At 36.0% G+C, this 72,089-nt stretch overlaps 2 protein-coding genes across 4 annotated transcripts in view; one reads left to right on the top strand and one right to left on the bottom strand.

The window, feature by feature from the left end:
* The first annotated feature begins 1,951 nt into the window (after nucleotides 1-1,951).
* Nucleotides 1,952-24,857, top strand: LOC110466304. 2 transcript variants are annotated; one of them, XM_021522716.1, is made up of 4 exons: nucleotides 1,952-2,189; nucleotides 20,520-20,717; nucleotides 21,285-21,458; nucleotides 23,289-24,857. In XM_021522716.1, exons 2-4 carry the CDS (start codon nucleotides 20,645-20,647, stop codon nucleotides 23,552-23,554), a joined length of 513 nt encoding a protein of 170 aa, XP_021378391.1. In that variant the 5' UTR covers nucleotides 1,952-2,189; nucleotides 20,520-20,644; the 3' UTR covers nucleotides 23,555-24,857. The 2 variants fall into 2 exon arrangements, with proteins under 2 accessions (XP_021378391.1, XP_021378392.1); XM_021522717.1 differs by lacking the exon at nucleotides 1,952-2,189 and adding an exon at nucleotides 2,210-2,584.
* A 31,844-nt stretch (nucleotides 24,858-56,701) lies between these two features.
* The window catches only part of LOC110466293 (nuclear pore complex protein Nup107-like), a 66,205-nt gene continuing 50,817 nt past the window's right edge, over nucleotides 56,702-72,089 (bottom strand). For both annotated transcript variants that reach the window (XM_021522698.1, XM_021522699.1), the window contains exons 20-27: nucleotides 71,452-71,615; nucleotides 65,622-65,724; nucleotides 63,812-63,900; nucleotides 62,923-62,994; nucleotides 62,264-62,437; nucleotides 59,255-59,323; nucleotides 57,777-57,944; nucleotides 56,702-57,649 (exon numbers count right to left, since the gene is read on the bottom strand). In XM_021522698.1, coding sequence (XP_021378373.1) covers nucleotides 57,521-57,649; nucleotides 57,777-57,944; nucleotides 59,255-59,323; nucleotides 62,264-62,437; nucleotides 62,923-62,994; nucleotides 63,812-63,900; nucleotides 65,622-65,724; nucleotides 71,452-71,615 — 968 coding nt within the window. In that variant the 3' untranslated portion in view covers nucleotides 56,702-57,520. The remainder of the gene's footprint in view (nucleotides 57,650-57,776; nucleotides 57,945-59,254; nucleotides 59,324-62,263; nucleotides 62,438-62,922; nucleotides 62,995-63,811; nucleotides 63,901-65,621; nucleotides 65,725-71,451; nucleotides 71,616-72,089) is intronic.

The raw sequence follows: 72,089 nt of genomic DNA on the forward strand, positions 1-72,089 counted from the left end.
ATTTTATAACGAGCGACATTATAGTAAGTAATTACTGTATCGTTTTATAACGAGAGACGTTATAGTAAGTAATTACGGTATCGTTTTATAACGAGAGACGTTATAGTAAGTAATTACTTGATCATTTTATAACGAGCGACGTTATAGTAAGTGATTACTGGATCATTTTATAACGAGCGACGTTATAGTAAGTACTTACTTGATCATTTTATAACGAGCGACGTTATAGTAAGTAATTACTGTATCATTTTATAACGAGAGACGTTATAGTAAGTAATTATTGTATCATTTTATAACGAGAGACTTTGTAATAAGTAATTATTCTATAAAAGTAAGTAATTACTGTATCATTTCATAACGAGAGACGTTATAGTAAGTAATTACTTGATCATTTTATAACGAGCGACGTTATAGTAAGTAATTACTGTATCATTTTATAACGAGCGACATTATAGTAAGTAATTACTGTATCATTTTATAACGAAAGACGTTATAGTAAGTAATTACTTGATCATTTTATAACGAGAGACGTTATAGCAAGTAATTACTTGATCATTTTATAACGAGCGACGTTATAGTAAGTAATTACTGGATCATTATATAACGGGAGACGTCATAGTTAGTAATTACTGTATCACTTTATAACGAGAGACGTTGTAATAAGTAATTACTCTATAAAAGTAATAAACTGTAGAAAAAAAATGTTTGGTCAAGCTTGGTAGTGACTGCAGGAAGCCTGAACATTTTAAAATCCAGACTGAATGATCACTGGAGAAATCTGCCTATTAAATTCACACCTTATTAGATCCAGAAACACAAGTAACTCATAGGTACGCATACGTTATAATTTAGTGATACCGTATCGCTAATTTAAACAAATGCATCAATAGTAGTTATTGGGGGACTTAATGGAACTGATGATAACCGGCATTAAGGAAGTTATGAATATTATATAAATCACTAATTAGAGTTGGGGGTTAGAGAACCGGTTTAGCTACCCATAAAGAAGTATAAGGCGAGCATGACCGAATCGCATTCAAATGTGTCGCTCACCATAGTGTACATAGTGGCTAGAAACGGGGGACAATGGAAGGGTAGTAACATTATTTGCTATCCTCAACAGTTTAACATTGGAGAACATGAACTTTAAGGTCACGTGCCAATCCGCAGTTAATGTTGCTGGAAGTGGGTTAGTGAATTTGTTTCGCTACCTCTACAAATCTGCAACTATATATCAGGAATTTTAATTGTACAGAACATTGATTTTTAGTGTGTTAGTGTGCACTTTTAACTATAAAAACTTGTCACCAACAAATATGCACATACCAAAAAGTATCGATGACAACAAGATATAGGACAGTATCACAAGTTGAACACTTACAACGACTGGAAGAACAGTGCGAACAGAGTAATCTCTATTAATGTATATAAACAGGGAAACACATAGAACCGTTATATATATATGTACATATTTCGGTCATATATCCCAAGCTTATATGATAATGAACTGACACGAAACAATCAATACTTATTACTTTAATGTAATGTTAGATGTATATGAAAATTAAATTTTAAATTCTATTTAGCCTTTGATACGCAAGCAAAGCGTTACATTTGACATAACAAAAGCTAGATAGTTAATTCGTGAAAGATTGGGCATTTAGACGATCAAACATAGAAAACACTTGATGGCGCCGTCTACAAATCACAAGCACATTACTACAAATGGCAGTACCAATTTCAGAAATGATAGCTTTATAGTTAAAACTACAAGCCACTGAGAAGCTGTCAGAATGTGAAGAGTACCGCCAAGGTTTGGATTAATAGCAAGAACTATTCACTACACGTACACTTCGGCACGCCAGTTTAGGTACAGATGCGGAACTAAATTATTTCATAGTGTTACCATGGAAACAAAGTTCGCGCAAGCGTGGAAGATGAAAATATCTGACCCAAGCATGCTACCGTAAACAATTCATCACAAAGATACGTTCTAGACAAAATGGCTGCTCCTGATTATACGTAGCCGAGAAGATTCAGTTTGGTTGTTTTGATGTGGTAGTGGAATACTTGGTTGGACCTGGAGTTTTACGTGTAGCTGATACATGTGTAGTGTCGGATCGATAGGCTGACGGCACGGCGACACAAGGCCGCGGCATATCAACAAGGGAACTGCATATTTATAATGTGTAAGTATAGATGTTGTGAAGGTTGTGTGGTGGGGAGAGAAGCGGTACGACACACACCCTGTATTTGTTGATATGTCTAGTGTCCGTGCAAACATCAACCCACCATTACCTTTCCCTACACGTGTTAATTATTGATACCATCAGGACAGATTGGTAACCGATCATCAGGTACAGATTACGCCGTACATAAATATGACCTTCTACCACAGAATTTCTGTGTGAAATATTGACTTTGGGCCATCAATTGATCCCTCTCTTTCAGTACTGAGGCGTGATACAGTTATTAGTAAATTGTTTGTAACTGTTACTGTTAACGGATTATACTACAACGCACCATGCATAGTGGGAACGCTTGTTTGGTTCCAACCGGAAGTCAACTGTCAATGCCATGTTCTGTGAGTATGACATCCTAAGATAAGGAAACATCTTGTTTTTCATCATGTTGATAGATCAACAAGGTTTTCTTAATATTACGTAGTTATCGTTAGGCCATCTTTTGTTTAGTTTTCTGTAACATGTCTGAATTTGTAGGGTTGGGTTTTGATGTTTCTGAAAGGAACTTGCGTGTTTATATTTATTTCTGCTCTTTGTAATTATGTTCTTCATACAAATGATACACATCACTCGCTGTACAACAAACGTATCTGTTGGTGCTATTTCGTATACTTATATTTTTTTCCTGTCGACACAAATTATTTAAGTGTACAGGTACTCTTTCACGTTACTCTATTTTTCAAAACCTGCAAAAGTATTTATATTTACTGTTTCTGTACACAAATATATCTATATTTACTCTTTCTGTACACACAAACATATCAATATTTACTCTTTCTGTACACAAATATATCTATATTTACTCTTTCTGTACACAAATATATCTATATTTACTCTTTCTGTACACAAATATATCTATATTTACTCTTTCTGTACACAAATATATCTATATTTACTCTTTCTGTACACAAATATATCTATATTTACTCTTTCTGTACACAAATATATCTATATTTACTCTTTCTGTACACAAATATATCTATATTTACTCTTTCTGTACACAAATATATCTATATTTACTCTTTCTGTACACAAATATATCTATATTTACTCTTTCTGTACACAAATATATCTATATTTACTCTTTCTGTACACAAATATATCTATATTTACTCTTTCTGTACACAAATATATCTATATTTACTCTTTCTGTACACAAATATATCTATATTTACTCTTTCTGTACACAAATATATCTATATTTACTCTTTCTGTACACAAATATATCTATATTTACTCTTTCTGTACACAAATATATCTATATTTACTCTTTCTGTACACAAATATATCTATATTTACTCTTTCTGTACACAAATATATCTATATTTACTCTTTCTGTACACAAATATATCTATATTTACTCTTTCTGTACACAAATATATCTATATTTACTCTTTCTGTACACAAATATATCTATATTTACTCTTTCTGTACACAAATATATCTATATTTACTCTTTCTGTACACAAATATATCTATATTTACTCTTTCTGTACACAAATATATCTATATTTACTCTTTCTGTACACAAATATATCTATATTTACTCTTTCTGTACACACAAATATATCTATATTTACTCTTTCTGTACACAAATATATCTATATTTACTCTTTCTGTACACAAATATATCTATATTTACTCTTTCTGTACACAAATATATCTATATTTACTCTTTCTGTACACAAATATATCTATATTTACTCTTTCTGTACACAAATATATCTATATTTACTCTTTCTGTACACAAATATATCTATATTTACTCTTTCTGTACACAAATATATCTATATTTACTCTTTCTGTACACAAATATATCTATATTTACTCTTTTTGTACCCAAAAACATATCTATATTTACTCTTTCTGTACACAAATATATCTATATTTACTCTTTTTGTACCCAAAAACATATCTATATTTACTCTTTCTGTACACAAATATATCTATATTTACTCTTTTTGTACCCAAAAACATATCTATATTTACTCTTTCTGTACACAAATATATCTATATTTACTCTTTTTGTACCCAAAAACATATCTATATTTACTCTTTCTGTACACAAATATATCTATATTTACTCTTTTTGTACCCAAAAACATATCTATATTTACTCTTTCTGTACACAAATATATCTATATTTACTCTTTTTGTACCCAAAAACATATCTATATTTACTCTTTCTGTACACAAATATATCTATATTTACTCTTTTTGTACCCAAAAACATATCTATATTTACACTTTCTGTACACAAATATATCTATATTTACTCTTTTTGTACCCAAAAACATATCGATATTTACCCCTTCTGTATACAAATATATCTATATTTACTCTTTTTGTACCCAAAAACATATCAATATTTACCCCTTCTGTATACAAATATATCTATACTCACTCTTTCTGTACACAAAATGTATCTATATTTCCTCTTTCTGTACACATAAATGTATCTATATTTAGTCTTTCTGTACACAACTGTATCTATATTTACTCTCTTTGTACCCAAAAACATATCTATACTTACTCTTTCTGTACGCAAATGTATCTACATGTACATACCCTTTATTTCTGTACACACAAATATATCTATATGGACTCTTTCTGTACACACAAATATATCTATACTCACTCTTTCTGTACACCTTATATTTACTCTTTCCTTACACACAAATATATCTATGTTTACTCTTTCTGTATACAAATATATCTATACTCACTCTTTCTGTACACAACTGTATCTATATTTACTCTTTCGGTACACAAATATACTATATTTACTCTTTTTGAACCCAAAAACATATCGATATTTACCCCTTCTGTATACAAATATATCTATACTCACTCTTTCTGTACACTCAAATGTATCTATATTTTCTCTTTTTGTACCCAAAATAATATCTATATTTACTTTTTCTGTACACAAATAGATCTATATTTACTCTCTTTGTACCCAAAAACATATCTATATTTACTTTTTCTGTACACAAATAGATCTATATTTACTCTCTTTGTACCCAAAAACATATCCATATTTACTCTTTTTATACCCAAAAACATATCTATACTTACTCTTTCTGTACACCTTATATTTACTCTTTCCTTACACACAAATATATCTATATCTACTCTTTTTGTACCGAAAAACATATCTATACTTACTCTTTCTGTACGCAAATGTATCTACATGTATATACCCTTTATTTTTGTACACAAATGTATTATATTTACTCTTTCTTTACACACAAATATATCTATACTCACTCTTTCTGTACACAACTGTATCTATATTTACTCTCTTTGTACCCAAAAACATATCAATATTTACCCCTTCTGTATACAAATATATCTATATGGACTCTTTCTGTACACCTTATATTTACTCTTTCTGTACACAAATATATCTATATTTACTCTTTCTGTTCACAAATATATCTATATTTACTCTTTCTGTACACAAATGTATTTATATTTACTCTTTCTGTACACAAATGTATCTATATTTACTCTTTCTGTTCGCAAATGTATCTACATGTATATACCCTTTATTTTCGTACACAAATGTATCTACATGTACATACCCTTTATTTCTGTACACACAACAATTACTACAAATGTATCTATATTTACTCTTTTTGTACCCAAAAACATATCTATATTTACTCTTTCTGTACACAAATATACTATATTTACTCTTTCTGTACACAAATGTATCTACATGTATATACCCTTTATTTTTGTACACAAATGTATCTACATGTACATACCCTTTATTTCTGTACACACAACAATTACTCGTGAAGTGGTGGCGGTTACATAAAAGTTCAGTCACCGTTGTTTCAGTCAGTTTCATTGAATTTAAATAAACATGATTTAATTAAAACGGTCATGAGTTGTTAAACTCATTCAAGCACACATTCTTATAGTTTGTCGGGTGACTTATATTGCTGTTTCCCAAACGACGAGCTATGCTGCGTAGGAATTAGTTTGTGGTGAAGTGTTTGGTCAATGATTAGTCTCGTTCGACCAGACGCTTGACCAGCTTGCGCAGACAACAAGAGTTTGGTTGAACGAGACTAGTCACTGATATGCAGAAATCACAGTCATACCCAAACTATTATTAAATATTACACTCCAAAGAATTTAGATATTGTTCGATTTTAATAAATTATGAATGGTTGTTCAGACCGTAAATTAAAAACAAACAAAAAATAGCATCCATTATTTTACAATATCGCGCCTGAATTCAAACCGCAATGTTCATAATAGATTGTAACTTATTATGGATCCTTCTTCAACTGCATTGCTGTTTTTTGTATATACTGTAATTACTTCCCCTTACTTTTGTTTTGGATATAAATATAGCACGTTAGGGCACTGGGACTTCAGTTGACAAGGTATAGCTCAGTCAGTTAGAACGATAGTAAAACCCTTTTTTCTGTGTCCAAAAATAATCTCGACCAATTTTTTTGAAGATTTCCCTCTATTTCATATGGGATTTCCTTATATCAACCATCCCCTGATTTTCTATGGCTTCCCTTTGCCAGTAGTTTGAATCTCTATATAATTATGCCTAAGGGAGTTGCCCAAATAAGGAGTCCACTACTTATACTCTAAACAATAGGGGATTAATCCTCCATTGTCTATATATCAGTGGGTCTCCAGTCAGGTCAGTGATCAAGGCTCACCGGACTGACTCTACCTAATCTTATTGTTCTAAGGTCACGGTGTGGTGATCACCCTGTCATTAGGTATATAGGTAAAGTGGTATTTCAAAGGTAGAGTCTATTTCATGATTGATATTCCCGTATTTTCACCAGTTGTTTCAAGTACACATGGTCACGAGGAGTGATTTAATATAACAATTAAAAAATATAAAATACCAAATTTTTTAAAGACAATGAAACATCCTCATTATAGCATCACTTCATCAGGTGACTAATAACCAATGTTAGCATAAAAGCATGGCGTGTACATCCTTTTCATGAGGTGTTGCCATTGTACATATGTATGCATACTATTTCACAATAAAAGACAAACAGTTAAATCATAATTCATATTTACAACAAAATGAATTAATATTAAATTGCGAGCATACTTGCAAAAAAGAAGTTCTATATATATTTGGTGGCAGAAAGTAGTATACATGAAAAACCGACATGACAATTCTAATTTATTAGTTTTAGATAAGTGCAAAAACCTAGATTTCAGTTAAACAGCACAACGATATTTTTTAGTTGCTGTTTTGTTATTGTTGCTATTGTTGTTGTCGCCGTTGTCTTGTTTTATACATGTAGTTAACTTATGACTGGTTAGACCGGAGTAGCTGCACGTCGCCGATATAAATAGTCTCGACTAAGCGTGTAGGTAAGGGATATATCGGATTTACAGGAAGGAGCCTATCTCTAATTTATGACATTTGGCAGCGATCGTGACACCGAGAAAATGTTAACAAAGTCCCTGGTCCAAACCCACAGTGTGGCGATTTCGGATAGTTCGATTGAGTAGTTCTGGGATGATTGATGACGGCGCAGTGTCCACCGATCAGAAAGGATTGTATGTGTTATTGTGTGGTCAGTAGATCTAGACTGGACAGTGGTGTCCGATACATATACTGACCACTGGGTATTGATTGACAGAGACGATTTTTTCCAAAGCTACAACAAATAAGCTTAATTGAATATTGCATTATTATAGTTGTCTCCAATTTCCCATAATGTCTATATAGTTCATAAAAAAGAATCCACAAATACTCTGCTGTTATGTAGTATCCTCCACGAAACACAGAGAATAGGCGTCAAATTGTTACGGGGGCAAATACGAGAATTGAGGCGTCAAGCTGGCAGTTGTACCGTTCTCTAATCAGCATGCATCAATTTGTCGGCACATCTTCCAATATTCCTGCCACCTTTGTCGGACACTCACAGATGACCTCTTGCTCTCCAGTGGTCAGTAGGATCGTTAATAACGACATTTACTGTTATCACCCCCAGCATGTTTCCAAACACACTCACATTGTCCCTCCTATATGTACATAACGGTAGCTGTCAAACTAGTTCCCAAAATAAATATTTTGTCCGGATATAACTGTTAATTAGGACCAGATAACACCTCTATCCAGACCCTGGCCCTTTGTTCTAGCCCTCGTGTTAAATGGGTTGTTGTAGTGTGGTACACACCCTGGATGTGAACGAACACTCCTATAGAGCGACAACTATAGTCGATAACATGTAACTATCGTTTCACTACTCAAAACACTTCGATTTCTAAAAACCCATTAAATATGAAATTATATTTTATCCTATTGTAAATAAATGTTGCAAAAAAATTGATTCTATAGAACATCCATAAAAATGCCAAATAAAAATTATACACATTCCAAGTGTAGCTAATAGTAGGATTGTCTATGAACTGTTGGTAGACCGGTCTGTCGGATGTACTTATCCCACATCTGTTTCAATCGATTTCCATGTAATAGGACTTCACAATGCTGAAGTACCCAATCACATTTCACATATACCTGTCAATGAGAGTCGTTCTGCACATTCGAATGTTTGCTCTGTTGTCAACGTGGCCGACTGTGTCATAATTAGTCTTCTCGGAACTGGGGCAATATCTCAGTGCATTGATTATCATACGGAAACGGGCCTTTCTGTATGTACACGGATAATTTTTGTATGCTCATATACGGTAGCATCTATGACGTTGTAAACTTATCCCCCTGTCTATAATTTCTTATTTCTTTGGTCATTTTTTCAAAAAAAATATTGAACAAATTGAACTAGAAGTTTGACGTTGACATTGTCTTGTAGTTTTGCTTTCCTGCCATTTTTCCCATAGTTAAATAACGCTGGTGTCTTGAGCCATAAAAGTAAAACAAGCGATACATCCAGATCCTGGTGGGCGCTCAGATCGATAAACAACTCTAAAGTGAATCGAGGCGATTCAGAAAATATGTATACAATTAGTGGGCACAGTTTTAGGGTGGACCAGCTATAAAAGTCAGTGTGACCCTACCGAGTAACATCAGCCCAAGGGCCTAGTGAAGTGTAAGCTTAATCTCATCGTCACTAACAGTTTCGAGTTGATTTCAAAGATATAAAAAAATCGGATTTAGTGTATTAATGTAATTTAATTGTCTTTGGGGTAATTTAGAAAAACGAAAAAACGAAAATTTATACATTCAGTCAGAAAAAAAATCTGTGTAATTTCCTTTTCCCTATGGTTAAGCTCAATGGAACTTGAAAGTCTTCGAAGTGAAAATGATCCTGACGGGGCTGATAGGCAGTGTGTGACAAGTAGATTTCTTAGAAGAGCCTTTCTGCATAGCAGGTAGACGAGGAGGCACCCTCGCCCATTATTACACTAACTCTGTATATATACAATACGAATGCACTTAACACCTACTACGTATACACTTACTACCTATGCACTATACACTTACTACGTATAAACTGACTACGTATACACTAACTACATATACACTAACTACGTATACACTTACTACGTATACACTTGATACGTAAACACTTACTACGTACACACTTGATACGTAAACACTTCCTACGTTTACAATTACTACATACACACTTACTACCTATGCACTATACCCTTACTACGTATACACTTACAACATACACATCAACTTCGCATACACTAACTACATAAAAACTAACTGCATACACATAATACATAAACACTAACTGCATGCACATTAACTACGTATTTACTAACTACATAAACTTTAACTACATATACACTACCCCCGTATACACTAACTACGTATTCACTTACTACGTATACAATTACTACGTATACACTTGATACGTATACACTTACTACGTAGTCACTTGATACGTATACACTTACTACATATTCACTTACTACCTATGCCCTATACACTTACTACGTAGTCACTTGATACGTATACGTAGTAAGTGTATTATGCAGTTAGTGTTTATCTAGTTAGTGTATCCGAAGTTAATGTGTATGCAGTTAGTTTTTATGTAGTTAGTGTATGCGAAGTTGATGTGTATGTTGCTAGTGTATATGTAGTTGATGTGTATGTAGTAAGTGATGTAGATAGTGTATACGTAATTAATGTATATATCGTTAGTGTATACGTAGTAAATGTTTATGTAGTTAGTGCATACGTAGTTGATGTGTATGTAGTAAGTGATGTAGATAGTGTATACGTAATTACTGTGTATGTAGTTAGTGTTTATCTAGTTAGTGTATACGAAGTTAATGTGTATGCAGTTAGTGTTTATGTATTATGTGTATGCAGTTAGTTTTTATGTAGTTAGTGTATGCGAAGTTGATGTGTATGTTGTAAGTGTATACGTAGTTGATTTGTATGTAGTTAGTGTTTATGTAGTTAGTGCATACGTAGTTGATGTGTATGTAGTTAATGTTTATGTAGTTAGTAAATACGTAGTTAATGTTTATGCAGTTAGTGTTTATCTAGTTAGTGTATACGAAGTTGATGTGTATGTTGTAAGTGTATACGTAGTAGGAGTTAAGTGCATTAGTATTGTATATATACAGAGTTAGTGTAATAATGGGCGAGGTTAATGTTTATGTAGTTAGTAAATACGTAGTTAATGTTTATACGTAGTTATTGTGTATGTAGTCCGTGTATACGTAGTTAGTTTATATGTAGTTAATGTTTATGTTGTTAGTGTATACGTAGTAAATGTTTATGTAGTTAGTAAATACGAAGTTAATGTGTATTTGGTAAGTGTATACGTAGTAAGGGTATAGTGCATAGGTAGTAAGTGGATAGGTAGTAAGTGTATACGTATCAAGTGACTACGTAGTAAGTGTATACGGAGTAAGTGTATACGTAGTAAGTGTCTACGTCGTTAGTGTATATGTAGTTAAAGTTTATGTAGTTAGTAAATACGAAGTTAATGTGTATGCAGTTAGTTTTTATGTAGTTAGTGTATGCGAAGTTGATGTGTATGTTGCTAGTGTATACGTAGTTAGTGTATACACTAACTACATAAACACTAACTGCATACACATAATACATAAACACTAACTGCATACACATTAACTTCGTATACACTAACTAGATAAACACTAACTGCATACACATTAACTACGTATTTACTAACTACATAAACATTAACTACATATACACTAACTACGTATACACTAACTACGTATACACTAAATACGTATACACTAACTACGTATACCATAACTACGTATACACTAACTACATAACTTACTACATACACATCAACTACGTATCCACTAACTACATAAACATTAACTACTTACACATCAATTACGTATACACTAACTACATCACTTACTACATACACATCAACTACGTATACATTAACTACATACATAAACATTAACTACGTATACACTAACTACATACACATTAACTACGTATACACTAGCAACATACACATCAACTGCGTATACACTAACTACATAAACACTAACTGCATACACATAATACATAAACACTAACTGCATACACATCAACTACGTATACATTAACTACATAAGCATTAACTACGTATACACTAACAACATAAACATTAACTACGTATACACTTACAACATACACATTAACTTCGTATACACTAACTAGATAAACACTAACTGCATACACATTAACTACTTATACACTAGCAACATACACATCAACTTCGTATACACTAACTACATAAACACTAACTACATACAAATCAACTACGTATACACTAACTACATAACTTACTACATACACATCAACTACGTATACATTAACTACATAAACATTTACTACGTATACACTAACAACATACACAGTAACTACGTATACACTAACTACATACACACTAACTACATAAACATTAATTACGTATACACTAACTACATCACTTACTACATACACATCAACTACGTATACACTAGCAACATTCACATCAACTTCGTATACACTAACTACATATACATTAACTACGCATACATTAACTACGTATACATTAACTACATACATAAACATTAACTACGTATACACTTACAACATACACATTAACTTCGTATACACTAACTAGATAAACACTAACTGCATACACATCAACTACGTATACATTAACTACATAAGCATTAACTACGTATACACTAACAACATACACAGTAACTACGTATACACTAACTACATACACACTAACTACATAAACACTAACTACATACACATTAACTACGTATACACTAACTACATACACACTAACTACGTATACACGAACTACGTACCCAAGCTACGTTCACACTAGGTATACATAGACTAGGGATTCATAAATAACGCAGCCACTAATTTCATACACACCAAACACACTTACTACGCGTTCACTAACTACGTACACACCAACCACACTTACTACGCCTTCAATAACTACATACACACCAACCACACTCACATCAACTTCGTATACACTAACTACATAAACATTAATTACGTATACACTAACTACATCACTTACTACATACACATCAACTACGTATACATTAACTACATACATAAACATTAACTACGTATACACTACCTACATAAACATTAACTACGTGTACAGTAACTACATATACATTAACTACGTATACGTTAACTACGAAAACACTAACTACATACACAATAACTACGTATACATCAACTACTGATACACTAACTACATATACACTAACTCCGTATACACGAACTCCGTACACAAGCTACGTTCACACTATGTATACATTGACTAGGGATTCATAAATAACACATCCACTAATTTCATACACACCAAACACACTTACTACGCGTTCACTAACTACGTACACACCAACCACACTTACTACGCGTTCACTAACTACGTACACACCAACCACACTTACTACGTGCTACATACACAATAACTACGTATACATCAACTACGGATACTCTAACTACATATACACTAACTACGTATACATGAACTACGTACACAAGCTACGTTTACACTAGGTATACATTGACTAGGGATTCATAAATAACACATCCACTAATTTCATACACACCAAACACACTTACTACGCGTTCACTAACTACGTACACACCAACCACACTTACTACGTGTTCAATAACTCCATACACACCAACCACACATACTACACTAACAACATACACATTAACTACGTATACACTAGCAACATACACATCAACTTCGTATACACTAACTACATATACATTAACTACATATACATTAACTACATATACATTAACTACGTATAAATTAACTACGTATACATTAACTACGTATACACTAACAACATATAAACACTAACTGCATACACATAATACATAAACACTAACTGAATACACATTAACTTCGTATACACTAACTACATAAACACTAACTGCATACACATAATACATAAACACTAACTGCATACACATAATACATAAACACTAACTGCATACACATTAACTTCGTATTTACTAACTACATAAACATCAACTACATATACACTAACTACGTACTACATACACATCAACTACGCATACATTAACTACATAAACATTAACTACGTGTACAGTAACTACATATACATTAACTACGTATACGTTAACTACGAAAACACTAACTACATACACAATAAATACGTATACATCAACTACGGATACTCTAACTACATATACACTAACTACGTACTACATACACATCAACTACGCATACATTAACTACATAAACATTAATTACGTATACACTAACTACATCACTTACTACATACACATCAACTACGTATACACTAACTACATATACATTAACTACGTATACACTAACAACATATAAACACTAACTGCATACACATTAACTACGTATTTACTAACTACATAACCATTAACTACACATACACTAACTACGTATACACTACCTACGTATACACTAACTACATAACTTACTACATACACATCAACTACGTATCCACTAACTACATAAACATTAACTACGTGTACAGTAACTACATATACATTAACTACGCATACATTAACTACGTATACATTAACTACGAAAACACTAACTACATACACAATAACTACGTATACATCAACTACGGATACACTAACTACATATACACTAACTACGTATACACGAACTACGTACACAAGCTACGTTCACACTAGGTATACATTGACTAGGGATTCATAAATAACGCATCCACTAATTTCATACACACCAAACACACTTACTACGCGTTCACTAACTACGTACACACCAACCACACTTACTACGCGTTCACTAACTACATACACACCAACCACACTTACTACGTGTTCAATAACTCCATACACACCAACCACACATACTACATGTTCAATAACTACATACACACCAACCACACTTACTACATGTTCAATAACTACATACACACCAACCACACTGACTACGCCGTAAATAGCTACATACACACCAACCACACTTACTACGCATTCAATAACTACACACACACCAACCACACTTACTACGCATTCAATAACTCCATACACACCAACCACACTTACAACGCATTCAATAACTACATACACACCAACCACACTGACTACGCCGTAAATAGCTACATACACACCAACCACACTTACTACGCATTCAATAACTCCATACACACCAACCACACTTACAACGCATTCAATAACTACATACACACCAACCACACTTACTACGCATTCAATAACTACATACACACCAACCACACTGACTACGCCGTCAATAGCTACATACACACCAACCACACTTACTACGTGTTCAATAACTACATACACACCAACCACACTTACTACGCATTCAATAACTACATACACACCAACCACACTTACTACGCGTTCAATAACTACGTACACACCAACCACACTTACTACGTGTTCAATAACTACATACACACCAGCCACACTTACTACGCGTTCAATAACTACGTACACACGAACACGTATACACTGATTACGTATATAAAACTACATGTACACTATTTATAGACTATTTGCTGAAACAATTATCTCGATAGACACTTCTTTGGTAGTTTGATGAGTATGTGTTATAGCACAGGTACGGTATAGTACAGGTACGGTTAGTACAGGTACATTATAGTACAGGTACGGTTAGTACAGGTACGGTTAGTACAGGTACGGTATAGTACAGGTACGGTTAGTACAGGTACGGTAGAGTACAGGTACGGTTAGTACAGGTACGGTATAGTACAGGTACGGTTAGTACAGGTACGGTATAGTACAGGTACGGTTAGTACAGGTACGGTATAGTACAGGTACGGTTAGTACAGGTACGGTATAGTACAGGTACGGTTAGTACAGGTACGGTATAGTACAGGTACGGTTAGTACAGGTACGGTATAGTACAGGTACGGTTAGTACAGGTACGGTATAGTACAGGTACGGTTAGTACAGGTACGGTATAGTACAGGTACGGTTAGTACAGGTACGGTATAGTACAGGTACGGTTAGTACAGGTACGGTATAGTACAGGTACGGTTAGTACAGGTACGGTATAGTACAGGTACGGTTAGTACAGGTACGGTATAGTACAGGTACGGTTAGTACAGGTACGGTATAGTACAGGTACGGTTAGTACAGGTACGGTATAGTACAGGTACGGTTAGTACAGGTACGGTATAGTACAGGTACGGTTAGTACAGGTACGGTATAGTACAGGTACGGTTAGTACAGGTACGGTATAGTACAGGTACGGTTAGTACAGGTACGGTATAGTACAGGTACGGTTAGTACAGGTACGGTATAGTACAGGTACGGTTAGTACAGGTACGGTATAGTACAGGTACGGTTAGTACAGGTACGGTTAGTACAGATACGGTAAAGTACAGGTACGGTTAGTACAGGTACGGTTAGTACTGTTTACTACGCATCGTAGGCCATGTCCTGTTACTAGGTTGTCTTGTTAGGTCTCACCTTAATTATTGATGAGAATTTGATCAATAGATCGCAACGACGTCAACCAATACAAATCAAACGGGAACAAGCCTTGGTGACACTAGGGAGACAGGCCTAGAATCGTTAGTTTATGTACCCATACACGTGTTTTCTGAAGCGTTCAACAGTCTGTGTGCGATACAACTTTAAGGACTACCAGAAAATCGATTTGTATTTTTTTTTCCTTCTTTGAACAAATTCTAAAGACTTAAGCATTTATTTTCTGATCGAAAATATTTTACTCGACATTTGTTCGGTATAATTGGGCACTACCGACTCTCCAACGTTGTACAGCTGGAGGGAAATAGGCAAAGGCAGTGAACAGACCATCGAGTTTAACCGCTGATACTCATATGATATGTTAATATGTCTAGTATTACTAGTTAAGTGTATGCCAATGCTAACTGAACGGTATAAGACATTTCAGGTTACCACAAAACTGCGTCTTGATGAGAGATCTACCACACTAACGAACCTTTGATACATTTTTGCTTTGGTGGAGAGTTTATCAACTGAAAATTGGAATTCTGGCTGTGCGCGAAAGTAAACTATAAACCCCAACCCTTAAGAGAGTCCGATACCCAGACGTCACGTGGTCTGTTCAATGTTATCAGGATCCTTCTAACATTTAGATGAGGGGAAACCTCAAACAAGTGTTATCTCCATCACAGCTCAGTGAGATTCTGTAACAGACCAAGCTTTTATCAATACGGGTATTGTAACGTCATCACGGACCTGATGTTTACACTAGATAACACAGGCGTCTCGAAAAACGGCCAACAGTTTCACCTAAACAATGTCTGTTACTTAAGCATAACTGATATTTCAAAATGACACGACAGCGTTCACAATGAACAATGGTATAACCACGATTCTAAAAAGCAAGGTAGAATAACCTCCATCCTAAAACTTAAATAACGATTTATTTATTTCAAAAGCAACGATAGACCTTTCAGTGGTATAACGTAATGGACAATTGATGACATTGTATACGGTGTGCAGCAATGATGTAATGCTTACTCTCAATGGTTGAAGTTGTTCGATGATTACGGCGCAATGTTTTGTTTTGTGGATTTTTTTGAGGTCAGAAATGAATAAATATGCATTAACCATGAACTGAAAAGTGATGTTTGTTTCTATAATTCAATTCTAATAACAATGATTATGGTGTTTACTGTAGGTACTGGGAAAAACGGTCTAATTCCATACATGATCCTGGTAACTCCTTTAAAACATAATCTCCATGCTGAAATCTATATAGCATGACCTCCATTCCAAAAGTTTAGTAATATAATCTACATTTAAGAAACCAAATAATATAACCAAAACTCCATTATGAGAGTCCAATAACGAAAATCCTATTCCAAGAATCAGAAAATAATTACTTCATTCTGAAAACAAATAACATGCATAATTTACCTCATTTGAAGATACTACTATCGAAGGTCTATACAAAATTAAAGATACGATTTTGAATTTTGATTAAAATGTGCGAGCAAATGGCTTAATCGGGGGACTTAATGTTTACTACCCTTCATGATTTAATTCACTGGGTTGAATATCTGGGACAACTACAGTATCTATCGGTGTCAGCTTACTTTACAGGGTGACACTACAGCAGCCTTAACAACGTGTTTGTCTGACAACTACAGTATATATAGTGGTCAGATTTCTTTACTGGGTGACACTACAGCAACCATAACAACGTGTTTGTCTGACAACTACAGTATATATAGTGGTCAGATTTCTTTACTGGGTGACACTACAGCAACCATAACAACGTGTTTGTCTGACAACTACAGTATCTATCGTGGTCAGCTTACTTTACTGGGTAACACTACAGTAACCATAACAACGTGTTTGTCTGACAACTACAGAATCTATCGTAGTCAGCTTACTTTACATGGTGACACTACAGCAACCATAACAACGTGTTTGTCTGACAACTACAGTATCTGTCGGGGTCAGCTTACTTTACAGGGTGACACTGCAGCAACCATAACAACGTGTTTGTCTGCCAACTACAGTATCTATCGGTGTCACCTTACTTTACTTGGTGACACTGCAGCAACCATAATAACGTGTTTGTCTGACAACTACAGTATCTATCGGTGGCAGCTTACTTTACAGGGTGACACTACAGCAACCATTACAACATGTTTGTCTGACAACTACAGTATCTTTCGGGGTCTGCTTACTTTACGGGGTGACACTACAGCAACCATACCAACGTGTTTGTCTGACAACTACAGTATCTATCGGTGTCACCTTACCTTACATGGTGACACTACAGCAACCATAACAACGAGTTTGTCTGGCAACTACAGTATATATAGTGGTCAGATTTCTTTACATGGTGACACTACAGCAACCATAACAACGAGTTTGTCTGGCAACTACAGTATATATAGTGGGCAGATTTCTTTACATGGTGACACTGCAGCAACCATAAAAACGTGTTTGTCTGACAACTACAGGATGTATCGGTGGCAGCTTACTTTACAGGGTGACACTACAGCAACCATACCAACGCGTTTGTCTGACAACTACAGTATCTATCAGTGTCACCTTACTTTACATGGTGACACTGCAGCAACCATAAAAACGTGTTTGTCTGACAAATATAGTATCTATCGTGGTCAGCTTACTTTACAGGGTGACACTACAGCAACCATTACAACATGTTTGTCTGACAACTGCAGTATCGTTCGGGGTCTGCTTACTTTACGGGGTGACACTCCAGCAACCATACCAACGTGTTTGTCTGACACCTACAGTATCTATCGGTGTCACCTTACCTTACATGGTGACACTACAGCAACCATAAGAACGTGTTTGTCTGACAACTACAGTATTTATCGGTGTCACCTTACTTTACATGGTGGCACTACAGCAACCATAAAAACGTGTTTGTCTGACAAATATAGTATCTATCGTGGTCAGCTTACTTTACAGGGTGACACTACAGCAACCATACCAACGCGTTTGTCTGACAACTACAGTATCTATCGTGGTCAGCTTACTTTACTGGATGACACTACAGCAACCATAACAACGTGGTTGTCTGGCAACTACAGTATATATAGTGGTCAGCTTGCTTTACATGGTGACACTGCAGCAACAATAAAAACGTGTTTGTCTGACAACTACAGGATGTATCGGTGGCAGCTTACTTTACAGGGTGACACTACAGCAACCATTACAACATGTTTGTCTGACAACTGCAGTATCGTTCGGGGTCTGCTTACTTTACGGGGTGACACTCCAGCAACCATACCAACGTGTTTGTCTGACAACTACAGTATATATAGTGGTCAGCTTACTTTACATGGTGACACTGCAGCAACAATAACAACGTGTTTGTCTGACAACTACAGTATCTATCGGGGTCACCTTACTTTACTTGGTGACACTACAGCAACCATAACAACGTGTTTGTCTGGCAACTACAGTATATATAGTGGTCAGATTTCTTTACATGGTGACACTGCAGCAACCATAAAAACGTGTTTGTCTGACAAATATAGTATCTATCGTGGTCAGCTTACTTTACAGGGTGACACTACAGCAACCATAAGAACGTGTTTGTCTGACAACTACTGTATCTATAGTGGTCAGCTTACTTTACATGGTGACACTACAGCAACCATAACAACGTGTTTGTCTGACAACTACTGTATCTATAGTGGTCAGCTAACTTTACATGGTGACACTACAGCAATCATAACAACGTGTTTGTCTGGCAACTACAGTATATATAGTGGTCAGATTTCTTTACATGGTGACACTACAGCAACCATAACAACGTGTTTGTCGGACAACTACAGTATCTATAGTGGTCAGCTTACTTTACATGGTGACACTACAGCAACCATAACAACGTGTTTGTCGGACAACTACATTATCTATCGGTGTCAGCCTTCTTTGCATGTGTTGTGCGTTCGTTATGTCACTCATTATGGCCGTCATCAACGTCACTATGGAAGCCGTGTGTATGTGCACTAGTACAAAGCTCTATTATCTATCAAACAATCAAGGATAGTTGAAACATAATTTATGCATGTTTTGTAAGTGGCAGTTATAAAACATTCATAGACATATTATATTTTATTGAGTTACCTTGTTAAACGATATGAGTATCTGCAGTTAAGGGAGGGGGAGCTCAATACACCCCGGACAAAAACATTGGGTTGGGAGTTGGTTTATCTAACTAACAAAAATGTTATATATAATCTCATTGAATTGGACTGACGATGGGAGCGGCCACATTGGCATGTCTATTTCTTAATTGTAACAGTTCCGTCACTTTGTTTCAGGCGTTACTGGTCAGAATGACCAGTGACAGGATGTGACATCATTGATCTGTGCTGTACATGCGTAAACGTATGATGCCTCGATATCGCGCTGACCCTGACCTCCATATTCTGACCACGTGAAAAATATGTGGCCAAAGGCGGAAGTTCACCCCATGGCCGGTCTGGTCATCTGGCTCCTGTTGTGTTTAGCTTTGGAAGGTAATTGACAGTTAAAATGACTAAACCGCACCTAACACCATCATTTAGCTTACATGTAATTATGATACGAAGATACGATTCGTGATGACGAATATCTCATTCCCTTTCCTGTGTGTTGTGGATCTCTTACCGCATGGATTCTACATAACATTTGACTTGAAATGTATATTTCAAACGCGTTGCTGAACACGATGTTCTATGTTTAAGTACAAGTACAGGACATTTGGGGGGGGGGGGGGGGGGGGGGGGGGGGGGGGGGGGGGGAAGCGTCAAACGTTTTTGCATTCCTTAGAGACCTCTTGTTTCATTGTCACTGTCTCCTGTTAGACATTCAGTAATTCAGAGTTAAAAGAGTCGACTGTCTTAAGGGATTATTACTGAAAGTTTGGAGGATGATTTGTATTAAAACGATGTATTCAAGATAATTGGCATGGCTTCTACGCTTTGCAAATATTTTTGCTGGAGTAGCTTATGTCGAGACGATAGAATGATTTGAAACGATTCTTGTCACTTTTTCATTTATATTTTTAAGACAAACAGAACACTGTTATGTTTTCTCTGTTACAGCCGACGCCATTGGATGCTTCCAGTGCACTTCCGTCAACAAGGGAAATGCCGCATGCGAAGACTCTTTTAACAATACAGACGACAAATACTATATTTCCGATTGCTGGGCTAGTCGTAATGGGCGCCATGGTCTCTTTCCCGCCACCGAGTGTATAAAAATGATTGCCAATGATGGTAAGGTTTTATAACAATTTCCAAACAAGAAACCGCGACAAAGTGACTTAAAATGATTGACATTGATAGAAAACAAGGAACAAATTGACGTTCCATCAATAATGCTCCATATTGAAATATCCAATTGTGAAAAAGAGACAATGAACGTTCTCAGCTGACGGAGATATCACCGCTAGAGACATGACAGGCTCAGCTTCATTTTCAAACGTTCTATGTATTGTCATTTGATAATCAGCCCTACTCAGCTACAGTCACGTCGTCACGTTGATGGGAAGTGGCAGTGGTTCGTTCACAGGGGTTCTGCTACGAACCCGTAAATGAATGGGTATTATAGTATTATTAGTTTTTCTAACTACCTCGTTTGCATGTAAGTCAGTTAACGAAATGTACCTATAAGCTTACCTGTACGTATGTCGTGTCAAATCAATAGGTTGTTTATCTGTCAATGATTGCATTTTCTCATCTCACGACTTTTTTCTGAAAAATATTGAAAATAGCGGAACTATATTGTATGTTATCGATATGTGTATGTTATGTGTATACATCCCATAAGTTATAACGACAGCATGGTACAAGTATGGGCACTGGATCCGAACAAACAAGTGTTCGCTGGATGCGTTGTAATAAATAGATACGTAAGAAGTAATAACGACCGTGCAGACAAAGGTTCAAGGCATTCCGCCTTGGCTTTTACATAAACACGAACACGTGCATATCGTTACACATCACAACATACAGATACAGATATTTTATAAAGTCTCACCTTCAAACAATTCACTACAATGTCATAAAACCAACATACGTTAAAACTGCTGGAAGTTTTAAGAGACCTTGTCTATATATATTATATACAAGTAGAGAAACTAAAAAGGAAGACAAAATTTACAAAACAAAACACTAAACAATATATACATTAGTTTAAAATAACTCGCGATTAAATTATATTTTCATTTTGCGCTAAATGCATTTACATCTTAAAAGTTGTATAATTTACCTTAAAAAGCCCATATATTTATAGAAATAATTACATGAGTATGTGTATAGTTTATATTAACACTTAGACCTCATCTAGTGTATATAACTCTTAAACGTTGTAGTAGATGTTTTTTGGTGACAATTTAAATAAAATAAAAAAAGCTATATTTTTTCATATCTACCAGTCTCTCATCCTCGATATCCATGGGTTATGCTCATTTTCGCTCTCTGCACCCCTGGAATATGTCATAGCAACATTGAAGGCTCAGTGTGTGCCACCTTGTTGATGAGACAAGAAGACTAGTTTGATCCTTTCACTTTCAAAAGAATCTCGCGGTCGCGTAACCGCTAAAATTTGACTGACTTTGAAGTCGAGTGCTGTCCCTTTGTTATCTTCTAAGGACAGGTATCAGCCTAGCAGTTGGCCAGGTCTTGTTACCTGAGACCAATCAAACAGCTGTCTGTGTAAATTTGGAGGCACGTTAGTCTAGTGGTAGGACGCCGGACTCGTGATCGAAGGGTTGCGGGTTCGAGTTAACTTATTCAAGAATGGTAAAATTGACATCCAACAGGACATACGGCCCGGCAGGCCAGATATTGCAGCATCAAAGAACATTGCTGCTGTAAAAGTAATAAATGAGGATGCTGGTTGTTATACTGTTTCTGGGGTCAAACGTTTGAAATGTGCTAAATATATATCGAAAAAGTACGATAATTACGACGACTCAAGAAGGCTATCTGAGTTACTTTCAGGGGGCGTGACCTGTGTGTATTTTGCAATTAATTATTTTATCGACGTCATTGTTTTCTCAAGTATTTTCCGCAATAAACACATGTACATTTTGTCATCTTTAGATTCAACTGGGTTTTCGCTGGTGGTGCGGGACTGTGTGGTAGATAATGGCGGTACTAACTCGGAGACAGAGATCGGACGACAGAGCCACTGTGGATGGATGAGGGAGATACAGTATAACGACAAGAGGATGAAGGGATGCATCCTCAGCTGTAACTCCGACGGCTGTAATGGCGCGTCTGGACTGAGGACTTTGCACGTGCAGACGCTTGTTTTATTGGTGCTTGTAACTAAATCGGCGACACGGAAAATATTGTGCAACAGCTGATGGGTGCATGCCAACGGCATCGCAGTGTTTCGTGATGTTTAAAAGGAGTTCTGGTGACGATTTTTGTTACTAGATTTTAGCGTGCTCAGTCAGTTAAGGTTGTAATAGCACATATTTCTAAACAAATATATTTCATCTCGAAGGACATTGTGTGACAAATAACCTATCTGAGATAACGCTAAACATGTATAATTCTTGCCTGTCTTGTGCAAGTTACTATTTATGTATGAGCGTCTGCGTTTTTGATGCTTTTTACGTGTCTCGGTGCATATTAGACAAATGCACACCAGGACTAGCTGGATACAGTTTAAATCTACAAGATTTCTAGCGCTTATGGTGTATCATAATAACGTATTATATACACACGAACGTGTTTTAATGGAGTTATTCATTAAAAGGTGTGCTACTCCTCAATAAACTGAAGTAAAGCTAGAATGTTTTCCCTTTCGTACAATGTAGATTCGTCTGTTATATACTAAAGTATTCTACGAAATTGTATGCATAGCGATAGCAGAATGAGAATGAATGAAGTGCTGATCTACACGACTGAAATGTATTCAGACTCAGCTAATGGACAGAATTACAGGCATTTAATCATCTTACCATAGAATATAAAACAGTTTTGGACTTGATTACTAAGATATAATTGATGCTATCCGCTGTTGTCCGTTTCTTTTAGTAGTATCATAATGTGATAACATTATTTGTATAATAGATGTCGCATGGTAAACTCTTATCGTCCATTTTTTAACTTAGTTGTGTTAATCTCTGTAAATACTAAGTTGTTGTTGTTGAAACGGTTTACTAGTCGTGTTGCAAATATCTTTCCTAGATTTGATAGGGCGGCTACATATACAGTACTTTATTGAAATAGTATACTTTCGTGAAATGCACGTGTTAACGGTCACTGTTATGTAGAAGTAGTTTCGGAATCATCTATTAATTCTATTATTCGAATTCGAATTGGAAGCGTTGACATTTCTACATTCTCTACTTTCTATATACATTAAAGTTATTTCACTGTTGTTGAACATTGAGTTGATCAGGCCTTTACAGCGAGTTGGTGACATGAATTTATCATTAACGGAGGAATGTGTTCACGGATCCAGTAACTATATACAGCATCAATATTTTCTATCCCATACAGCGTCAATGAAGTATATCAAATGTCATCATATCAGTTAGAAATCATGTAACATTTGTAACCGTTTTAGATGAAATGTAATATAGGTATTTGTATATACATAAATTGGAATTTTTAGCCCACCATCAGATGATGGTGGGCTATTCAAATCACCCTGCGTCCGTGGTCCGTGGTCCGTCGTCCGTCGTCCGTCCGTAAACAATTCTTGTTATCGGTATTCCTCAAGAAGTACCAGAGGGATCTTTCTCAAATTTTATATGTAGGTTCCCCTTGGTCCCTAGCTGTGCAGGGCAGCTTTTGAGACTGATCAGATACACAACAGGGCCGACAGGCAGCCATCTTGGTTTTTGATAGTGAAAGTTTGTTATCGCTATTTCTAGGAAAAGTAACAGAGTGATCTTTCTCAAATTTTATACGTAGGTTCACCTTGGTCCCTAGCTGTGCAGGGCAGCTTTTGAGACTGATCGGATAAACAACATGGCCGACAGGCAGCCATCTTGGATTTTGATAGTGAAAGATTGTTATCGTTATTTCTAGGGGAAGTAACAGAGTGATCTTTCTCAAATTTAAAATGTAGGTTTCCCTTGGTCCCTACCTGTGCAGGGCAATTTTTGAGACTGATCAGATAAACAATATGGTCGACAGGCAGCCATCTTGGATTTTGATAGTGAAAGTTTGTTATCGTTATTTCTAGGAAAGTACCAGAGGGATCTTCCTTAAATTTTATATGTGGGTTCCCCTTGGCCCGTTGTTGTGCAGGGCAACTATTGAGACTGATCGGATAAACAACATGGCCGACAGGCAGCCATCTTGGATATTGACAGTGAAAGTTTGTTATGCTATTGCTCAGGAAGTACCAGAGGGATCTTTCTCAAATTTTATGTTTAGGTTCCCCTTTTTCCCTTGTTGTGCACTCACTCACTTGAAAACTCACTCACTCAGCTTCACTTTCACTCAGCCTCACTTTCAGTCAGTGTCTAAAATGGACCAAAAGTTGTCAGAAGTGAGGTAGACACTGGCCCAACAAATATAGTTTGGGCGACTGTCGAAAAAGTTATGAATACAAGAAATTATAGTCCCTTCCACATTAATTGGGGGGGGGGGGGGGGGGGGGGGCAGTACATTTTTCAGTTGTCATTACTTCGATTTGAATCGAACTGTCCGTGATTTAGAAAATGTGATGATTTTTTTTCAGATTTTCTGTAGAAATACAACCAGGGTGTCTTCTTTGAGGTGCAAGTTTTGTGTATTTCGTTTGGAAACATGTCAGGTTTTAACTAGGGTTGAAGAATTGAAAATATAAGGTTTGTTCCGTTTTACATATTACAAACATTGTCATGTTATATGTAATCTAAATGTGCTGAAGCATTGTGTTAAATGCTGTGGAAATATTTCTTCCGTAAATTATTTGGGCCACCAATATGTCATTTGGGCCAGTGCTTCAAATTTTTTATTCGCCCAAAAAAAGGTTTTGGGGCCAGCTAATGCAGGTCCCCCACTATCTTTTATTGTTCAGGTTTTTTTTTTAAACCGATCAGTTAAACAAAATGCCCTAGCGACAGCCATCTTCGATTTCTGACATTGAAGGTTTGTTAGTGCTATTTCTCAGGAATAATTTGAGGGATCTTTCTCAAATTTGGTATGTAGGCTCCCCTTGATCCCTCGTTTTGCATGTTATATTTTCAGACTGATCATAAAAACCAAATGGCTAAAGGAAGAACTAAACAGGTCTTTCTCATATTGCAATGATCGATTCCATTTCTTTCACATTAAGTACTGTACTAGTCAATATGTGATATGACAAACTCACTTTGAAGGTTGGCTTTCATACACATCAGCATTAAGTTTAGATCAAAAGTTACCTCAAGGTGCATTTACTGTTAACATGACTCGATCAAACAGATTAGAGGAAAGAAGAGAAAAGAACAACTAACAAAGGACTAATGAAGATGATACAATGGTGGGCGCCAAGATCCCTCTGGGATCTCTTGTAACTATTACCGCATAAAGGCAGGTATTGATACACATTTAGTAAACCACCGACTGTAAAGAGCGTTTATACAGCTTTTATTTATACAGCGCATGTGAAGTTTCACGTACAGTAGACTGGGAGATTGTATAAGAAATAACATTTGCACTCATGTTTTCATGTTTTGATTATAATTGTAAAACGCTTCATATCTGTAAAAAAAACCGGCATTGAAATATTATTCAATATTGATAAATTATCTTCAATTAATAAATACTTAATTATCTTTTTAAAAGCAACTTTTTAGAATATGTTACATTTTTGTAGGAAATCCTATCAATGTATTAACGTAAGGGTACCCAAAACGTAACACGTTTAAAAGAAAATTATTTATATTTCCTATTTAGTTTCTGGAACATCAATTTGTTAACTATAATGAAATAATAGATGCATTTAGCGTTCTTTTTATATATTTTATGGGTATCATTATCTCGTGTGTCTATTCTTCCCAGAGTTCATACAGTGTTTACTCGGGTAAGCTTACTTGGTACCAAAATGGAACACCTAATCGTATAAATCTGTTTATGAAAATCACAGGTAGATTTAAAAATATTTTCTTTGTTTCAAGAAAGATTTGACAATTTTCGATAAATGTTCGTCATAAATTCATCAAAATATTTTAGATTAAATAAATGCCATGTATAGAAATATCACAGGATATTATGATGTCACACAGGCCCATTTCTCCGGAATAATTCTCATTGCATTTTTGGAATTTTTCAATTGAGTTCTTTAGCAACATACAAGAGGTAGGCGGATCAAATTTGCTCCAAACTACATAAATTGTGTTTTGGAATTGACAACATTCTTTTGTATTGTAAAATAAAATAAAGCCTGCATCATATGTATATAAAATGTGTTACGTTTTGAGTACCTTTCCATTTAGATTTTCCTTACGTTAAGAGATTATTTCATTCAAAATTACGTACAGAAAGCATGACATTATGAATCTAACGCAGACCTAGTTAAAATAGTAGAACACAGGTGGTCTCATTCTTGGATACATCTAAGAAACATGATACAAGACCAAATGGCATACATCTAAGTAACATGATACAAGACCAAATGGGTTACATCTAAGTAACATGATACCAGACCAAATGGCATACATCTAAGTAACATGATACCAGACCAAATGTCATACATCTAAGTAACATGATACCAGACCAAATGGCATAATCTAAGTAACATGATACAAGACCAAATGGCATACATCTAAGTAACACGATACAAGACCAAATTGCATACATCTAAGTAACATGATACAAGACCAAATGGCATCATTGCGGTGTATTTGATTGATTAATAATAAGTTAAGAAAACGGATACATTTTCATAGTTTATCCATTCACGACATAGAATAAGACTATAAATCCATATTTCAGTAAGACCAAGCAGAGTCAACATTGGGCATCCTAGTCTCCACATTTGATGACTGTTGCACCTGTCCTGCAAAGTTCTGCTATATAAAAGTATTTTGAGCGTGTCCTGCTGTAAGTGGGCCAGTAATCCGTCACAAGTAAACACAATATACAGGTTACATGTGTTTCAGCAGACAGTTCACAGTATATATTTCACTCCCCAATATGAGATTCAACTGTTGGGTTTGAAGGGACATTTCTGTTTGATGTGTTTTGACCCTTCACATTTCAGGAAACTTCTTAAATTCCTAAATGTCGAGAGTCAACTGGAAGGCTGGGTTTAAGAACCAAACATAACTCACTTGCTGGTATCATGGTGTCATAATTCTTTTTCTACTTTTACTTGAATATCTTATTCTTGCAAGTAGACGCCAACTTTACCAACACCCGTTTGATGTAGATAGTGTTAAAGATGTGGTATTTTGTTGAGAATTTCTGTGGATTTTAGTTTCCAATGGCCGATTTGCCATTCCTTGTTAATATATTGTAATTTAGATATCCAAATACCAGGAAGTAGATATTTATCTTTATTGAAACAATGATTATTTTTCTTGTTTATGAGACAGCTGTTGTGGTTGCCATGATTTCTAGAATATATTGATGTATATTATGTAGTATATTTAATTGATCTGTTAAGAAAAAACGGAAAACAACACAAAAGAACATGGCTTTTGTTAAATAAAGTTCAAATTAAGATGAGTAGATGTAGTTTTTCATGATTTCGGCTAGTGACCTATTCTTAACGCTTTCCGTCCGTCGTCGTGCGTAAACGTTTTACATTTTTGGCTTCTTCTCATTAACCAATGAATGGGTTTCCACCAAACTTGGTAGAGACCGTCCTTGGTGGAAGAAAATATCAAACTGTAAAAACGATTTTTTTGCTCCATCTCCATCTCCTTTTTCATATGTTGTGAATGGGACATCCATCTTACGAGGGCATATGACTTGGCCATGCAGTATTTCTATTCAATTTATATACCTTTATTCTAAAATATTCAACAATAACTCATATCTTCTGCATACCCTGCTGATTAAATGTAACGATGTTGAACTGAATCCAGGTCCACTCGGGAATGTAGAAAAGATTCATCTTAATGTTAGATCCATAAGAAATGAAATAGATGTTATTGAAGCACAACTACATGATAGTGATATAGTATGTATAACTGAATCAGACCTTAAGCCTCTAATCCCAAATTCTGATATTAAATTAGAGTCATTCTCAGATGAAATCCATAGGAAAGATAGGACAACAGGGCATGGTGGTGGTGTTATTATCTATCATAAAAATAATGTTCTTACAAAACGTAGACATGATCTTGAAAATGAACGTATAGAAATGATTTGGATGGAAATTTTAATTCAAAACCATAAATTTCTGCTTAGATGTATCTATAGACCTGATTCTAATATAGAATACTGGAGTAAATTTGAACAAATCCTTGATAAAGCTAGTGAAACTTCCATGAATATACTAATAACTGGTGACTTAAATGTTGATATGCTTGGAACTCCACCCAGTTCTCACTTATCTAGACTCTTAACTAAATTTAACCTAATATGTATTATTAAGAAACCTACTAGAGTGACACCTGATAGTGCAACCTTTTTAGATATTGTCTTTACAAACAATCCTTCCATGGTGAAAAATAAACATGTTGACCCTGCTTTCTGTAGTGACCACTTCACTATATATATGGAAGTTTGTTATGCTATCCTCAAACATAAAGCATATAAAAAGACTGTATGGATGTATAACAATACTGACTATAATATTATGAATGGCGAACTTAATGTTATTGACTGAAACTTAATGCTGCTGATATGGATACCCATGAATTTAATATGTTTTTAACTAAATCTATAACTGACATGATGACAAAATAGAGCATTGGAATAAATATATACAGATAAGGAATGGTGTTCATCTGGTAAGAGACGCAAAACATAATTATCTTTGTAAACTTCAAAAGTATCTAAGCGATAAATCATTGCCCCCTAATCAATGGTGGAAAATTGCCAAATCCATTGTAATTTCAACAATAAAACTGAACCAATTCCACCATTGAATGTTAATAATACACTGATTCAACATCTAACTGATAAAGCTGAAGTCTTTAATGAATATTTTACTTCTATAGCCACAACATCAGATATTTGCTGAACCTCCAGTATTAGATATATCCACTCTATCAAATTTAGAAAACATAATAGTCTCTGAACAAGATGTTGATGATCAAATTACTATATTAAATGAAAATAAACCAGCAGGACCTGATGGCATGTTACCTAAAGTCATAAAAAAGTTAAAACCTTCCTTAATACTCCCACTTACAATTTTATTTAACAAAACTATATCTAACAGGTGCCTACCTGGTCCATGGAAGATGGCTAATATTAGTGCCGTATACAAAGGGAATGGTTTAAAAAATAATTATTCCAATTATCGACCAATATCTGTAACATCATGTTTAAGTAAAATCTTAGAAAAAATATACCCAAAAGTGTTATTTCCCTATATAAACTATAGTAAACTTTACCCCCTCCCCAAGAGAGAACAGATAGCTCGGGGTCCTGAACTTTACAAGTTAAATAAAGCCCCTGATGATCTTTCCATCCATGCAGAGAAAATGACTGCAGTTCCTCTGAGTCTGGAGAAGAAGATTTTTGAAATATTGGTTAATTTTCCATTTAGGGCCCCGCCCTGGCCCCAGGGATTGGGGTAGGAATCTCAATTTTACAATGTGAAACCATCTTCCTCCAAGGATAATTCTCACAAAGTAAAAATAGTTTCCTACAGAAATTTGTCAAAATATACCCAAAAGTGTTATTTCCCTATATAAACTATAGTAAAATTTACCCCCTCCCCAAGGGAGCACGGATAGCTCGGGGGTCCTGAAATTTACGATTTAAATAAAGCCCCTGATGATCTTTCTTTCCATGCAGAGAAAATGACTGTAGTATCTCTGAGTCTGGAGAAGAAGATTTTTGAAATATTGGTTAATTTTCCCTTTGGGGCCCGCCCTGGCCCCAGCCCTGGCCCCAGGGGTTGGGGTAGGAATATCAATTTTTACAATTTATCAAGGATGATTCTGACAAAGTTTGAAAAAAATCCATCCACTGGTTCTTGAGAAGAAGTTGAAAATGTAAAACGTTTACGCACGACGGACGACGGAAGACGACGGACGGAAAGCGGTTAGAATAGGTCCCTTGAGCAAAGCTCAGGTGACCTAAAAACAGAGAGTTCTAACTGAAGGTTGTTTTTCTACTTTTAGGGTTGTTAATGCCGGTGTTTCTCAGGGATCAGTTCTCAGTCCTTTTTTTAATTTCTATTATACATTAATGACATCACTGATATAGTCCATTAAGGAGGCTCCACCCTTTCGCAATTAGCCAGCAGATTTCAATAAAAATTTCACATAATGGTTATGTCACTATGTAGAGATGATTTTATGAAAATCTAAGCATTCCGATAAACTGAGGATTTTTTGTAAAAAATACTGAAAAATTGATTTTTTGTCAAATTCAACGCTTTCACATTTTTTGAGCGTGTGGCATTGTTCAAAACTATCACAACAATAAAATAATGAAAAGAAACATTGCTAATCAACCCTACAAGTATTTATTTTTCATAAAATATCTACAACATGTTACAAAAAGCGTTTTTTATTGAAATTGTAAGGATAAAAGTTATTAAATACAAGCTAAAAGCAAACAGGGCACATAGTTTCATACAAAAAGAATGAAAAATTGAACCAAATACACATCCTGATGAGAGTTGTCTACCTTGAAAAAAATCGGAACTTTTTGCAGAGGGATAAAGCTATCGCATGGTATGCCGTTATCACGTGCACACACACGCACTTGTATTTTATAGGGATCTTGATATTTTACAAATCACTATTTTCACAGAGTTATTGTAATTGCATTTGTGAACCGATTTATCTGACAGAGTGTAACTCGCTCGACAACAAATGTCGTAACGACCAAGAGTTTGTGAACTACGGTACATGTTAGCACGTGATACGTACAGGTGAGGTCGGTAAACAAAACACATTTGTCTGCATTCCATGCGCCTCATATACGACCTTCTTGGAAGTCGTCTAATCGCATGTTAGTGTTTTCCCGTGAGTTAATTAATGTCTTTGTATCATAAGTGCGTGTGATTACACATTTCCAAGTTAGTCTCGATATCGGGTGTTGACATATCATCGTCACGCACGTGTACTAGACTCTATTGTTTACCCGGTGTTACTATAATTTACGCTACGGTAATGGAATGCCCGATACGCAATACGGAAATGACGACACGAAAATACGACAAGAACAACATGTGTATTACAAAGGGTGGGAAGTCCTTAAGCTGTTTGCAAACGATACATCATTATATGTGATCGTAGATGAAAACCCACAACTAGCAGCAGATTACCTTAACCAAGACTTAGATAGAATTGACAACTGGGCTAGTACATGAGACATTAAATTTAACCCCTCTAAAACCAAATCACTATTTTTTTCTAGAAAAAAAGATCCTATCCATCCTCTATTAATTTCTCTAATACTTGTGTAGATAATGCCCATGATCACAAACATATTGGATTAACTTTTTCTGAAGATGGCACTTGGTCTACCCATGTTCAATTAATATCTGAAAAGGCTAGTAAAAGAATAACATGCTTAGGTATCTGAAATATAAGATTGATAAGAAATCACTATGCAAAATATAAACAACATTTATCCGTCCAATGCTTGAATATGCAGATATTGTCTGGCACAACTGCTCTGATAATGTTAAAAATTTATTAGAATCTGTACAACTAGAAGCTGCAAGGATTAGCTCAGGCCTAAGGAAAGGTACATCACATCAACTCCATATAAAGAACTAGGCTGGGAAATCTGTCTGATCGAAGGATGAACCATAAGCTAATTCAGATGTATAAAATAACTAACAATGTATCACCCGCATACCTCCATGACATAATTGATCCTCTTATTCATAACCCAGAAAATGATAGGTATACTCTAAGAAAGGTAAGAATGTTTAACCCGCCACTATGTCGTACAGAATCCTATGCTAAAAGCTTCTTCCCAGTAATGTGCAACAAGTTCAATGGGCTTGAAAATGATATAGTACATTCTCCTACTCTAAATAAATTTAAGGCCAAGGTATGTAATGAAATATGTTTTAATAATGATATCTCTGATGTATTTAAAAACTGGGAAAGCAGAAAGGGTAACATAATCTTATGTCAACTGAGAAATAAGGCGAGTAACCTGAACTATGATCTGTTCAAAGATCACTTGAAGATGATTATGAAACTGCTATCCATTATCTTTTACAATGTCCAATGAATACTGATGAGAGACAGATTCTAATAAATGAGATTTTTGAAGTGTGTCCAGTTAATCTTGATGACTTGCATAAAAATAAAAAATGAATTGTAGCAATTTCTCTGTTTGATATATCATTAGTGCATCGCTTGCCTATTACTAGTTAATTATGATTGACTTTTGAATAAGAGCATTGTATAGCTCAAAATATCAATTAAATATTTATATGTAATTGAAATATACATGGATGTATCTCCCCTATACCGTCTGCTATATATAGAGTGGGGATTTATGCTACTTATAATATATAATTTGCATCAATATTGTTTTACTAACCCTTTCATTTTTGTCTTTGTCATGTCAACCTAAGGACGACACAGTTCTTATTGCAGAAACACTGCATGCTCTACAATCTATGTTAGATGCTTCATGTTTGTATAATAATGAATGGAAGCTTACTCTTAATACAGATAAAACTAAAATTGTCGTTTTCAGGAATGGTGGTATTGTAAAACAAGACGAAAGATGGTTTTATGACAATAGCGAAGTAGAAGTTGTTAATAAATTCAATTATCTAGGTATGCGTTTTAATTTTAACGGAAAATTCAATAAAACTCAGCAACATGCAGCAGAAAAGGGAAGGAAAGCCTTTTTTGCATTATCAAACAAATTAAAGAACCATAAATTTAATACTGAAACATTATGTTCTGTATTCGACACTTATGTAAGCAGTGTATTGGGGTATGCAAGTGAAATATGGGGCCTTCACAGAGCTTTAGAAAATGAAAAAGTTTATACATATTTCTGTATAAAAACACTAGGTGTGGGTAAAAATACATGTAATGACCTTGTATATTACGAATTAGGTCGACTTCCAATGTATTTAGTTAGGAAAATGAAAATATTAAAATACTGTGTTAAAGTGAAAGAAACAGACGTTTGTATATTGAAAGCATGTTATGAACAGAGAATATTAGATAATGATGATTGGATTATAAATATACAATCAGAATTGAATAAGTTAGGAGCAGGGTATTTATGGAATAACTGCTATGAAAGTAAGATTGTGTACAAGTTAATAGAGCACAAATTTTAGGATATACATGTACAAGAAATTTTGTCTAAAATAGAGAATTCCCCAAAAGGAACATTGTATCAGCATTTAATAGATAATTTTGGTCTGCAATACTACCTGAAAAAACCTATTGGTCAGTTAGATAAGAACAGTATTTCAAGTATTCGCTTAAGCGCCCACAAGCTCAATATTGAAAGTGGAAGATAAGATAATTTAGCTAGGTCCAATAGAGTTTGTACATTATGTGATACTCGTGATATTGAGGATGAGTTTCACTTCATCCTTAAGTGTCCTATTTATGCAGATTTACGGGTGAGATACCTGAAGCCATATTATTTTAGTCGTCCCAGTGTATTTAAACGTGTTCAATTGCTCAGTGCTAATAATGTAAAAGATTTGTGTAATTTTGGTAAATACATAAGATTTGCTTTTAAGAAGCGCTCTCAGTCATTATATTATTATCACATTCTTGTGTGTGTGTGTATGTGATACGATTATATACAATTATCACTCTCCTGTACATCATTACTCTGTTTAACCTGGTAATATGTATTAATATTTTGTTTTGTATCTTATAAGTCGTAAGGGTTACAGAATAAACTAATTGAATTGAATTGAGAGAACTTGTATAGTCCTAGTTCCCCCACTTTTTATAGAAGAAAGAAAAGTTTGAAATAGGAAGACAACGGCAAACCAATTATAGTGTGTTTCATACAAACTTACCTGTGTGAAAGTTACCCGTCTGACTTGTAGCTTTTCTGTGTGTGTTTAAAGTTTTATTCGAACTTTAGGCCATTGGCCCATCAATATACAATACATATTATACACAAATCATGGACAATGTACAGAGAATGAAGACAATCATATTCAATTATACTCCCTTTATTTGTTTGCCTCATAGATGAATTATCATAGTATCCATAATTCTTTAATATTATGGACACTCAATAACTTAACTACTTTAAACACAGATGTTTTTTTTCCAATAGTAGCTTTTGATAAAACGTGATCTGAGATTTTAGAACAGATTAATAAACAAGAGGCACAGAGGGCTTGTATCGCTCACCTGAATATGTTTAAAATAATTGATATGAAGTAAAGATATAGCACCCCATGGTAGGTGCTGTAAGTACATATGAAATTTCAAAAAGATCCATCCAGTACTTGAGATACATCGAGAACAAACTTCAAACAGAGCCCCACCCCTATGCCCCTAGGGGGTCATACCCACCAATTATACAAAATTGAGACCCCTTGGTACATGGATGCTCCAGATTTAATATGGATAAAATCTCTTAATCCCGATGGTCGAAGAAGGATTTTAAAGGTTTTACCTCAATTTCTCTTATTGGGCCCCGCCCTTCTGCCCCCTGGGAGACCACACCCACTGATTATATAAAATTGAGTCCCCTTGGCCCAAGGATGCTCCAGACTAAATTAGGATAAAATTCTTTAATCCCTATGGAAGAAGAAGGATTTTAAAGGTTTTACCTCTATTTCCCCTATTGGGCTCCGCCTCTCTGCCTCCACGGGGGTTAGACACACTGTTTATACAAAATAGGTTCCCCTTCACCTATGGATGCTTCATACCTAATTTGGACAAAATCCTGTCATCCGTACAGAAGAAGAAAGTATTTGAAGAATTTGCTATGTTTCCCCTATTGGGCCCCTCCCTTCTGCCCCCACACTCGCTTTTCATACGAAATTGAGTCCCTTTTGTTCAAGGATGCTCCAGACAGTTGAATATCAAAGGAGAACAGCAGTTAAATACCACAGGAGAACAGCAGTTAAATAACATAGGAGAACAGCAGTTAAATACCAAAAGAGAACAGCAGTTAAATAACATAGGAGAACAGCAGTTGAATACCATAGCAGAACAGCAGTTAAATACCAAAGGAGAACAGCAGTTAAATACCAAAGGAGAACAGCAGTTAAATAACATAGGAGAACAGCAGTTAAATACCAAAGGAAAACAGCAGTCAAATACCAAAGGAGAACAGCAGTTAAATACCAAAGGAGAACAGCAGTTGAATAACAAAGGAGAACAGCTGTTAAATACCAAAGGAGAACAGCAGTTAAATAACATAGGAGAACAGCAGTTAAATAACAAAGGAGAACAGCAGTTAAATACAACAGGAGAACAGCAGTTAAATACCACAGGGGAACAGCAGTTAAATACCATAGGAGAACAGCAGTTAAATAACAAAGGAGAACAGCAGTTAAATACCAACGCATCTCTTCAGATAATTATTCCAAAGGAGAACAGCAGTCAAATATTAACAGATCGCGACATTTAATATCATCGGATCGCGAAAGCTAAATACCAACGTAACGCGACAGCTAAATACAAACGCATCTATAAATATCAACAGATCGCGACAGTTTAATATTCCAAAGGAGAACAGCAGTAAAATATCAACAGGTCGCCACATTAAATATCAAAGAAGAACAGTAGTTAAATATCAAAGGAGAACAGCAGTTAAATACCAACGGATCTCTTCAGCTAAATATCAACAGATCACGACAGTTAATTACCAAAGGAAAACAGCAGATAAATACCAAAGGAGAACAGCAATTAAATACCAACGGATCGCGAAAGCTAAATACCATCGGATCTCTTCAGCTAAATATCAACAGATCACGACAATTGAAGGAGAACAGCAGTTAAATACCAACAGATCGCGATATTTGAATACAAACGGGTCAAAATCGAGACCGTTTAATAGCAAAGGATCGCGACTGTTTAATTCCAATTAACCAATATCGTAAAATCCAATGGATATCCTTTTAAATACAAATGGTCACGATCTGTTAAATACCAATTGGTCGCAACTGTGAAATACCAATGCACCGAGACCGTAATATAACTATTATCGGCGACTGTTTAATACCAATGAATCGCGGAGATGAAACACCAATTGATAGCGATGGTTTAATAACAACGGGTCGAGTATGTAAAATATCAACAGATCTCGAAAGGTGATTATCAACGGATCACGACAGCTAAACACCAATGGATCGCGACTGTTAAATATCAATGGATCTCGACTGTTTAATTCCAATGTTGCGACTGTTTAATACCAATGGATCGCGACTGGGTAATACCGATGGATCGCGACTGTTTAATACCAATGGATCGCGACTGTTTAATACCAATGATCAAGACAGCTTAACACCAATGGATTAAGAAAGCTAATACCAATGATCGCGACTGTTTAATACCAAAGGATCGCGAGTGTTTAATACCGATGGATCAAGACTGTTTAATACCAATGATTGCGACTATTTAATCCCAATGGATCAAGACAACTTAACTCCAATGGATCGCGACTGGGTAATACCGATGGATCGCGACTGTTTGATACCAATGGATCGAGACTGCGACTGTTTAATACCAGACAACTTAACACCAATGGATCGTGACTGTTTAACACCAATGACCACGACTGTTTAATACCAATGGAACGCGACTGTTTAATACCAATCGACCGCGACTGTTTAATCCCAAAGGATCGCGAGTGGTTAATATCGATGGATCAAGACTGTTTAATACCAATCGACCGCGACTGTTTAATACCGATGGATTCAAGACAGCTTAACACCAATGATGCCGACTTTTTAACACCAATGATCGCGACTGTTTAATTCCAATATTGCGACTGTTTAATACCAAAGGATCGCGATGGTTTAATCTCGATGGATCAAGACTGTTTAATAACAATGGATCAAGACTATACCAATGGATCAAGAAAGCTAATACCAATGCCCGCGACTGTTTAATACCAAAGGATCAAGACTGTTTAATCCCAATGGCCCTCGACTGTTTAATTCCAATATTGCGACTGTTTAATACCAAAGGATCAAGACTGTTTAATATCAATGATCGCGACTGTTTAGTACCAATGGATCGAGACAGCTTAACACCAATGGATCAAGAAAGCTAATACCAATGTTCGCGACTGTTTAATACTAAAGGATCGCGAGTGTTTAATACCAATGGATGAAGACAGCTTAACACCAATGGATCGCGACTGTTTAATACCAATGGATCGCGACTGTTTAATTCCAATGTTGCGACTGTTTAACACCAATGGATCGCGACTGTTTAATACCAATGGACCTCGACTGTTTAATTCCAATGTTGCGACTGTTTAATACCAATGGATCGCGACTGGGTAATAACGATGGATCGCGACTGTTTAATACCAATGGATCGCGACTGTTTAATTCCAATGTTGCGACTGTTTAATACCAATGATCAAGACAGCTTAACACCAATGGATCAAGAAAGCTAATACCAATGATCGCGACTGTTTAATACCAAAGGATCGCGAGTGTTTAATATCGATGGATCAAGACTGTTTAATACCAATGATCGCAACTGTTTAATACCAATGGATCGAGACTGTTTAATACCAATGAATCAAGACTGTTTAATACCAATGATCGCGACTGTTTAATACCAATGGATCAAGACTGCTTAATACCAATGGTCGCGACTGTTTAATACCAATGATTGCGACTGTTTAACACCAATGATCACGACTGTTTAATACCAATGGGCCAATATGTTTAATACCAAATGATCGCGAATGTTTAATACCAATAGATCAAGACTGTTTAATATCAATGATCGGGACTGTTTAATACCAATGGAATGCGACTGTTTAATACCAATGGATCAAGACAGCTAAACACCAATCATCGCGACTGATTAATACCAATGGATCAAGACAGCTTAACACCAATGATCGCGACTGTTTAATACCAATGGATCAAGACAGCTAAACACCAATCATCGCGACTGATTAATACCAATGGATCAAGACAGCTTAACACCAATCATCGCGACTGTTTAATACCAATGGATCGCGACTGTTTGATACCAATTGATCAAGACAGCTAAACACCAATGATCGCGACTATTTAATACCAATGGATCAAGACAACTTAACACCAATGATCGCGACTGTTAAATACCAATGGGTCGCGACTGTTTAATTCCAATGGATCCCGACTGTTCAATACCAATGGATCAAGACAGCTTAACACCAATGATCCCGACTGTTTAATACCGATGGATCGCGACTGTTTAATACCAATGGATCGCAACTGTTTAATACCAATGGACCAAGACAGATTAACAGCAATGATCGCGACTGTTTAATACCAATGGATCGCGACAGTTTAATACCAATGGATCGCGATTGTTTAATACCAATGGATCGCGACTGTTTAATACCAATGGATCAAGACTGTTAAATAACAAAGGATCAAGACTGTTTCATACCATTGGATCAAGACTGTTTAATATCAATGGATCAAGACTGTTTAATAACAATGGATCAAGACTGTTTAATACCATTGGATCAAGACTGTTTAATACCAATGGATCAAGACTGCTTTATACCAATGGATCGCGACTGTTTAATACCGATGGATCAAGACTGTTTAATACCGATGGATCAAGACTGTTTAATATCAATGATCGCGACTGTTTAATACCAATGGATCAAGACTGTTTAAAACTAATGATCGCGACTGTTTAACACCAATGATCACGACTGTTTAATACCAATGGGCCAATATGTTTAATACCAAATGATCGCGAATGTTTAATACCAATGGATCAAAACCGTTTAATACCAATGATTGCGACTGTTTAACACCAATGGATCGCGACTGTTTAATACCAATGATCGCGACTGTTTAATACCAATGGATCGCGACTGTTTAATACTATTGGATCAAGACTGTTTAATACCAATGGATCAAAACTGCTCAATACCAATGGATAGCGACTGTTTAATACCGATGGATCAAGACTGTTTAATACCAATGATCGCAACTGTTTAATACCAATGGATCCAAACTGCTCAATACCAATGGATAACGACTGTTTAATACCAATGGATCGCGACTGTTCGATACCAATTGATCAAGACAGCTAAACACCAATGATCGCGACTATTTAATACCAATGGATCAAGACAGCTTAACACCAATGATCCCGACTGTTTAATACCAATGGATCAATACAGCTAAACACCAATGATCGCGACTGTTTAATATCAATGGATCAAGACTGTTTAATACCAATGGATCAAGACTGTTTAATACCAATGGATCCAGACTGTTTAATACCAATGGAACAAGACAGCTAAACACCAATGATCGCGACTGTTTAATATCAATGGATCAAGACAGCTTAACACCAATGATCGCGACTGTTTAATACCAATGGAGATCGCGACTGTTTAACACCAATGGATTGCGACTGTTTAATACCAATGGATCGCAACTGTTTAATACCAATGGATCCCGACTGTTCAATACCAATGGATCAAGACAGCTTAACACCAATGATTCCGACTGTTTAATACCGATGGATCGCGACTGTTTAATACCAATGGATCAGGACAGCTAAACACCAATGATCGCGACTGTCTAATGACTGTTCAATACCAATGGATCAAGACAGCTTAACCCCAATGATCCCGACTGTTTAATACCGATGGATCCCGACTGTTTAATACCAATGGATCGCGAATGTTTAATACCAATGGATCGCGACTGTTTAATACCAATGGATCAAGACAGCTTAGCACCAATGATCGCGACTTTTTAACACCAATGGATCGCGACTGTTTAATACCAATGGATCGCGACTGTTTAATACCAATGGATCAAGACAGCTAAACATCAATGATCGCGACTGTTTAATACCAATGGATCGCGACTGTTTAATACCAATGGATCACGACTGTTAAACACCAATGGATCCAGACAGCTAAACACAAATGATCGCGACTGTTTAACACCAATGGATCGCGACTGTTTAATACCAATGGGTCAAGACTGTTAAACACCAATGATTGCGACTTTTTAATACCAATGGATCACGACTGTTTAAAACCAATCGACCGCGACTGTTTAATACCAATGGATCAAGACTGTTTAATACCACAGGATCAAGACTGTTTAATACCAATGCACCAAGAGTGTTTAACACCAATGATCGCGACTGTTTAATACCAATGGATCGCGACTGTTTAAAACCAATGGATCTCAACTGTTTCACACCAATGATCGCGACTGTTTAACACCAATGGATCAAGACTGTATAATACCAATAATCGCGACTGTTTAATACCAATGGATCAAGACTGTTTAATACCAAAGATCGCGACTGTTTAATACCAATGGATCCCGACTGTTTAATACCAATGGATCGCGACTGTTTAATACCAATGATCGCGACTGTTTAATATCAATGGATCAAGACTGTTTAACACCAATGGATCAAGACTGTTTAATACCAATGGATCAAGACAGCTAAACACCAATGATCGCGACTGTTTAATACCAAATGGATCGCGACTGTTTACTACCAATTGATCAAGACTGCTAAACACCAATGATCGCGACTTGATCGCGACTGTTAAATACCAATGGATCAAGACAGCTAAACAGCAATGATCGCGACTGTTTAATATCAATAGATCAAGACTGTTTAACACCAATGGATCAAGACAGCTTAACACCAATGATCCCGACTGTTTAATACCAATGGGTCGCGGCTGTTTAATACCAATGGATCGCGACTGTTTAATACCAATGGATCAAGACTGTTTAACACCAATGGATCAAGACAGCTAAACACCAATGATTGCGACTGTTTAACACCAATGGATCGCGACTGTTTAATACCAATCGACCGCGACTGTTTAATACCAATGGATCAAGACTGTTTAATTCCAAAGGATCAAGACTGTTTAATACCAATGATCGCGACTGTTTAAAACCAATGGATCGCGACTGTTTAATACCAATGGATCGCGACTGTTTCACACCAATGGATCGCGACTGTTTAATACCAATGGATCCAGACTGTTTAATACCAATGGATCCAGACTGTTTAACACCAATGGATCGCGACTGTTTAATACCAATGGATCGCGACTGTTAAATACCAATGATCGCGACTGCTTAATACCAATGGATCAAGACAGCTAAACACCAATGATCGCGACTGTCTAATACCAATGGATGACTATCGCTAAATACCGATGGATCGCAACCGTAAAATACCAATGAATAGCCGGTTAAATACAAATGGATCTTGATCCTAAAATGGCATCGGTGGCGACCCTTAAATAACAATTGAACGGTAACGTAAAATGCCATATATTTATGCTTATAAGATGTATTTATTTTACAACAATTATGAAACAAGTGATATCACCTTAAATTAACCATTTGTGTTTGATCGGGTGTATGCGCATGGGTATTCGTAGGATGGGAGGAAAACGGACTGCCTGGAGACAAACAGCGTTGTCGGCAAGGTAACCCCATCGATCACGTCCGATCGGGGAATAGAACTCCGGCTGTCTTGGTGAAAAACGGGTGCGCTTTTCACTGCGCCACTCGACGATCGGGATATATATTACACATATCTCTATAAATTCCCCTTGCTCTGGAACAAACTATTTATATAAAAGATATGTTTATTACATATACGTCATGAAGATATCTAGGCATGAATATATAATCAAATATTTAACAAGTAAAGAAATGATACGTGCTGCGTCATGGATCCTAAATCCGTTCTAAATGTGGATGCGTGTTTTGTCTATCGTTGATGCTGCCGAATGTGTGATATTTCTTTTCTTGTTCTTTTCATAGTCTCATTGTCCTAACTCTGATGGCAGTGGCTACACAGCGTCATACAGACGCCTGTCATGACAAATAACAAACACACTAATTGGACGACAGAAGTGACCTTACCATCTATTAAGTATAAGTGACATCGGTCTCTGGAATATAATTCTACCAGATTCACAGTATCGGTTCATTATTGCTTGTCACATTCATTTTTTTCCACATTATCAAGATTGACGGTCGGATATAACAATATCATTATGAATTATTTTGGACATGATAATTCATACCAGAATAAACGGTAGCAATAGCCGGAAAAAATAAAACGATTGCGTCAACAAGGACAAAATTAGAACCCAAAATCGATACAATAAAATAGCAGCAATCGATGAGACACCAAAACAAAAGGAATGCATCATGAACAAGTACAATATTAACAAAGTCAAAATGAGGTGTTCAAGAAGGGTACGTGTTATAGACACTAAATGTATGACTATTCTACAGAAATTACCTGGTTAAATACGTCCTTTTATAAGCTTATTCCGTGGCAGGTTTCGTGTCCCCATGTCTGACTTAATTGATTTCTAACACATACATATGGTCGGGTGGCGCAGTGGAGGATAGATATCGTACTCGTATTTCACCAAGACGGCCGGGGTTCAACTCCCCTACAATAAGCCCCCTGCGCATTCATATAAGTTGTTATAAGTTGCTTCAAATATACTAATCCGTTCAAGTTATACGTGACTAATAAGGGTAACGTAAATATATGTAGATATACGTGCAAATAATATGGACGCTCACATCTGGTACATTTGCCTTACTCGAGATGTTATTTAATATCACGTTAGCCTGTATGGTCAGTTTCGGAATCCAATATAAATGAGACAGGTCCGTATCTTTGTCATTAATAGGTACAGTATTCGGAAGGATTTTAATGCAGAAGCGTGATAAGATAGTATTTTGTCATTCGAAAAATTGGAAAGTATACAGATAAGGTGACCTTGGTTATCAAGCATGCTCAGTTTTTGCAAGCAGACATTGTACTAGTGTTTGCAGACTAAAAGAAAATTAGTGGACGCTTGTCGGCACATTTATGACTATCATGCAGATAGTTGTGTGGTTTGCACATTGGTGTCAGGAAATAAAGACTTTGTGTTTTGTTTCATTTTGGATTTTAAGCGGCTAATTTCGTTTTACCTTTAGGGTTCAGTACAGCAACTAATAGCTGCAGGTTAAATAACCTTAAAACTTGAAAGCTTAAAACTTAAGTATTTGTAGCGTGTGATGTTTGTTTATGTGGCTGCCATCCCATCGTGCAGAGAGAATGGTCACATTGTCATAATCTTCTAGATTACATGTACCTCCGACTGATATCCTAAGCGTGCCAAAAAGAATGACGCATTACTTTGAGCAGCCCCAGCAGCGAGACAATTTCACTGTGAGAGGGATCCTCTGAGTTTCCATACTTCGAGTTTTCCTGACCATTAACGTGTTCATCGCTGTGGACATTACCATTGTTTAATGTAAGCTTTAAAAGATCTTTATGGGTCGTGAAAACAAACATAAACGAGCTTTTCCGAATTTCGTACTAGACCTATACAAAACATCCTGCATATAGTAATATCCTTTATTTTAATGAAAACACATTACATTTTTCAACTACTTGAATTTACACTGACTAAAAGAACTTGACAAAATCATGTGATGCCACGTGTCTACTATAAGGCAGCTTCGCTATTGAACACTGATACAGGCGGTAAAGACAGAATCCACCACTATTACAGTTCCTACTGGGTTTAGTTTTCGGTGATGTCATTATACACTGATTAGTTGTATAATTGGCCTTGCGTGTATAATAGTGTGACAACCAGCAAAGTTCGCATTTTTTAGTTACTCTCTATCCTGTCTTCCGGAATCAAGTACAACCGGGTATTATTACACTTTAACTTAATGATAATAAAGTGTATCTGTCATCATTAAAGCCGATACTATTCGCCGCAGTCTTCACTCTCTAGTAGGACGGAATTTTGTTTGGACAGAAGTAAAGTTGCGCCACGTCAGAAAATCAGTAAGAATTTTTGTTATGCATCAGTGTTCCTTTTCCCCCAATTCAGATCTGCTTACCATTACGTTGCCATTGTTTCCAACAGGGAAGACTTAAATCTAAATAATATCACGTAATCATTTCCATATACAGGATTTCATGATCTACAATAGTTGATATAATTGACAGATATCGCACGACCTTAACAGTCCTCCACCTTCACTTCCTTGGTTACTGTTATCCTTTTGGTGTGGAGTTCTGACTATGTTTTGAGTGGTGACGTTATGATTTATATAGTGCCAAGCCTACTTTTGCTTTTCTACAAGATGCACAAGATGAACATACATAACATGCCTCAAACAACTAATACAATCACTAAAAACATATTTTACTCTAGTTTTTTTTTATAGCCCCGCCTTCCAATGCCACGTGACTAAAATCTCGCCGGCTTACGTCATAACGTTGGGAAATACCTTCGGTAACGCGAGATCTCGTCAAGTCATGTGACATTTCTCATGGCCTAATTTCCATAAAAAACATGGGTTGGTAAAGAAAACGTTGGAAAATGCTTTTCGTAATGGTCTTTGAAATATCTTATTGATACCACCTTGTGCATAAAGAATAGATCTTTCGATCCATGTGCGATATGTGTTACCTGCAAGTTGATGCTGTTCGACGGCCCTTTGCAGTATCGCCGTAAAATGTAAATGAAAGTGACGATTTGTTTCTAAAATATCAGTTTGAAGTGCGCTCCTGGCACGGGTCGCATATTTCCCGCATATTATAGAGGGCCGGAGTTCTGACGTTAATCGACGACAGACCGATATGAAAAAAGTCGATAAAACGTCAGAATAATTCGGACTAAATCTCCTCCACCAATATACTTAGGTTTCGGTGAACGTAAATTGAACATTTTGCATACTAAACTTAGACATCAGTGTAGTTCACTTAAATGTGATCTTTTTAGAGTAAATCTGGTTGATAGTCCAGTTTGTTATTGTGGCCATCCCTGTGAAAATGCCTTTCACCTTTTTAGTGAGTGCTTACTTTTTAACAACGAAAGACATACCCTGCTCCTAAATTTGAATGCATTGCATGTTGTTTTTAATTTAGAACTACTTTTGTTTGGAAATAGCCAACTTTCGGTAGAAAACAACATAAGCATCTTTAGACATGTGCATCATTACATCAAATCCAGCAATAGGTTTTGATAGTTATACTTACTTTTCTATTTTTATTTATGTGTAAGTTGTTATATGTGTTATATATATTGCCTGATTTATTTGTTACATTGGTTCTGTTCATTTTGAAACTACTCTACCAGGATGCATGTCATGAAATCTGTATAATTTATAATTTATTCAAATCCGGATCGTTTTCTCAGTTTACAAGTTTACTTTTCTAGGTAACACCCCTCCCCTCCATCACCCCCACCCCCTCCCACCCAACATTTCTTTCCTCAACCTATCTTTTTCCATTTCCCCAAAAACATATACACTATTTTTACAGTATGTATTGAGGAGAGGACTCTATTAAGTTGTAATAACTTGTTGTCCGATCCATTTGTATATTTGTACAATAAAATATGTTTAAACTAAACATAATTTACTAGTAACAGGAAATGTTTTTTCTCACATTCATGTGCGTATATGTCAGATCTGTCCTGGGAAAGACAAACTTAACCCTTCAAGTTGTTTTTACTCGTAACAGAAAATGTCCTTTAATTTGTTACTTTGAAGCCAAATGTTCGTTAAGAAAAAAAAGGGACAAATAAGATTTGAATATAACAAGACCCTTTTTGTTTGTGGCAGACGAGTATGTGAACACTGAACATTTTGTCCTTTGCCTCTTTCTGAAGAAATAGCATTTGGATTGCTAAGTTGTTTTCTGCTGGAGAATGCGCAAATATTTTAAGTTGTTCTAATTATATGTATGATGTTTGGAAACAAGTGAGCTGAAAGATTGAATCAAAGTACTGAAAGTACTTCAGACATATGCTTTGTTGATGTTATAACATTTTAGGAAAAACAAACACAATACAGTCAGCTGAGATGCAGGATAAACACCATTTAAATTTTCTGAAAATGATGTGAACGATTATTTACTCTTATCTAATGTCTGTGTTGGCAATATTCTGAAATGTATTTTCCCTCCGAGAACCAACAAGTACTGCTTCAATAAGCTTTGGGCTCTGCTTCTGCCATAAATAAATAGTTGACTTCCGAATGAATAATTCTATGACTGTTGCAATATCTCCTTAGTGCCTATTGGTAGAGGGTGACACATGTATTTCCTACAGACCAGCAGCAGTGCACGTGTGTCACAAATGTCTTTAGGTCAACTAGGATTTTGACATGGGTCATTTGTCAGTATAAACTTCTTCGTATGATTATGTTAATGGTAACAGCATGAAACTTAAATCAATTTCTATATCCCCCCTCCGGGGACCGGTGGGGGACTAATTAACATTGTGTCATGAAATAACAATCTCCCTGTAAATAAATATTGTAATACACAAATCACATCAAATTTCAGTTATCAATTTTATATGCAAAAAATAGGGTAGGCTTGTGAAAGTTATCTCGAGTTCATATTTTTCTGACATTCAAAATATTATTTTCTTACGTACGTAAACTAGGGGTATAGCATGTATTCCATTCTACAATTAGTCAGTCAAGTGTATTGTGTGTTATCATGAAATGTGCCGAGGCAACAGTTAATCACAGTCCCAAAAATTTTCCAAGTTGAGGGTCAATTAAGCTTAACAATTGCTTGCTAATTTCACATCATGTGAAATGTACTAGACTTGCCTGGTAAATTTCCATGGACAGTTATACATGCTGTGTTATTACTAATAGTATATTATATACAGATTTTCAAGCCTCTTGTGGTTTAATACTGCTCTGTAAGTTACAGAAGTATGTTCACGAAACTACACACTGGCGTATTGCATGTATGTGTATTTATAGAAGTATTTGATACACAGTTATGCCAGTGGTCTTAGACGGGTAAAACCAGAGTGGGGGTGGGGGTTCTCCTCAGCATGCAAATACATCTCACAGATTTTTTTATCGGAAAGTCCCCCATCCTTCATAACTGCCCTCATTTAGACAAAGGTGTAATTTTTAATTCAATTGCAAAATGGGGGGATCATATTTGTGCAATATATACTTCAGTTATGAAAAAGTCAAAGTCTTACGTAGACTAAAATACTTATTAAATCGTGATAATCTTTCAAAGATTTATAAATCATTTATTTTACCAGTTTTAGAATATGCTTGTGAATTGTGGGATGGTTGTACAACTTATGAAACAGAAATGTTAGAGAAAGCCCAAAGAGAAGCGTCTCGTATTATAACTGGTCTTCCTTCATATGCCCGAATTGAAGACTTATTTTTTGAAACTGGTCTAGAAACTCTTTCGAATATAAGAAAACGCAGAAAACTCCAACTTTTGTATAAAATGCACAACAAATTAACTCCAGACTATTTAAATTCTCTATTGCCATCTTCCTTTGCAGAAAATAACCGTTATACCCTTAGAAACAATGATGATCCTTTCAGGCTTTCTCTAACAAATTCATCTATATACCTTCAACTCTTCGCGGTTGGAATTCATTGGACATTTCAGTACGATCATTGCCCTCATTACATTCTTTTAAAAACTTCAAATGTACAATCTCCTCCACCAATATACTTAGGTTTCGGTGAACGTAAATTGAACATTTTGCATACTTGCTTAACAAATGCTTGCTAATTCCACATCATGTGAAATGTACTTGACTTGCCAGGTAAATTTCCATGGACAGTTATACATGCTGTGTTATTACTAATAGTATATTATATACAGATGTTCAAGCCTCTTGTGGTTTAATACTGCTCTGTAAGTTACAGAAGTATGTTCACGAACCTACACACTGCCGTATTGCATGTATGTGTATTTATAGTCTTAGACGGTTAAAACCAGGGTGGGGTGGGGGTTCTCCTCAGCATGCAAATACATCTCACAGATTTTTTTATCGGAAAGTCCCCCATCCTTCATAACTACCCTCATTTAGATGTATTCCTTCAAATAGGTGGCAATTTTCAACTTTTGACATATTTGGATTTTGATATTTGTTGTAACCTAAAATAAAGTTCCGATTCCAGGAACTACCAATACGAGGCTCGATACCCATCAAGGGGCCGATGAACTGTGGCAAAATGCACCAACCTAGGAGGAAAGTGACTAGGTGGAGAGGATATGTGAGTGAGCTATGACCTCAACTAGAAGGGAGGTCTCCATCAAGGACAATTTTGAGTTATTGATGAGAGATGATGTATTTCCAGTGTTTTTAAAAAAAAATCAAATGTTACAAAATGGCTTCGATGGGATGGAAACTTTTGAATCCATATTGGGCCACAGCTGCACAGCATGTATACGATGTCTGGCAATCATGCAGTCCATTTAATGAGCACGTGTTAAATCTAAGTAATTGTTATAGTCATGATTTTCCATGTTCATTCCAGTTTATTTTGCTACGCATGTAATCTGAACCATATAGTGTTGCACAAAATTAAGTTAGATACCTGTCTCGGCTAGCCACCTTGTACTTTGCCAACTTGCATTTTTAAAAGTAAAATGCCAGAGTGGAATGAATCATGAATATATTACTTTTTTCCCCCATTTTTCACCAGAAAAAAACACTACCTGTTAATCCATGATGCAAGAAAAAGATTCTCGGATTAAAAACTTTAACACTTGTACCCTGTTACTACTATATATATAGCTACGGACCACTGAACTAACAGATACAAACTTCTCCATGGTTCTATAACAACCCTTGTGTTGGGTATTATTATACAATTTGAAAAGTAAAAGTTCTGGAGATGTTGTATGGTCCAAATATAAATTTATTAAAATAACTTTCTCTAGTTCGGTGGGTGATTTCTGGAGTATCCAAAAACACACCCGTACAGTCCGATGCCTAGTTCCTAACTGATTACAAAACATGTAGAACCGTAATACATTGACAATTAACACAATAAAGTTAATTTGATCGACAGCTGTCACTTATCTCTCTATTCTGACTGGTGAGTACCCGAACAGGTAAGGAAATTAGCCTGTCCTTTGTCCGAGACTTAAGTGTCATACTTGGTAAGACCAGTTAATCTCATTACGTAACATAATTGACTTGAAAGGTATAATGTATAAGATGGACACCAATATTACATGAGTTAATCTGACGACAATGAATCAAAGAAGCTAAATTTACACATAGAGGTTTTCTTAAATGGTACAAATGTAATTAAATAGCTTTTAGGTATGAAATTGTTACTGAACGAAATTAAATGGCGAAAGTTTGTAAGAGGAAATCCAAAATAATGAATGAGATGAAATGTTAAATTAATGTTCAAAAATAGCACTATTATCATAAAATTCTTTATGATAGTTCTCACAACAATTAAATTGATGCTGGGGAAGTGTCAACAGTTCAACACCGAGGACAGATATTGCGCGGACAGTGTAATACACAGTTACAGAATCATTACTCAAGAAATGAAAATATTAAAATCAGATAAGCTTGCTACGCTTGGATTGAACCCAAAACATAATATATTGACTTCAACATCAAGATGACAGTGCGTCAGAGACGTGGAATATATATTGGCTTTATACGAGCTTGGTGGTGATACATAATATCATTCTGGAGTTTCATTTATATTGCACACTGTCTAAGTAGGAACAAATTAACATGTTATTCACCGATTCAGAGTACGTACCTTGCCACGCAATCTTTACAAAGGCATTCGGTACCGGTTCACACGTCAAGATACTCGATGATGCAGTCGGCATAGCACCGTAATATGAGTGCCAATCGGCCATCGAAGGGGTGAGAGATCGGGGATTTCAATAAAATATTTTCTCAATTAAAAACATATAAATTATTACCTGACCACATGCAGCATTTGAAATGTACATATATTTGGCAAGTGCAATGTCCTGTGCAATGTCCTGCATTGCACCATAAGAGTCCGAAATTCTGTCAGAAATAAATAATAACAGTATAACGGAACCCGCTTATTAAGATATTCTATTTGCCAGAGAAAAATAATATAATAAACGATATATTACAACGCTCACCTGGAAATGTTAGTAAAATTGAAGTCGGAATAGCTAGATGTTGCTGGTAGTGTACACAGTGGCGGATCCAGAGGGGTTTTTGGGCTTCAGGAAACCCCCCCACCCTGATAATTTTCTTTAAAAATCATGTATTTTCACCATTTTCCACAATTTTCCCCCACATGGAAACCCCCCCAGGAAATTTGGAAACCCCCCCAGATAGGTCTCTGGATCCGCCACTGTGTACATGTATCGCATGGTTAATAAGGGGTTATATGCAATTGGACAAAATCCTCTCATTCCTACAGGAAAAGTAGGATTTTTAAGAATTTGCTATGTTTCACCTGCCCCGAGGGGGGTTATACCCACCTTTGATACAAAATCAGGTCGCCTTTTCCCCATAATGCTTTAGACCAAATATGGACAAAATCCTGTTATTCCTACTGGAGAAGAATGTTCAAGATATTGCTAAATTACCTCTGTTGGGCCCCTGGGGGGTCAGACACACCATTTACACAAATTGATTTCCCTTCTCCATATGGGNCAACCGTTTATACAAAATTGAGTCCCCTTTGCCAAAGTATGCTCCAGACTAAATAAGGATAAAATCCTTTAATCCCTACAGTAGGAAAATGTTGACGGATGGACGCTGCGGTATGACATAAGCTCACCATGGTGAGCTAAAAACGATTACGCTGTTTTCGATCGTTTTTAGGTTGTCTGAACAGGAAGTGAGATACCCTTTAATCATCAGACCACAGGTACTAGCCTCGTCTGTCAATACACCTATAATATACTCTTAAAGGTGTATTGACAGGCCAGGCTTGTACCTGTGATCAGGCATAGATTGTGTGGAAACCCGATAAGATATTAATACAAATTGATGAAGTAATAATTGAAATCATTTGTTAATTGTCATTAATATCAGCTTGTTATATAAATAGTCACAATATACCTATTTTGCACCGAGAAGTTGCGTTACATTTTGGCCCATAAGCGTCATAATAGTTTGCCGCACTATGTAAATTACGATCATGTGACAATCACATGTCTCGCAAGTCGTGCGGTGAAATCAAATTGCATAGAAACATAGATAGCAATACCGCACATGTTTTGTTTAGACTAATTGTTATATATGACTAGAAAGCGATGATCGATCTATTGTTTTCCACTGAATGGGGTGAAACGAGGTGTGAAAATTTTACCTGGAGTGGCATGGATAGTTGATCATCTCGGGTGATGACTTACACGAGTTTTCACCTTATCCATTCACGGCAGAAAAAATATTATAATAAGCGGGGTCCAAACTTTGACCATATCATAATATAAAGGATTTGATTTGCTTTGTTAAAGGATGATATCGATACATGGGAAAAGAATGATAATAAGCGACATCATAATAAGTAGGTTCCACTCTAGTACAAAAAACTCCTATAATCTAGAAAAGATATATTTTCACAACATAAAACATTAAACATAAACACTGCATTATTAAATTGAATAAATGTGTAACAAGTTTGTAACGAACATATCTTTCAATCCTTGTCTTGAACACACCGCATCATGTTTCATTAGTACTGATAAAATATCTTGTAATTTCGCGTGGACATCTTGTATTTGTGCACCGAACCGGGACGGCATGCGACCCATGCTGGAGCCAATTTACCTGTACTGCGCTTGTGTTTTATCTCACAGACCGGTTCCGGTATCGATTTCCACGTTGTTTACCTAGGAAACTGATATTGTCTAATCTAATTCCGTGGGTTAGTCAAATATTACATCTGAGGGAAATAAAGCTTTTATGACAACTCACAAATATGGTCCGACCCTACAAATAGACCGACTTCATTCAAATACAGCAGATCAGGTTACTCCAATGTTCTACTAATGGATACAAGGTTTTGCAGATATACAGGTAAACCGCGTCGGTGGCCTTTGGCAACATCCAGCCAGCTGTTTGACGAGTAGCTAAAGTTATTAAAGTATGGTTAGCTTTACAGTTCTTGGGTTAAGGATCTCCGTCCCAGCCAGAGCAAAACACTAAAGATTTCCAGTGTCGTTTTTCAGTGTTAGAGTCACCTGCCCTTGAAGACCATTTCGACAATGTTGTTATCTTCCCTTGAATAGATTTTGTTTGAATAAAGTTTCGACTACAGGGTTGTGTCCCTTGCTTTGAAAATCTCCAATCGCGAAAGTGTGGGCAAAAAAAGCTGTCGTAACGATGAAAACAACGTTGTGGCAGTGGTGGCCGACATGCAAGCCTTACGTAAAATCGCCCGTTTTAAATGTAAACAAAACACATTAACAGACAATAATAACAACAACGATGTCCAAAATCAACTGCTAGACCAAGACTATGCAACGAAACAAAGTGACACTCTTTCACACATTGAAGAGATGCTGGCTTCAGAGGCCCTTACTAGGCTTACCCGCAGTTTTACTGATGAGCTGACACCGACGTCCCATGAGGATCTCTCCAGTACTAGTGATCACGAATACGTCCATAACTTTTTAACCTGGTCGCAGGGTAGACGAGTGGTTGAACTTGCGATGTTATCTGAATACCTGGACCAGAAAGGTTGTAAGGAATGCGGTACTAGGCTACGGTTCTGCAATACCCAACAGGAAAGACATTTTGGCCTGGGAAGTATTTTATACATCACAATAGTCAGGATTATATTCTATATTTGTTATAACATGTATATACCCAAAGGCCTATATTTCAAGTTCATTTTTTTATATTATATACAAGTGTTATTTTTACAATGTGATATTTTTATAACACACTATCGTATGTTGTTATTTGTACATAATGTAAAAGTTTATTATTGTTGTATAGTGTGATATTCTGTATATAATGAGAAAGTTTATTATTGCTATATAGTGTGATTTTTTTATATCACAATATGGTATGTTGTTATCTGTACATAATGTGAAAGTTTATTATTGTTTTGTTCAGAATGTAAAGTTTATTATTGTTGTATATAGTGTAATTTTTATATCACAACATGGTATGTTATTTGCCTACATGTAGAAATTTATTATTGTTATGTAAAGTTTGTGAAATTTTGTTATTGTTGTTCATTGTGACATTTTTTGCTACGACACAGTAAAGTACATTGTTTGTTATAATGTTATTCATACACAATGTGCAATTTTGTTTTATATGGGTTATTACATTTGAAGTAATTTTAATGGTTGGTAATGCCTACTGTATTATATTGGTATATAAAAAGTGCTATATTGTATGTTGTAAATTGTATATACGACTTTTTGGGATTTTATTTCTAATATAACTAATATATATTTCTAACAAGAGTCCCAAGAGGGCCTGTATCGCTCACCTGAATATTTAAGCAGTCATAGCAAAATATTTTCATAAAATATTATATTGCACTAAAAATATTTCCCTCGCAAACTTTGTTGGCTCCATCTGTTGAAACTACCAGCAAAATATGATTATAAGATTCTATGCTTTTTGATTCTTGTTCAGAAGTTGCTTGACATATTTTTCCCTGTGATCTTGTAAGTAGGTCAATGTCATTTTCCTTCTCAAATTGGTTAGCTCTATTCCAATAAGCTACCAGCCAAATCTTATAAATCCATTCCTTTTAGTTCTCAAGAACAAATCCATTAAAATGTTGTTGACCTCTGTGACCTCTAAAGTAGGTTGAGGGCATTTTCATTTGCAAACTTTGGTGAGCTCTATCCCATTTTATGCCTTTTAATTATTTAAAAGAAGCTGTTTGAACTGTTTGACATATTTGAACGCTGTGACCTTGAAAGTAGGTCAAGGTCATTTTCATTCTCAAACTTTGTTGGGCTCCATCCCAGGAGGCCATCAGCCAAATTATGAAGATTTTATACCTTTTAATTCTTAAGAAGAAGTCGTTTGAAGTTTTTGACATATTTGACCCCTGTGCCCTTGAAAGTAGGTCAAACCCCTTTTTTAATTCTCAAACTTTGTTGGTCTCTATCCCAGGAAGCCACCAAAGATTCTATGCTTTTTAGTTCTTCAGAAGAAGTCGTTTGGAGTGTTTGACACATTTGACCCCTGTGACCTTGAAAGAAGGTCAAGGTAATTTTCATTCTCAAACTTCGTTGGGCTCCATCCCAGGAAGCCATCAGCCAAAATATGAAGATTTTATACCTTTTAATTCTTCAGAAGAAGTCGTTTGGAGTGTTTGACACATTTGACCCCTGTGACCTTGAAAGAAGGTCAAGGTAATTTTCATTCTCAAACTTTGTTGGCCCCTATCCGTAGGAAGCCACCAGCCAAATATAAAGATTATATATCTTTCAGTTCTTCAGAAGAAGTCGTTTGAAGTTTTTGACATATTTGACCCCTGTGACCTTGAAAGTAGGTCAAACCCCTTTTTTTATTCTCAAACTTTGTTGGTCTCTATCCCAGGAAGCCACCAAAGATTCTATACTTTTTAGTTCTTCAGAAGAAGTCGTTTGAAGTTTTTGACATATTTGACCCCTGTGACACGAAGTGCCAGGTGAGCTAATAAACCATTGTTGCATCAAATAAAATGTTTTTTGTTTCATTTTATTCCTTAAGTTCAACTACACTTTCTTTTTTCAAAATTTCATAATATCCCAAAAAATCTGAAGAAACTACCGCAAGGTATGGGTTATTGTTCAGAAATGATATGGTTATGCAATAGCGATGCCGTAGAAAAAAAATAACAAGTCCTGTCGATCTATTCTGTGACTATACTGAAATGGACAGAATATTTCGGGGAGAGTTTCTTAATTCTGACGGAAAGAATAGTCATATTAAAGTGGTCAGTAATATAATTTCAGGCTTAATTATTTGCAGTGGTAATCTTGTGATATAAAGCAAAGCTTTAGTGACCCAAACATTGTGATGGGAACTGTCCTGTACAGTAAGTAGGTCAGAGGAAACCATCCGCTTTGGGGAAGAGTGCCGGAAGCACAATTTCAGCAAGCAAAGCTTGGTCAGAAAATTAATTAGAATATTTTTTTATTAATTGTATACTCACAAAATACAAGCATGGCTAGTTAAGAAAGTATCGAAGTGAATGCTTTCTCTGCCTATTAGTAGGCTAACCACAAAATGGCATCACTATGGTATGAATAGAAATGCTAGGGGTCCCTGCCGAAAACATTTGCATATGAATGAAAAGTAAATGAATTAGTTTCCATATAAGGAGATATCAGTTTCCATATAAGGACAGAGATACCATATATGGTTACAGATGTCGCTGCTATCGAAAGCGCAATTACACGTTAAGCAAACTTGTAGTATGCGCGATCCCCTAGACACCTGCGTTATCTAACGCATGTGTCAAAAACAATGCATACAAGATGTCATCATCAAACGTTTAATTACTTCGGATGGCGTCTCCTTACCATGTACTTTGATTCACATGCATTACCTTACAACCCAATCACTTACACATATCAGTTCTGCCTGTTCAGCTTATTTCATAAAACACTCTTGTTTAAACCAAGAGTTACAATGCAGGGTGTCATCAGGACATAACTATAGTATCAAATTGGTGATCAATATATAGCCATGACAGCAGTCACATTTCCAGTCCCAGTCTTAATACATGAACATATTTCAAATTTGACAACAGAATTTTTTCCTCGTATCTAAATTGAATGTTGACAAGGTCCAGAAAAAAAGGGAAAAAATTTGGTAACATGTATAAAGTCCAATTAATGGACTTCACATTACAAGCCAACCTTTCTACCTTACTTTCACAATAGCACCTACATTAACGGGATTCACTGATCCAATGTCATGCCTCCAAATCATTTGTTTCTCCAATGTTGTCACATGATTTGAAGAATTTGTGTATTACAACTTCAGTAAAACGAGGGAAACTTTCCCCATAAAGGAACTTGTCATGATTGATGATCTGCACCGCTTACATTTCAGTCCCCATTGCACAGAATCAGGTACAACATCAACAATTATTCATTCTGAATCAACATCTGATCTATAGATGTACCTATTAACTTAACGCTTTAGACTCGTGTGTGGTTTCAGTTAACATTTTAAAGGCACAAATCAGCACATAGTCCCTTCAATTTATTTCAGTCCATTATTCTGTCAACAGAAGACAATGGATGCTCAAAATGAACAAGGTCAATATTGTTTGTATGAAGAATAGCACAGGTTCACAAGTTGACTGGCTGTTGGTCCATTTGTGACGGATATCCAAGGGGATCTAAATTCTTGTTCAAATTGGACAATGAAGAATCCCTCAAAAGCCGCAGTAATTGCTGTAATTCATCTTTCCGGAATACCTGTCAATGACAACATGTACACTTGCGTCAACTCATTTGTACAGACCCTTCACATTTCAAATATGTTTTTATTTTTATTTTGTCCATCAAAGATTAAGTTTTTAAGATATAAAGAATTGTTTCGTACCTTGTAAAGACCATGTTGCTCAGAGGCCACAAGATCTGCAATTTTTAGACACTCGTCATAATGGCCACTTGTGTGCAGGATTTTGTGGAGAAGGAAGCACAGTCCTGGCAACACCAACTGTCTTAGCAACCCCATCTGGTGTTCACGATTGGTATCAGGGGAAACAACCTGTCAGAAATGGGAAACAAGAATTTTGTGAAATGAAAATCAAGGATTTTATCAAGTCACTGAACTAATGTAATACTTAAGTAATTCCTTCTGTTTCCCCCAATAGTCAATTTTTACAATTTTGAAAAGGCTGTGACATTAAAATATATCACAAAGTACAAGCAATTGGATATCTTTCCCTTTTTTTTTCCAATGGTCAGAGAATTTGCATTTGAATCTCAAGACCATTTATCAGAATACACTTCCTTATAGGCAAAATCTTACCTTTTTTTTTTTACTTATTTCTTTATTCAAAGTGTAAACAATGAACATTTTTTTGTCAAATTATTACATGTTCCCTTGCAGGAATTGACATTATTGCAGAATCCTTTCATAATATTTCTTGTAGGATAAGGATAACATCATTTCAACTAAAATTTCCTTGACATATAACAGTAAAATATTGTAAGCCGAGACATTAGTCAATAAAAAAAGCATTTTCTTTTTGGGCACAGATTTTTACGTTATAGGAGCAAATGGCATAGGTTATTTGGCATGTAAGTATGATGTACATACATGCCATAACTTTCCCGTGCAAAATAGCGACACTTTAAAAAAAAAAAAAAAAAAAAGAGGAAACAATTTTTGTGTGAATTACATTCAACAACGAAAATCAAAGACTAACAAGGGTACCACGAATAATATGCCCAGGGCAAAACTCCATAAATTATTGTTTGACAATGGTAGTTATCGAACTTGTCCGAGCTGTCATGGCAATCAACCTTCTTTTGAAGTTTGAACTTATTGCCCTGAAAACTTTTTGGCAATTGACTAAAGGGTCATAACACCATAAATTATGGTCCGATAATTGCGGTTATCTAACTTGTTCGAGCTATCATGGCAATGAACATTCCTATGAAGTTTGAAGTTAATCCATTGAAAACTACTCAAAAAACATATCGTCTGGACACCGTTCACGCTCACCAATCTATTTCTTATTTGTCATGTATCCAATTGTGAGGAAACTTTCCTTATCGTGTAAATAGTTATTAATAATTTTTCCCATCCTGACAACGAGAGAACAAATTTTGATTTTTTATGGTCACAACTTACATTTCCGTTCGTTCCTATGTTGCTGTTTAATATTCATTCCTATTGTTTCTTCACTAAGATTGACCAAGATTTGTTTCTTTTCATGGGACTGATTGAAAATTCGAATTTTTGTGAAGTAATTTTTGTGAGTCTCATGCTCCAATCATTAGATATGGCATGTATGTATGTAGAAACCCTCCTCCTCAACACTGAAAAGTGACTAGTATATGCTACTGCACCTGTTTCTGGTCCACCATCCAGCCTCCATCCGCGAAAAGTAACACATTGTATATCATCCCCTTGGTTGTCTGCAACATAATCACAAATATACAAATACCTGTCCTCATTGACAAACATGTAACATAGTTTTCACAACAGTTGTAGTAATATCATACATTATAACTGAATTTGATCTGTAAATCTTTCTCATGATTACTATTTATATAATCTCTTTGTTTTAAAAATCTTATTTATAAATCACTAAATTTTGTTCTGTAAATCTTTTTTAACAGTAACAACAATTCTCTTCACTTTGGCCTATACATTTTAGTTATGAAAAAGAAATCTGTCCACTTTGTTCAGCAACTCTTATTTATAGTCGCAATTAATCTGTTTTTTTTTAAACAAGAGCCTGTATCGCTCACCTGAATACCAAAGCAATCATGGCAAAAAATTCTCCAAATGAGATCAAGGGAATATGCCAGATCCCAAGGCCAATCCTTGTAGCATATCTGTATTAGATTTTTCATGCCCAGCAATGTTATATATGGTTATGGGGTGGGAGATCTCAACTGTTTCCAAGCTTTGACTCAGAAACTAGGTCCCTAGGGTTGTGGCCAGACCCCAGGATTTTTCATGCCCAGCAATGTTATATATGGTTATGGGGTGGGAGATCTCAACTGTTTCCAAGCTTTGACTCAGAAACTAGGTCCCTAGGGTTGTGGCCAGACCCCAGGATTTTTCATGCCCAGCAATGTTATATATGGTTATGGGGTGGGAGATCTCAACTGTTTCCAAGCTTTGACTCAGAAACTAGGTCCCTAGGGTTGTGGCCAGACCCCAGGATCAATTCTAATATCGTGACTGCATTTGTCTCTTTTTGCCCAGCATTTTTATATATAGTTTTGGGGCGGGGATCTCAACCGTTTCAAAGTTATGACCCAGGGTTTAAGTCTGCAAGGGTGGGGCAGACCCTGGGACCAATTTTAATATCATGACTGCATTCGTCTTTTCATGCCCAACAATTGTATATATAGTTTTGGGGTGGGGATCTAAACCATTTCAAAGTTATGACCCAGGGGTTAAGTCTCCAAGGGTGGGGCAGTCCCCAAGGCCATCCTGGAAGCATATGTGCAATCATCTCTTTATACTCAGCAATTGTATATACCGTTATAGGGTGGGTATCTCAACTGTTTCCAAGCTGTGACTAATAAACTAGGTCCCTAGGAGTTCGGTCAGACCCCAGGGTCTATTCTGATATCATGACTGCATTCGTCTTTTTATGCCCAGCATTTGTATATATAGTTTTGGGGTGGGGATCTCAACAGTTTTAAAGGTATGGCCCAGGGATTATGTCTCCAAGGATGGAGCCAGACCCTATAGCCATCCTGGAAGCAAATGTGCATTCTTCTCTTTATACTCGGCAATTGTATACCATGGTTATATGGTGGGGATCTCAACCATTTCCAAGTAATACACTTTTTTTGGCCCCACCCCTTATCCCGGGGGGTCAGTCCCACCATTTGTACCATTTTGAATCCCCGCCTCCCATGAATGCTTCCGATCAAATATGATCAATATCCATGGCATATTTCTAGAAGTCGTTTATAGCAATATAGTCAAATTGCCCCCTTTTTGGCCCCGCCCTCTGCCCGCTTGGGGGCTCAGCCCCACCATTTGTACAATTTTGAATCCCCACCACCTAGGGATGATTCCAGTCAAATATGGTTGACATCCACTTCTTAGTTCCAGAGAAGAAGTCGCTTAAAGCAATATTGCAAAATTGACCCCTTTTTGCCCCGCCCCTCAGCCCCTGGGGGGTCAGCTCCATCATTTGTACATTTTTGAATCGCTGACACCTAGGGATGCTTCCAGTCAAATATGGTTGATATCAACTTCTTAGTTCCAGAGAGGAAGAAAGTAATATAGCCAAATTGACTCCTTTTGGCCCCCACCCCTCAGCCCCATGGGGGGTCAGCCCAACCATTTGTACAATTTTGAATCACCACCACCTAGGGATGCTTCCAGTCAAATATGGTTGATATCCATGACATTGTTCTACAGAAAAAGTTGTTTGTAGCAATATAGCCAAATTGACTCCTTTTGGCCCCGCCCCTCAGCCCCTTGGGGGGTCAGCCCCACCATTGGTACAATTTTGAATCTCCACCACCTAGGGATGCTTCCAGTCAAATATGGTTGATATCCATTTCTCAGTTCCAGAGAAGAAGTCGCTGAAAGCAGTATAGCCAAATTGTCCCCTTTTTGCCCCGCCCCTCATCCCCCTGGGGGGTCAGTCCCATCATTTGTAAAATTTTGTATCCCCACCACCTAGAGATGCTTCCAGTCAAATATGGTTGATATCCACTACTTAGTTCCAGAGAAGAAGTTGCTTAAAGCAATATTGCAAAATTGACCCCTTTTGGCCCCAACCCTCAGCACCTGGGGGGTCAACCCCATCATTTGTACAATTTTGAATCCCCACCACCTAGGGATGCTTCCAGTCAAATATGGTTGATATCCACTTCTTAGTTCCAGAGAAGAAGTCGCTTAAAGCAATATAGCCAAATTGACCCCTTTTGGCCCCGCCCCTCAGACCCCAATATTTGTACAGTTTTGAATCCCCACCACCTAGGGGTGCTTCCAGTCAAATTTAGTTGAACTCCAATCAGTGGTTAAGAAGAAGAAGTCGTTTAAAAGATATTGTTGATGTACGGACGGACGAACGGTATGACATAAGCTCACCTTGGTCCTTCGTACCAGGTGAGCTAATAATAAATAGATGTTGCTTTTCCAGCTAATTCTCAACAACGCTGTAAAATCACATTTGCTATGTAATATGCTGGTGGGTCAGGGATTTTAACCAACAAATCAGTGATATTGGAACAACAAATCAAGGACTATGCTATGACAGCATATTGTGTAATTAATAGTAATGTTCAACTTTTCTATCATGTACAACAGCTTTCACAAATATAGTTCACAAATATGAGAAAATGAAACTGTCAAAATCCTTTACAGTATTGCAGTACCTTGGTTTGTATGTCGAGGTGGTGGCGCCACCTGTCCAATTCCTGTTGATAGCGTTTCATATGCTGTTCGTGTGCCACTTTCTCAGTAAAAGATGCGGCCTCTGCCAGCGTTGGCTTGGTAGGCTTGGTATGATGGTACTGGTTGAACAAGTCATTGAAACTGTCCATGGCATTCTACAAAGAACACACAACTTATTACCACACCTATACATCAAACAATGTTAAGGGTATTTTTGTTGTGTGAAATGTCCAATGTTTACAATTTGAAAAATTGTTTATATGTAAAAAAAGAGATGTATATCATAGGTAATAGCTTCAATATGCACAACTTTTAGCACAACATTTCAAAAATCATTTTAGAAGAATTGGTCTTAGGTTCACCGATATGAAAACTTGTTTTGTCTTTTACTTTAGGTTTTCGTAACATTAACATCTGGTTAAATTGACAGCCAAAAAATTGAAAAGCAGCTTTAAATTATCGTGAAAAAACAACCATATCAATAAAGATTTTAAAGTCTGTAAGAATCTTTAAGTCATTATAACAATGCTTCATTAATCTATTTGTTTTGGGTTTAATATTTTCGCAACAGCTGTGATGATATGGAGATAATGTGAACCAAACAAACTTAATAAGAGGTGAAAGTGATGTGCTGACTCACAAGGTAGGCTCTGTGACACAGGTATTCCCGCACACTGTTGGCTTCCTCAGGAGGCAAGTCAGCTGATCCTGTCTGTAAACATCAACACAGTACAGCCAATTAGTGAACAAGTCCAGATATAAAAAAAAACAAGTATGTTTCCCCTTTTGACCTGTCCAGTCATCAACACATCTATTCCACACCACAAACAGTTATCTCACAACAATCAGTGAAATGTTGGGATAAATCAGTAAAATGTGTCTTATCTTTACTAATTACATCATGATCAGAAAAGTTTTTTTTTTATTAGACTAAACCTTTCAATAATATATCTCTGCTGATCAAACTTTGCATGATGAAATTAAAATATGAAACAAATAAAGGGCCATCCTTAAAATATTGTGTTTGCAGTTTCCCAACCGACTCCCTATAAATGGCACCAACACAAACATTTCTTGCAACTTTTAGTAATTTTTGTTGTTGTTGCTGAAAAAACCAATGACACTAAGGGTTTTTATATAGGAATATGAGATTTCGAAAAAGAAAATCCAACCTGCCTACCCAGTGAAATAAATGCAAACAGGGAAACTGCAAACAAACATTTTTTTTAAAGGATGAGTTTCTTAGTCATATGATAATCTATCAGCAGCTGAGTAAATATTAACACAATGGTGTACCAATCTAAAAATAAGTGTCTTAGTCATATGATAATCTATACACCATCAGCAGCTGAGTAAATATTAACACAATGGTGTACCAATCTAAAAATAAGTGTCTTATTCATATGATAATCTATACACCATCAGCAGCTGAGTAAATATTAACTCAATGGTGTACCAATCTAAAAATAAGTGTCTTATTCATATGATAATCCATCAGCAGCTGAGTAACTATTAACTCAATGGTGTACCTGGTACTGCCAAGTCTTCACAATTACATCTATGGAGTCGGCAGGTAACTTGTGGAACACCTCCTTAGCAGCATGTAGCTTCTTGATGGCTATGAGCAAACAAGATATTTATCATATTAAAGTCAAAGTGCCCATGGCACTAGAGGAAATATCGGGCAATGTTCTGAACATGATGTAAAGTCTCGGGGTAATGTTCACTTCTCAAGCATGATATAAATTCTCAAGAATGGTTTTAACTCTCGGACAAGTCGATGGGCCATAATAATAATAATTATAATAATTTGAGGTTTTTATATACCGCTTTATCACAACCTAGTTCGTAGGTCGTCTCACAGCGGTTCACAAATTATTATCCGTGGTTATAGGGCCTTTGCAACAAGCAAATACCTTTCTCAACTCCCTGGGGAGCATACAGCCGAGGCTGCCATTTCTGCACTTACAGCTAGCATTCAACAATTCTAGTACTGCCCAACCATGTACTCATTTAAAGCTGAGAAGACTGGCACACGAGGAGTGAAGGATCTTGCTCAAAGATACAAAACAGTGCCGTGCCGTGACTCGAACACGCAACCCTTCGGTCACGAGCCCAGCGTCCTACCACTAGGCTACCGTGCCTCCGTAACACTATTACAAAACAAAACCATGTGGTAATATGATGCCCTAATGTAAATAGAAAACTGCACATGCGTAGTGACACCTAATGAGATTAATGAGAAACACTTTTATATGTTCCTATCTTCTTTAAACCAATATATAATGGGGTGAGTACACATCGCACTAGTTAAAGGTAAACGACTAACCGTTAAAGGAGCAAGCCTTTGTTGCGTTATTGATAGGACAGGAAACCAAACTATTCAAAATCAGGGCAAAATATGAAAATAAACGAGTGCACTTGCGTAGCATCACCCCATAATGTTATCCCAAATTTTCACAAAAATGCATTGAGCAAATAAGCAGAATTAGCAAAATTTGTTATATTTGACTTCAAAATTAAAGAGCAATGCATTACACTCACACGTGACAACAGTAATGCGATATAAGTCTTTTCCCCTTTGGACCTATTCCCATAATCAGAATCGAATCATTGCCATGACTCAGCGTATTTCAATGATGAGTCATCAACTCACATTTGATTTAAAATAAAAAATTTACAACATAAGGATATTTGAATAAGTTAGTATTTCTTACATATACTACGAACGAAGTGCTACAAAAGTTGTCTCCCTAGCATTTTCAGTATCGAAGATTACCACCAGACGTCACAAATTCAGTAGAATACTGACGTCATGTCTGATAGGTGATCTCAATACGGCAGGCGTTAAACTTCTCCGTAAAAAGCATCTTTTCTTTTGGAACATATTTCGCTAAAAGTCCTTTATGAAATGACGAAAAATCACTTTAAACATTTATTGTGCCCTTCGTCGGATGAATAACTCAACAACAAGAAAATATTAGGCGATTGTTTGCCTTTTCGTGCTAGCATGATCTCTATTGGCTCAGGCCTGATGAGCCTGCCAATCCCCCCCAAAAAAATTCTGGAATAAGAAATTTTGGTTTAAAAATCTCAAATTCAGATTGAGATGGAATATGATACAGAACCCACCAGAAATAGTTTCGACAGCTGCCAGTCATACAAATGCAATCGATTCTTGATTGGTTTGAATAAAACACACAGCTTTGCTATGGATATCTTTTCTCATTTATTCATCAATTCAGTAGCCTGGTAGAATAACCAGTGTGTTGGTTACTGTCAGAGTAGGGGATTATTCTGATTATGACAAGGAGGAGATTCTACTTAAAAACAACTTACCAATGAATGAACGCATTACTGCATTGGCCTGTCTCATTGCTTCAGATCGCTGTGATTGGTCAAATACTAACCAATCAATTGCATCTATTTTCTTTCTATCCTCCTAAGGAAAGAAACATTAAATCATACTTACAATTGTTGTATTAGAAATAGGTGCAAGCCTCTTTTTGAGCTTCCCATGTTACCACAATTTCATAAATACAGTACACAGCTATGATTTTATGGACATGATTTTAAAACTATCATATATATTTGTTTCTATGGGGTGTACAATTTTGCTATACTAATATTTTTTTTAGCTATGCAAACATTACTGTTCAGATATGATTTAACAGCTATACATAATCTATTTTATAGCTGTACTGCAGGATACCACTTTATACAAATACCATTTCATAACTATTTTTTTTTCATCACTACACCAATATGTCACGGAATTTTATCTCTCATTTCTTTTATATTTTTTTTTATAATTCATACAGTGTTGTTACTTTCTACATATACATCAAACTAGTATTTATTGCATTATCCATGTGTAATATCATTAAGTAAATGTTTCCAAATATTAAATTGTGGCACTTTTGTAACTATATCCTATTTCCAGGGACTATAATAGACGAGACGCAATATCCTATTTCCAAGGACTGTAAAACGACGAGACACAATATCCTATTTCCAGGGACTATAATAGACAAGACCCAATATCCTATTTCCAGAGACTGTAATAGACGATACACAATATCCTATTTCCAGGGACTATAATAGACGAGACAAAATATCCTATTTCCAGGGACTATAATAGACGAGACACAATGTCCTATTTCCAGAGACTGTAATAGACGATACACAATATCCTATTTCCAGGGACAATAATAGACAAGACACAATATCCTATTTCCAGGGACTATAATAGACAAGACACAATATCCTATTTCCAGAGACTGTAATAGACGAGACACAATGTCCTATTTCCAGGGACTATAATAGACAAGACACAATGTCCTATTTCCAGAGACTGCAATAGACGATACACAATATCCTATTTCCAGGGACTATAATAGACGATACACAATATCCTATTTCCAGGGACTACAATAGACAAGACACAATATCCTATTTCCAGAGACTGTAATAGACAAGACACAATATCCTATTTCCAGGGACTATAATAGACAAGACACAATGTCCTATTTCCAGAGACTGTAATAGACAATACACAATATCCTATTTCCAGGGACTATAATAGACGATACACAATATCCTATTTCCAGGGACTACAATAGACAAGACACAATATCCTATTTCCAGAGACTGTAATAGACAAGACACAATATCCTATTTCCAGGGACTATAATAGACAAGACACAATGTCCTATTTCCAGAGACTGTAATAGACAATACACAATATCCTATTTCCAGGGACTATAATAGACGATACACAATATCCTATTTCCAGGGACTATAATAGACAAGACACAATATCCTATTTCCAGAGACTGTAATAGACAAGACACAATATCCTATTTCCAGGGACTATAATAGACAAGACACAATGTCCTATTTCCAGAGACTGTAATAGACAATACACAATATCCTATTTCCAGGGACTATAATAGACGATACACAATATCCTATTTCCAGGGACTATAATAGACAAGACACAATATCCTATTTCCAGAGACTGTAATAGACAAGACACAATATCCTATTTCCAGGGACTATAATAGACAAGACACAATGTCCTATTTCCAGAGACTGTAATAGACAATACACAATATCCTATTTCCAGGGACTATAATAGACAAGACACAATATCCTATTTCCAGAGACTGTAATAGACAAGACACAATATCCTATTTCCAGGGACTATAATAGACAAGACACAATGTCCTATTTCCAGAGACTGTAATAGACAATACACAATATCCTATTTCCAGGGACTATAATAGACAAGACACAATATCCTATTTCCAGAGACTGTAATAGACAAGACACAATATCCTATTTCCAGGGACTATAATAGACAAGACACAATGTCCTATTTCCAGAGACTGTAATAGACAATACACAATATCCTATTTCCAGGGACTATAATAGACAAGACACAATATCCTATTTCCAGGGACTATAATAGACAAGACACAATATCCTATTTCCAGAGACTGTAATAGACGAGACACAATATCCTATTTCCAGGGACTATAATAGACAAGACACAATGTCCTATTTCCAGAGACTGTAATAGACAATACACAATATCCTATTTCCAGGGACTATAATAGACAAGACACAATATCCTATTTCCAGGGACTATAATAGACAAGACACAATATCCTATTTCCAGAGACTGTAATAGACGAGACACAATGTCCTATTTCCAGGGACTATAATAGACAAGACACAATGTCCTATTTCCAGAGACTGCAATAGACGATACACAATATCCTATTTCCAGGGACTATAATAGACGATACACAATATCCTATTTCCAGAGACTACAATAGACAAGACACAATATCCTATTTCCAGAGACTGTAATAGACGAGACACAATATCCTATTTCCAGGGACTATAATAGACAAGACACAATGTCCTATTTCCAGAGACTGTAATAGACAATACACAATATCCTATTTCCAGGGACTATAATAGACGATACACAATATCCTATTTCCAGGGACTATAATAGACAAGACACAATATCCTATTTCCAGAGACTGTAATAGACAAGACACAATATCCTATTTCCAGGGACTATAATAGACAAGACACAATGTCCTATTTCCAGAGACTGTAATAGACAATACACAATATCCTATTTCCAGGGACTATAATAGACAAGACACAATATCCTATTTCCAGAGACTGTAATAGACAAGACACAATATCCTATTTCCAGGGACTATAATAGACAAGACACAATGTCCTATTTCCAGAGACTGTAATAGACAATACACAATATCCTATTTCCAGGGACTATAATAGACAAGACACAATATCCTATTTCCAGAGACTGTAATAGACAAGACACAATATCCTATTTCCAGGGACTATAATAGACAAGACACAATGTCCTATTTCCAGAGACTGTAATAGACAATACACAATATCCTATTTCCAGGGACTATAATAGACAAGACACAATATCCTATTTCCAGAGACTGTAATAGACAAGACACAATATCCTATTTCCAGGGACTATAATAGACAAGACACAATGTCCTATTTCCAGAGACTGTAATAGACAATACACAATATCCTATTTCCAGGGACTATAATAGACAAGACACAATATCCTATTTCCAGGGACTATAATAGACAAGACACAATATCCTATTTCCAGAGACTGTAATAGACGAGACACAATGTCCTATTTCCAGGGACTATAATAGACAAGACACAATGTCCTATTTCCAGAGACTGCAATAGACGATACACAATATCCTATTTCCAGGGACTATAATAGACGATACACAATATCCTATTTCCAGGGACTACAATAGACAAGACACAATATCCTATTTCCAGAGACTGTAATAGACAAGACACAATATCCTATTTCCAGGGACTATAATAGACAAGACACAATGTCCTATTTCCAGAGACTGTAATAGACAAGACACAATATCCTATTTCCAGGGACTATAATAGACAAGACACAATGTCCTATTTCCAGAGACTGTAATAGACAATACACAATATCCTATTTCCAGGGACTATAATAGACAAGACACAATATCCTATTTCCAGGGACTATAATAGACAAGACACAATATCCTATTTCCAGAGACTGTAATAGACGAGACACAATGTCCTATTTCCAGGGACTATAATAGACAAGACACAATGTCCTATTTCCAGAGACTGTAATAGACGATACACAATATCCTATTTCCAGGGACTATAATAGACAAGACACAATATCCTATTTCCAGAGACTGTAATAGACAAGACACAATATCCTATTTCCAGGGACTATAATAGACAAGACACAATGTCCTATTTCCAGAGACTGTAATAGACAATACACAATATCCTATTTCCAGGGACTATAATAGACAAGACACAATATCCTATTTCCAGAGACTGTAATAGACAAGACACAATATCCTATTTCCAGGGACTATAATAGACAAGACACAATGTCCTATTTCCAGAGACTGTAATAGACAATACACAATATCCTATTTCCAGGGACTATAATAGACAAGACACAATATCCTATTTCCAGGGACTATAATAGACAAGACACAATATCCTATTTCCAGAGACTGTAATAGACGATACACAATATCCTATTTCCAGGGACTATAATAGACAAGACACAATATCCTATTTCCAGAGACTGTAATAGACAAGACACAATATCCTATTTCCAGGGACTATAATAGACAAGACACAATGTCCTATTTCCAGAGACTGTAATAGACAATACACAATATCCTATTTCCAGGGACTATAATAGACAAGACACAATATCCTATTTCCAGGGACTATAATAGACAAGACACAATATCCTATTTCCAGAGACTGTAATAGACAAGACACAATGTCCTATTTCCAGGGACTATAATAGACAAGACACAATGTCCTATTTCCAGAGACTGTAATAGACAATACACAATATCCTATTTCCAGGGACTATAATAGACAAGACACAATATCCTATTTCCAGGGACTGTAATAGACAAGACACAATGTCCTATTTCCAGGGACTATAATAGACAAGACACAATGTCCTATTTCCAGAGACTGTAATAGACGATACACAATATCCTATTTCCAGGGACTATAATAGACGATACACAATATCCTATTTCCAGGGACTATAATAGACGAGACACAATAGCCTATTTCCAGGGACTATAATAGACGAGACAAAATATCCTATTTTCAGGGACTATAATAAATGAGACACAATATTCTATTTCCAGTGACTATAATAGACGAGACAAAATATCCTATTTCCAGGGACTATAATAAACGAGACACAATATCCTATTTCCAGGGACTATAATAGACGAGACCAAATATCCTATTTCCAGTGACTATAATAAACGAGACACAATATCCTATTTCCAGGGACTATAATAGACGAGACCCAATATCCTATTTCCAGGGACTATAATAGACGAGACACAATATCTTATTTCCAGTGACTGTAATAAACGAGACACAATATCCTATTTCCAGGGACTATAATAGACGAGACACAATATCCTATTTCCAAGGACTATAATAGACGAGACACAATATCCTATTTTCAGGGACTGTAATAGACAAGACACAATATCCTATTTCCAGTGACTATAATAGACGAGACACAATATCCTATTTCCAGTGACTATAATAGACTAGACACAATATCCTATTTCCAGGGACTATAATAGACGAGACACAATATCCTTTCTTCAGGGACTATAATAGACGAGACACAATATTCTATTTTCAGGGACTGTAATAGACGAGACACAATATTCTATTTCCAGTGACTATAATAAACGAGACACAATATTCTATTTCTGGGGACTATAATAAATGAGACACAATATTCTATTTCCAGGGACTGTAATAGACGAGACACAATGTCCTATTTCCAGTGACTATAATAGACGAGACACAGTGTCCTATTTCCATGGACTATAATAATTGAGACCCAATGTCCAATTTCTCGGGACTACTGGGTATAATAAATGAGACATATTGTCCTGTTTTCCAGGACTGCTTGGTATAATAAACGAGACAAATTGTCCTATTTCCTGGGACTATTATAACCCAGACACAATATCCTATTTCTTTGGATAATAATAAACGAGAAACAATATCTTGCCTGTGTAATAGTGGTGTCAATCTCCTGGTCAATGTTTTGACTGAAGTTGACAGCAGAATGGCTGCGGATGTTTTCCACCACCAGTTTGGTGATCTGTGGAATGTCTAACTGGGCCTCACCAGCCAGATCCAGACATGCTTGTCTCTCTCCCTTCTCTTCCACGCCTATAAAACCACAAATTGGCAGTTATCTCATTGCAATGTTTCCGTGAAATGTTGGGACTGATCAGTATAATCAAGTAATATCCTCAACAGGAACTTTTAGCAAGATGTTGTTAGAGCATAAAGTTTTCAATATAAAACATGAATATTTAAGGATTATTTTGGTGTTATACAGTAGATCTTCTCAAGTTCGAACTTAGCCTCAGTCTTTGTATAATGTATATGCATACCAAGTTTCAACAAAATTGAACAATATTTAAGCAAGTGATCTTTCGGAAACCAAGTGTGGACGGATGCTCCCCATACCATAATATATCTTGTCAAAAACTTTCTTCTCCCCCAATTGCAATTAGTCAGTTTTTGGAATAAGGTGACTGGTGTACTGTTGTATCTCGTTTGAAAATCGTTTATGTGATTGAAATATAACAAAGATAAATCATTATGTATGCTTGATAAGGTCTTTATTCTCATCCTCCT

Source organism: Mizuhopecten yessoensis, unplaced genomic scaffold (genome assembly GCF_002113885.1).
Source record: "Mizuhopecten yessoensis strain PY_sf001 unplaced genomic scaffold, ASM211388v2 scaffold11129, whole genome shotgun sequence".
In the NCBI taxonomy this organism is placed as follows: Eukaryota; Metazoa; Mollusca; class Bivalvia; order Pectinida; family Pectinidae; genus Mizuhopecten; species Mizuhopecten yessoensis.

What these genes read in the sequence shown, in the direction of transcription:
- LOC110466304 (XM_021522716.1), top strand. Translation starts at nt 20,645, where the DNA reads ATGTGGCCAAAGGCGGAAGTTCACCCCATGGCCGGTCTGGTCATCTGG. An exon ending in GTTGTGTTTAGCTTTGGAAG is followed by an intron (nt 20,718 to 21,284) that starts GTAATTGACAGT and finishes TCTCTGTTACAG; the next exon opens with CCGACGCCATTGGATGCTTC. An exon ending in AAAAATGATTGCCAATGATG is followed by an intron (nt 21,459 to 23,288) that starts GTAAGGTTTTAT and finishes TGTCATCTTTAG; the next exon opens with ATTCAACTGGGTTTTCGCTG.